General features: G+C 39.5%; 2 protein-coding genes and 1 pseudogene across 2 annotated transcripts; 2 read left to right on the forward strand and 1 right to left on the reverse strand.

Moving 5' to 3' along the window:
- Nucleotides 1–2,537: 2,537 nt before the first annotated feature.
- LOC101429149 (olfactory receptor 2J3) lies at nucleotides 2,538–3,473 on the reverse strand. The gene has a single exon (XM_004472102.1). The coding sequence runs from the start codon at nucleotides 3,471–3,473 to the stop codon at nucleotides 2,538–2,540; it is 936 nt and encodes a 311-aa protein (XP_004472159.1).
- An 11,552-nt stretch (nucleotides 3,474–15,025) lies between these two features.
- On the forward strand, nucleotides 15,026–15,976 carry LOC105747462 (olfactory receptor 5V1-like). Its single transcript, XM_012530495.2, is given in 1 exon segment — nucleotides 15,026–15,976. A coding segment is annotated over 1 exon segment (951 nt).
- Nucleotides 15,977–27,008: 11,032 nt separating this feature from the next.
- LOC101433399 (olfactory receptor 12D3-like) lies at nucleotides 27,009–27,970 on the forward strand (annotated as a pseudogene).
- The last annotated feature ends 44,119 nt before the right edge of the window (nucleotides 27,971–72,089 follow it).

Here is a 72,089-nt window from a genome sequence, read left to right on the forward strand (position 1 = left end):
TTTGTCACATGTGCTAGTATTCCTTCATTGTGGCCCCATTATTAAGCAAGAACTCGGTAATGTACGTGGGCCCTTCTTGGGAGCTGGGTCCAAGGATATCAGCCTGCACCCTACCCTAGTGCCCATATCTGTGGGAGATGGAAAAGGTGGAAAGAAAGGGAACAAATCAGCAGAGACAAAGAACCCAAGCAGGGTAGCCTAGTAATGGTATTATATCCAGGAATTGGGGAAAATTCTGGAGATTATTTTTTGTCTTAGTTTTGTATTTTAGGTTTCTAGGATGATCAGGCAAATGTCATGAAATGGGTTGGCTTAAACAATGGAAGATTTGAGGCTGAAAGAATGCCCAAATCAAGGCATCCTCAAGGCAGTGCTTTCTTCCCAAAGACCAGCATTCTGGGGCAGCTGCTGGTGATCTTGGGCTCCACTGACCATGGCAAATCTCATGGCAGCACCTCCTGATGGCTCCGTTCTCCTCCATTGGTTTCAGTCTCTAGTTTCCTGTGATTTTCTCTCATGTGTCTTAATTCACTCCAGGTAAAAAGGACTCTAGTAAAAGGGTTAAAACCCATCTTGGTTGGGCTGGACCACATACACCTTAACTGAATATAGTAACCCCATCGAAATGTCCTTCTTAAAATGGATTCACACCCACAGGAATGGATTATACTTAAGAACATGTCTGGGGTAAATACAGCTTCAAACCACCACATTTTCTCATCTATTTAATAGGATTTGGATCAATTATGTATAGCTGTTTAAAAAGATACAAAACTATAGCTAATATGTGGATTTCGGCTACAAAAGTTGTGACTTTCCAAGATATTATGTTAAAGTAAATGGTACTTTGGCCTCTATGAGTGCATGTTAGCTGATTACTTTCAATTCAAAATATCTCCGGCTTTAAAGTGGAAAATACAAATTAGATTTTTTTCAGGTAGAGATAGTGGGAGTGGCCTGCATAACAAATGACTTATTCATATATATTCTTTATAATAAAATACATTTCTTTTTTTGTAAAAATGTCAAATGCAAGTTTATTTTTATAAAATATCTTTACTTATGGGAAATATTCTTATTACAGCAAGTTTAAAAGCAAAATAAACTAAGATAAACCAATCAATGACTTTTATTGGTAATTTATTCAGGTAATTTATTCAGACATCTTTGGATACATCAAGTGCTTTTCAGAGTGAATTTCTATCTGCTTAGATAATAGATACTAATATTACTTCATCTAATTATTCTGTGTTTATAGTGTTCATTATGTGGCACTCACTATCTTAGATCTTATTTCCACTATTTTTATACTTCCAACTGCCTTGAAAAAGAGGATGTGATAAATCTACCTCTGTTGCATTGAGTGCCTCTTAGCTTTTACTCACCAATCTTACTATCTACCACTAAGAGTGGTAATTAAAGGACATGGGTCAATTTTTCCTATCTATATTTTAAAAAATATTGCCCAGTGAAGAAGAATAATGTTTAAAAGAAGTTTAAGATATCTTCAACATGTAATTAGTTAAACCAACAAAAGCAATTAAAACCCATACACTGTTTTTGCTTAATTTGTTTCATTTAATAATATTGTCTTCCTACAGGAATTAAAAACCATTTTTTTTTCTAAATTTAAGACCAAATTTCTTGTTATATTTTACATTTTAAAAAGCTATCTTGATTTATTAGCATTGAGCCCCATAACAAATTGAGTCATGTATAAATATTTAACTTTGATATTACATTGCCATGTTCCCCTCTAGAGAGTGAGTTGCATTCAGACAAAGAGTGTGTTATATCCATGTATGTTACCAAAAAAACCCACAACTGAGAGAGAGTAGACAGTAAGATTTAACTAGGAGAGTGAATGAATGAATAGATAATAAATGAATGGATGAACAAATGACTCCATTTGAACATGTATCTTTATGCTGTTCAATGTGACAAGTATATAGAGCCATAGGATATATTACTTATGTAATTTAGTATTTTGAAAAAAGTGTGTTTCAGACAAAGAATTTTCATATATCATTTTACCACATAATAAGTGATGCTCATCTTGTTTGCCATTTTGCATTTGCTATGAGGGATTCTTCAGCTAAATTTAAGGCCTGTTCAAATATGATATGCTAAGTTTTTGCTATATTGCTCTCTTTATTCCCCCCTTCCATGTCATAAGTAGTAATACTCATTTTATAAATTAGCATATTTCTTTATATGTTATAATATTTTTAAATATTTCAAATATTTGAAATAATCTCAAAATTACACATATATATATTAAATTATGTTAAACCTCATTTCCTAATAGCTATGGAAATGAATATGAAATTTATAAAGACCAAAGTGGTACTAATCAAAAAAGGCTGCCTATGGATAATATTTCTAAATTAGCCAATAGAAAGAGCAACAAATTTGGGTCTGGACTCTTCTAGGTTTGGCAGGCTGTAGATCAAACTAAATCTTAAAGAAACAGGGAAACCACTCTCCCAGATGAATGAGACCCACTGAACAAAATTATAGGACAAGTGATTCCTCTTTTACAATCCCCATTCCCAGCTCATTTGTCTCTTTACTGCCCCTCTTATGTCTTTGTTTCTGAGGGTATAGATTAGAGGGTTCAAACTGGGTGTGACAACAGTGTAAAAAAGGGCAATGAACTTGCCTTGGTCTTGAGAATTTTCTGATGGTGGCTGGAGATATATGCATATGACTGGGATGAAAAAGAGAGCCACAATCATAAGATGGGCTCCACATGTCCCGAAGACTTTCTGGAGTCCAGCTGTGGACCTCATCCTCAGCACAGCTTGGACAATGGCGCTGTAGGAGCTGAGAATCAGAAGGAGTGGTATGAGCACAAAAAAGGAGCTCATGACCAGTAGGGTCAGCTTGTTAGCATGGGTATCAGCACATGACAGTTGCAGCAGTGCTGGAACTTCACAGAAGAAGTGGTCCACTTGGCGATGTCCACACAAGGGTACCCAGAAAGTAAGAGTGGAATGAAGTGCTGAGGCACCAAAACCACTTACCCAAGAAGCCACAGCCAACAGGTGACAGAAACGAGGGTGCATGAGGACGGTGTATTGCAGGGGTCTGCAAACAGCTGCATAACGGTCATAGGACATCACCACCAGCAGGACACACTCTGTGGTGCCCAGTGCAAGGACAAAGTAGAGTTGAACCATGCAACCTGCATAAGAGATGGTCTTCTCCGGGCCCCAGAGGTTGACCAGTAACTGAGGGATGGAGCTGGTGGTGTAGCAGAGATCCAGAAAAGAGAGGTTTGAGAGGAAGAAGTACATGGGTGTGTGGAGATGGGCATCCAGGTGTGACAGGATGATGATGAATAGATTGCCTGTCAGTGTCGCCAAGTAGAACATCAAAATAACCACAAAGAGAACAACTTCCAGATGAGGCCAATTAGAAAAACCCAGTAGAATAAAGTAACCTTGAGAACTTGCATTATTTTCCATCATTCATTTCCTGATACCTGAAGAAAGAATTCATAAACTCAAAGGTTTCCCCTTGCCAACAGATCGAGGGAAAAGTGTATGCCCTCCCACATATAATTCTATGTTCTACTACAGTAGTAAAATTTTTATAGTTTTCTCTTTTATGTTTCATTCAAATATTTGTATATACAATCAATAACCTCTCGAATGATTGATATTTTTAAACTCTAAGTTGGCATTTGGAGAAATGATGATCAAAAATATTACAATCAAACCAAAAGGGACAATTTTCATGAAAAATAATATTTTTTTAAAAAATTTACACTATATTCACTTCCCTTTTCTACACTTTCAGGCTAATTTTTGGTTACAGAGAAAAGAAGAATGGCAGTATTGATCATTGTACACATGGATGAGAGATTAGTATGTTTTATGTTTATCATGAAAACAATTCAGTAATTAATACCTTAAAAATATCAATATTGGGTAAAAATATTCTATTTCTTAAAGATATGATTATAGAAAGAACAAAATATTCTAATTCATTTATCTAGGATAGCTTATTTCTAGACAAAAACATAACAAGCAAATGGAGGTGTAAACAAACACAAACATGGGCACAATATCCAATTTATGAGTATTCACAGTATGCCTTAGAAATTGATACATGCACTAATAGTTCGGTTTACAGTTGCCTCTTTTATTTGTGTATTATCATTCTTTTGTAGGAGAGACAAATACTACCTTTTATTATATACTTATTTCTACAGGACATAGTGACCCACCCTTTAAATATTCCTAAATTGTTTTGCCATGCCCCTTCTGCATCCTTACTGCCACAGGCAAATCTTTTACTGTCTGATATGATACAGCAAAAGACAAACCCAAACACACCTTACCTACCTGCAATCACTTCTTTTTTGGAGAACTCTCAATTGACCAATACTGTTATCTTGGCTTTTGAAATGGATGTAAACGGTATCTAATTATTTGCGTCATGGCTAGAGAACTAGGGACATTAAATCTGACCCAAGGCAATTCAGGCAACCACAAGGATTTCTGTACACCCTTTAATATAATTGATAATGTAAAGAGTCATTAGCTGATTGCTATAATATTCCATATTATGTTTTGTGGTCCAGAAACCATACACGATAATCACTCTGCTTTTTAAATAAATGTCTTCTATCAAATAGCAAATGATGAAGATTCCTTTATTTTGGTGGACACTGCCTTTTGATGAGTGATGGAAAAATTCAGAGGGATTTCTTTTTAAACTTCCCCAGAATGAAAGAAAATATAGCACAGGAAATTTGAACTCAAACGTTGGGTTACTCCCTTGATGCAGCTTTCTTCACTTTACAGCTGCCTGAATATCAATTACTGCAACAAATAAAAGAAAGTGGAAGCCCAAATGTAAGATCTAGATTATAATCAGTGTTAGGATATCAAAGATGTTCTTTCATAATTTGTAGCAGGTGTCTCATGGCAAAGCAGGATGTTGGTGGTGGGTTTATGTGTGGGACCCCTGTATGATGTTATGTATGTTTGTCTTGCAAGTTCACAACTTTCATATACACTTACTGTTTAATTTGAATGATATATTTAAATAAATTTTTTAAAAAGAAAATGGCTACTGTTTTTTCTTTATCTGTTGCATGATCCACTTTCAGTATTCTTCTAGAAGTAGAAGGGGATAGAGGGAGGAAAATGACTCATGCAGAGAAAAGTTGAGCTTCATGGTTTGAGTTTATTCTTAGTGGAAAAGAAGGAAATGGCCCTATCAAAGGGGGCTTTTATGGGCTGTGGAATAAAAATCCTCTCTCTTTGGAATCAGAGGTTATGAAGAAAACAGAAGGCTTAGACTTTGCTAACTTTGGTCAAACCCTAACCTTCGTGTCTGCCTGGCTCTTAAGGAGGGCTCCATCTGCTCTGTTCAGTACTGACCTTCCTGTGCTTGTTCACATTCACTGTTGATCTTCTCTTCCTGGTCTATGCATTCACTGTGGATAAACCAATGCGGGGTATTCCAGGTGCCATGTGTCCTGAAAACGTCAACTGATTTCCTTTTATACACTCTTTTCTAACACACCAAATCTAACTGTGAAAAGCAGAATCTGAAAATGCCTGTGATTTCTACTGTCATGGCAGCGAGATTGGCTTTTAGCAGAATGTGGGAAAATTTTAAAGCATTCAAATGACAGGGGAAAGAACTTTTATCCCAGGGTCTATGGGGCTTTTATGGAAACAAAAGAGGAATACGGCCTGCTTCCCCTGGATGGGGCCGCTGGGAGAATAAACCCCCAAGTGGCAAATTAAAGCCGTAGAAGGAGCCGTCTTAATTTGAATGGTGTAACGTTCACAAGACAGAACTGCTCATAGAAATGTCTTCAGCATGGTGTTGAATGCATAGAGATGACAGTGAATTTATCCACAAACTAACATGGAAAAATGTGCTATGAATTGACGTAAAAAATGATGGGGATGGGGAGTGAAGCCAAGATGGCATCAGAGTAAGGAATCCCTGGAGTCAGCTCATGAAACAAGGCAGTTGGTGGTCACCTAGAGCTACCTAAAGCAATTTTTGGAGGACTCAAGAGACCAGAGGGGTATCCTGCAACATCCTTTACAGTGTGGAAGGAAGAGACTACCCATCTGCACAGAGGAAGCATGAGTAGAATACTCCAGGCAGCAGAGGTTGGTGCCTGTAGCACACAAGCTGCCATGGGAGCTATTCCATAGTTGAAATTGGAAGTTCCATTTCCCCCAATAAACATGGGAGGAAAACACAGTGTGGCAGTGACTTCAGCTACTGATTAGTGGATTCGACAGGCTGAAGTAGAATCCTAGGAACAACTAAACTTTGAATCTGTCCAGGTCAGAGAGAAGTCAATAGTTACCATTCTGACTCCATCCTGGGCACAAGGGGAACCAGCGCTGACTGAAAATCATAGTGCTTGTAAGGACCGGTTTCTTTCTTTGTTTTTTTTTGAAGATTTATTTATTTATTTATTTAAATCCGCCCCCCCTCTCCCCAGGTTGTCTGTTCTCTGTGTCTATTTGCTGTGTCTTGTTTCTTTGTCTGCTTCTGTTGTCATCAGCGGCATGGGAAGTGTGGGCGGCGCCATTCCTGGGCAGGCTGCACTTCTTTCACGCTGGGCGGCTCTCCTTACGGGTGCACTCCTTGCGCATGGGGCTCCCCTACACGGGGGACACCCCTACGTGGGGGCCACCCCTGCGTGGCACAGCACTCCTTGTGTGCATCAGCACTGTGCATGGGCCAGCTCCACATGGGGGACACCCCTACGTGGGGGACACCCCTGCGTGGCACAGCACTCCTTGTGTGCATCAGCACTGTGCATGGGCCAGCTCCACACGGGGGACACCTCTACGTGGGGGACACCCCTGCGTGGCACAGCACTCCTTGTGTGCATCAGCACTGTGCATGGGCCAGCTCCACACGGGGGACACCTCTACGTGGGGGACACCCCTGCGTGGCACAGCACTCCTTGTGTGCATCAGCACTGTGCATGGGCCAGCTCCACACGGGCCAAGGAGGTCCGGGGTTTGAACCGCGGACCTCCCATGTGGTAGATGGACGCCTTAACCACTGGGCCAAGTCCGTTTCCCGAGGACTGGCTTCTTTCCACCCAGGTTGGATTGCAGGTTTAGTCTAAACCACAGATCCACCTCTGTCAGGGAGGAAGCTGGGCATGGGGGTGGATTCATAGCCAAGCCACACCACAGAGACTGGTGCCTATCTTACTCTAGGGGTACAAACCGCCTCAGGACCTATTCCATGACTGCAGTTAGAAGTTCCATTTCCCATAAACACTGGGGGAAGAGACAGATGTCCATTGACTTCAACTACTGATTAGTGGAATCAGTGGGCTAAAGTATAATCCTAGAGCCAGCTAGAGTCTGAGCATGTTCAAGTGGGAAAGAATTTGTTAGTTGCCATCTTGACTTCAACCCCAGCATGAAGGGGAGCCTGGCTAACTGAAATCCAGTGAAGTTGGGGACTGGCCTCTTTCACCAAGATCAGACTACAGCCCTAGCCTAGGCTCCAGCCCCACCTCCAGCAGAAAGGTAGCTAGTGGGACCTGCACCAGGCTCTCCAGGCAACTGCAAGTGCTCTCCACTGGCAGAAGCTGAATAGTCAGACACATGGAGTTGCACCCCCACACCTCAAAAGAATAGGAGAGGAGCTGAGTATCTTCAGCCTCTCCACGCAAAGGCAGGAGTTGTCAGTCCACACAGATTTGTTGAGTGTCTTTAAACCCATCTCCACTTCTGTCCCCCCACAGGATACGAGGGGGTTGGTGTTGCCTCAGCCTCTCAGGACAATAGTTTTGGACTGCTCAGGTTTGACTGTTGGGCATCTTTAGCTCCACCTTCATCCCCAATAAGACAAGAGATAGACTGTGCTTGCCCAGCCTCTTTAGGTAACTGCAGGTGCTTTGGTCCACACAGCCTGGTCTGGTGAGTAATTGTGGATCCACCCTCATTCCCCAATAGAAAAGAAGAGGGCTGCTCTTTCCACATCCTTTATGGGCAAAAGCAGAACTTCAATCCTCATGGACTGGACTATTGGATGCCTGTGAATCCACCCCCACCCCCAATAAGATAGGAGATGTTTGGTGTCTCCACAGCCTCTGACAATAGTGGGTACTTTCAGCCAAGAGGGGTTGAATTGTCAGGTGCCTGTGGATCCAACTCAATGTCTTGAGAGGATAGAAGGGAGCTGGTATTTCCTCACTCTCTCTAGGCAATAGCAGGTATTCTTGGCCTAAAGGGACTGAACTGTTGTGCACCCATAGAACCACCGCTACCACCCAATATAATAGGAGAGAGCTGGTGTTTCCTCAGCCTCTCTGGGCAATGGTGGGTACTTTAAGCCTACAGGACTGAACTGTTGAGCTTTTGTGGTTCTGTTTCCACCCCCTAAAGGGCAGAAGGGACAATATTCCCTAAACCTCTCAGGGAAACTGCAGGCATATTTGGCCCACAGTGATTAGATTTTTGGGCACTCCAGAGGGTCCATTCCCACCCCTGGCAGGGAGAGGGTCTCGTGATACATCAGTTTACCTGAGCAACTGCGTAATTTTGTACTAATACAGAATAGATTGCTGACCAAAACTATAGCTCCATCCCTGCCCTGTCTAAGGTAAGGGAGGAAGGGGTGGGAAGCTTCATCAGTGTCTCCAGGTGACTACAGACAGTCTTGCATCCAATTTCGATTATTACACAAGGCTACAGATCTGTCTGTACCCCTGAGAGGGGATAAAAGTGGGAGAAGATTCATAACTTCCTGGGGCAACATGGGAAGCTTCAACCTTACAGCACTAACTACATTCTTGGCTCATCTACACAACCAGTTAGGCAGAAAAGATAGGAAATCCCTAAACTAAAGGGAGAAACTGCACACAGAATAAATACATCTAGCAAGCCAGATACAGAAACACAAACAAAAAATTACAATCCAAACCAAGAAACAGAAAGAGATGGCCCAGTTAAAGGAACAAGATAAGCCTGCAGATGACATAAAGGAGTTGAGGCAACTAATCTTGGGTGTTCAAACAAATCTCCTTAATAAATTCAATGAGATGGCTTAAGAGATTAAGAATCTTAAGAAGATATTGGATGAGCACAAAGAAGAATTTGAAAGCATACATAGAAAAATAGCAGATCTTACGGGAATTAAAGGTGCAATAAATGAAATTAAAAATACACTGGAGGAATATAACAGCATATTTGAGGAACCAGAAGATTGGTGAGCTCGAAGACATGGCCTCCACAAAACAAGATATGGACAGTGGTATATATTAATATAATAATAACTTTACATCATCAATAAATAAAGCACATATGCTAAGTGAAAACTGGAACACAGTATACTACATATTCTTAGACTCCATCACTTAAAGCATAACTATAAATAAATTATAGGGATCAAATAGTTTAGCAGTTTTGCATGGCAGGAGAATGATAGAGAGATTGAGAGGTGCCCACTATGAGGTAGGGTACTTTTTGTGCATTTGCTTTGTGTTCCTTTTTTTCTTCTTCTTCTTTATTTGGAGTAATGAAAGTACTCTAATATTGACTGAAATGATGAATGGACAACTCAGTAATCATACCAAATATCACAGATTATAGCATTTAGATGGATAGTATGGTTTATTAATATGTTTTGATAAAATTTATTTAAAAAAGGACATGGCCTCCAAAACTTAACAAACAACAGAACTGATGAAGAAAATAATGGAAATTATTGGGTTTCAGGTAACTAAATGACAGCAAGAAATGTGCAAACATATGTGTCATGGGTGTCCCAGAAGGAGAAGAGAAAGGAAAGGGGGCAGAAAGAATATTTGAAGAAATAATGGTGGAAAATTTCCCAATGCTATTGAAGGATATAGATATCCATGTCCAAGAAGCACATCATACTCCCATCCAAATAAGTCCAAATAGACCAACCCTGAGACTCATACTAAACAGTATGTCAAATGTCAAAGACAAAGAGAGAATTCTGAGAGCAGTAAGAGAAAAGCAATGCATAACATATTCGGGATACCCAGTAAGAGTAAGTGCCAATTTCTCATTAGAAACCATGGAAGCAAGAAGGCAGTGGTATAATATATTTAAGATACTGCAGGAGAAAACTGCCAGTCAAAGATTTTATACCCAGCAAGATTATCTTTTAAAAATGATGATGAGATTAAAATATTTACAAATGAAGAGAAACTGAGATAGTTTATAATAAAAAGACCAGCTTTGCAAGAAATACTAAAGGGAGTGTTTCAGCCTGAAAAGACAGGAGACAGAGGACTAGAAGAGAGCGAATGTACTTTCAGAAAATAGTAAAAGATGTATAGAAATATTTATGTAATTGAATGCTCATCGTTGTCATTTATAATAGAAAAATTGAAAAAAAATCCTACATCAAGGTTTGGGTTTTATAAAGTATGGTGCAATCATTTAATGGATCTCTATATATCCATTCAAAACCTTAGCACAGAAAAATTTTAATGACAGGAGAAATATCACAATATGGTGCTGGATACAAAGTTATGTAAAATCATCTCAATTTTGAACAAGTGTACAAATAAAATTTATTGCATGTTTATATGCAAAAGCATTCGGTGAAACTTGGCAAGTTTCTATGAAAGAACAGTGGAAAACTTCCATTTAAGGAAGATGCTACCTTCTACCTATTGGTTTAATTTTTTAAAAATGTCCATGCAAATACTCTGCAATCAGAAGAATTATACTTAATGGGCTTTAAGTATTCAGGATTTAGAAAGGGAAAAAAGTCACAAAATATAGATGAACTTGATGTTTATGAACAAAAAGATGCAACTCTTCACCCATTTTCATGAGGATAATTGAGGTGAGTATCTAGCAATGGGATTGGGTCTGACTGAATTTGCCATTATGTGTTAACTGCATTCTCTGCAGCCAATAGTCCATATTAGAATAGTTAGAAGTTGATAAATATTTTTGACAGAATTGTTTAGTGAGGTATAATGACTCAGAGTATTTGATCTGAGTCAGTCCTATGCCCTTGATTGGGCAAAGAGATGCTTTGTGAGCTGGGAAATACACAGTTAAGCACTAGTGAAAGATGCTCCTAAAAACACCCATTTGTTGACTCTATAACTATTGTTCAGAATGCAAGGTGACTCTTGGTGACAACAGCTTTTAAAGAGAGAGAGGACTGAATTTAAAATTACCTGCTCTGGTTAGCATGCCATTTTGAATGCAAAAGAGTAACATGATGTTACACAATGTTGGGGAACATAAGATATCTAAGTGATCATGGAAAGAATTAATATAGATCTCTGTACTCTTTTCATTCCCAAGTCAAGATATAACCCTGTATGATTATTTAAACATTTCTCTAGATGGCCACTGCCTTTGATGAGAGTTGTTAAAAGTCTATTTAATTCTAAATAAGAGGAAGATTGCAAGTTGTAGTCAGGCTATCTGAAGCTAAAATATGACAAAGTGTTTAATGTGTTGCTGTTTTTATTAACCAAACCTGGGGCATAAAAGATGTTAATTTTTCTTTCTTAGGGTTTCTGTTTACTGGAGTGTGATTTCAATGATCAACTCCATCAATACTGTCCTTATTTTTAAGTCTACAAACCAGGGATTATAGGAATCACTTCCAGGCAATTCCTGGCTAGCCTCCACACCAATCATTTTATGATGTTCATCAAAGGATGCAGTATCACATCCTATCTTCCTCCTCCATCATCTTTAAAACTACTACTGTGGTTAAAACTACTATTTTGGTTAATGTTCTTTTGGTAAATATGGCAGGGGAGGATTACTGGTGCCGGGTGTTGGGTGTAGGGTTGTATACATGACAGGGTGAACCTTGGCAGAATTCTATGGAATATGTAAGTATTCATCTTGTCACAGTGTGTTATACCAGTGGGTGGAGATCCACACAATAAACAAGAACATATTTTAAAAATATTAATCTCCTATTCTATGGAATCCTACTATGTTCTAAATTAGAGGGAGAAGAATCCCTCATGGACATAGAAATGTAATGAAATAGAATAAAAGAAAACAGACAAATATGTCAAGCTTTCAATATTATTGAAGGTAATTATGAATCTTATTCTTCAAAAAATGAAACTTAGTAGTTACCATAGGTTCCTAGGGGAGGGGAAGGGAAGAATAGAATAGATGGAACGTAGGGTAATTTGGGGCATTAGAATTGTTCTGCATGATCTTGCAATAATGGAACCAGGCCATTTTAAATTCTGTGAAAACCTATAAAAGTGTCAACCATAGTGTAAAATGTAAACCATTGACTCTTTTTAGTAGCAATGCTTCAATATTTGTACATCAATTATAACAATTGTACCTTCTGCATGTAAAATGTTATTAAAAGGAAGTGGGGAAAAGGGAGAGGATGTTGAGTATATGGGAATCCCCTATAGTCTCTATGTGACTTTACTGTAACCTAAAACTTTCTTGAAGTTAAAATGAAAGAATTAAGACACTGGGGGAATATACAGAAGAAAATGTCACTGTACATATAAGACAACAAATTTTACAGTGATGAAAGACAAAAATGTCTAAAAATTTTTTAATTTTAAATTTTAAGAATTGAATTTTATTTGCTATTTTATACACTATTATTATAATTTCATTTTCTTATTAAATTTATTTAGTTGTTTCATTTACTTCATTTTTGGGAAGGTTTTGGATTGTGGGGTGAGGGTCGCAGCTATGGCCAGGGAGGATCACTGGGGAGGGGTGTCGGTGGCAGAGGGATAAGTGCGGAGGAGATCACTTTGGGAATATGAATGTGTTCTTGTGTTCATGGAGTGTTGTATTGGTGGGAGACCCACACAGTAACTGAGGGAGTATTGGTTTCCCATCCTGGAAAGTTCTGCTACATTCTGTAGTGGGGGGCAGGAATCCCCCAAGTGCAGGGGCAGTAACTGGTGAAGGAAGACAGACTATTGCCCCAGACCCTTGATGTTGATGACTGTGCTTGTGGCCCTTTTCTCATGGGGCTGAAACTTGCCTTAGGGCTCTATATTGCCTGGGAGTTGCCTCCTGGGGGCCTCTTTGTTGCTTGGGTGTGGCCTCTCTCAGGGCCAAATTCATCTTTTAGGTGCACTGTCCCCCACCCAACCCACGTGGGTCATGATCACTCGGATGAGCCTCCCTGGCACCAAGGGATTGTTGCTGGGCAACAATTGGTAATATGTCTGGAGGGGGATCTTGACCGGAGGTGGGAAATGGTATACAGGTGAGTATTTATGGCTGGGAGATTTTGGAGTGCATTGGGAGGTTGTTCCAGAGGTTGCACTTATGCTTATCCCAGCAGGAGCTCACTGATGGCCACAGTGAACATTGCATCAAATAATGCAGCTCCTGAGGCCTCTGGAGTCATCCAGATACTGCAAGTAGGGTGGAAACTTGGGGTTCAGTGCCCTGTCAGTGGGCCCCACTTTGGAATTTATGTCCCCCAGTGGAACAGGTTGCACTTGTTTGTAGTTCCCCTGCACATGGCCCTTCTGCCCCTGTTGTTTGAACCTATGACTGGCACTGTACTTATTGAGTATGTGTCCCAGTGACTTGGAACTTTGAAGTCCATTCATGTGCTGGTTGAGCCCTGAATCTCAGCAAAGTTGTAACACCTGGTCTCCAGTTCATTGAACTCACACAGGACAACTAGGGAGAAGATAATCATGGACAATGTCCATTCCAGGGAATGGAGAGCGTCTGCAGCTGCAGGCGGGATAGTTTCATTCATCTGCCTTGGGGAATCTAGGCTCTTCTCAGGTGGAAGCAGGATGGGAATCACCATCCCCAAACCCTAAATATTAGGGAATGAACAATAGACTAAAGTAGACTTATCATTATTCAACTATGTACTTGTTATTTTACTATAGACATTATTATTCCAACAATGGAAGAACTTTTAGCACTGATGTAAAGGCAGTGGTCACCAGAGGTTATGAGGGATGGGAGAGGGAAGAATAGGTGTTATATGAGGGTATTTGGGGGATATTGAGTTGTCCTGCATGACATTGCAATGATGGATATAGGCCTTTGTATATTTTATCATAATTGACAAAATTGTGCAGGATAGAGTGTAAACTATAACATAAACTATAGTCCACAGTTAGTAGCAATGCTTCAATATGTGTTCATCAATTGCAACAAATGTACCACACCAATGGAGGATGCTATTAATGTGTGGGGGGTGGCTTAGTGAGGGAGTGGGGCATATGAGAATGCCCTATATTTTTAATGTAGCACTTATGTAATCTAAAGCTTCTTTAACTTGGAGCTGTCCTGGGTGTTGCTTCATGGACAACTACAGGACATTGTAGATCCCCCCCAGGGCCCACTGGATGGAACGTGGGAGAGTGCGGGCTATGATGTGGACCATTGACTATGGGGTGCAGCGATGCCCAGAGATGTACTTACCAGGTGCAATGGATATGTCATGATGATGGGAGAGAGTGTTGCTGTGGGGGGGGTGGGGGGTGGGGGCAGTGGGGTTGAATGGGACTTCATATTTTTTTCATGTTTTTTTTTAAATGAATAAAAAATTTTTAAAAAATTAAATAAAATTTAAAAAATAGTGTAAAACAGATATTTATGTTTACTTTTTTATTATTACATTTTATTATAATTATAACCCCATGACTCTTATAAAACTATCTGATGGTGGTCTTTACTGACCATCTTCAAGATACACTGCTGCATGAGGAAAAGGTTCTGCCACTCACCATCTTCGTAAATTGTTCCTAAACTGCAGTAGACATTTAAATACTTAACTTCTCCTATGAAGTTGCTGATAATGCTTCATAAGAGATTAATCCTACAGTAGTTGTTGGATATGTGGGTTCTATGTGATGATTGCTGTGTGCCACCATGATTTGTCATGGATTCCTTATACAGTATTGTTCATTCTGATATAGACAATAATTGTTTTATCTATAAAATTTATATTTTCATGTTTTGTAGATTTCTGCTGGAGCAGCACATGTTTACTGTAATTTGTGCTGCTCCTTTCTCAAGTCCCAAGAGGAAACATGAAAAGAGAAAACCAAACTGTTCTCCTGGAATTCATTATCTTGGGATTCTCCAAATTAAATGATTTGCAATTTTTACTCTTCACCATATTCCTTGTGATCTATTTCTGCACACTGGGAGGAAATATCTTCATTATTCTGGTAACCTTGGCTGATCCTCGACTACATACTCCTATGTATTTTTTCCTGAGGAATTTAGTCTTCCTGGACATCTGCTACACCACCACCAACGTGCCCCAGATGATGGTGCATCTCCTGTCAGAGAAGAAAAGCATTTCTTATGGGGGCTGTGTGATGCAAATTTTTGCATTATTTTTCTTTGAGGGTGTAGAGTGTCTTTTGCTGGCTGCAATGGCATACGATCACTACACTGCAATCTGAAAACCGTTAAGGTATTCAGTTATTATGAACAAGGCTCTGTACGGCCACTTAGCAGCCTCCTGCTGGGTTAGTGGTTTCCTCAACTTGGTGGTGCACATGGTGCTGACATTCCACCTGCCCTTCTGTGGCAACAACCAGATTAATTACTTCTTCTATGACAACCCCCCTCTGCTGGTCTTGTCCTGTGGGGACACTTCTGTCAATGAGTTTGTCTTACTCTTCATTGGAGTCTTCATTGGATGGCCTCCCTTCATGGGCATCCTACTTTCCTACCTCTCTGTTATCTCTACCATCCTTAGGATGCACTCCTCAGAGGGGAGACTCAAAGCCTTTTCCACCTGTATGTCCCATCTGGTTGTTGTCCTCCTCTACTATGGCAGCTCCATATTCACATACATATGGCCCATCTCCTCTTACTCCTTGTCAAAAGACCAGCTGATCTCAGTGCTGTGCAGTGTTGTCACTCCTATGCTAAACCCCATAATTTACAATTTAAAGAATAAAGACACCAGAAATGCTCTGAAAGCTGTGGGAGAAAGACTAGCAACCTACAAATTTACTTTCTCTTGAAATGAAAGTTTTATTTTTCTGAGAGTAGATAAGTAATATTAGAAAATTATCCATCTTACTGATACTATCTGACTGCTTCTTGACAACATTACTAAAAATTTCTAAGAATTAAATGTTAATTTCACTGATAAGGCCAATGGGGCAAAATGTTAACAACAGATGAATCTGTGTAAATGGCATATATGTTCTTTGTACTAGTGTTATTCTTGAAATGTTTCTGTAATTTTTAAATGATTCCTAAATGAAAACTTAAAAAGTTAATTTGATGCTGTGGGCCTTAACTGGACATATTATGAGCTTATCTCTTCATTGTGCATATTATTTGTTTTTTTCACACACAAAGGATTTATTATGACTTACTCCCCTATTATTGATGCTTCGCATTGACATTGGACCTTCTTTGCCATTTCTGCAAGCTATTACACTACTACTGTTAGCTACAGTCTATATGCTAGATTAGTTGTATTTTCCCATGAAGCTCCATATTAAACCTTGTAATACAGGCATAGTCTTTTTTTTTTTTGTACTGTTATCCACAATCATCATCCACCACTGAAATCACTATGATATACAGACCATAAATTATTCTCCAGCTCTCTTTAAATTGACATTAACCTCCTTTTCAGCCACATTCACATTAATAAATTGACTGTTTTAGTTAAACTCACTACAATGTGTTACCATCAACTCTATCCATTTCCATGCTGTATTAAACATTATGCATACATTCAGCATCCGCTCTCTCTTCTCAAACTACATTCTATCTCCCAGTAACCCATATGCTATAGTTTAATTCATCCTATTTGGTTCATGTTAGTGAGACCATAATATATTTGTCCTTTGGTGCCTGGCTTATTTCACTCAACATGAGGTCCTCAAGGTTCAATGTTGTCATATGCTTCCCCAGTTGATTTCTTCTTACAGCATCATAGTACTCCATCCTATGTATATACCATATTTTGTTTATCCACTCATTGGTTAATGGGCACTTGGGTTGTTTCCATCTTTTAACAAATATGAATAATGCTGCTATGAACATCAGTGTGCAAATATCTGTTCATGTCCTTGCTTTCAGTTCTTCTGAATATATTTCTAGAAGTGGGATTGACAGATCACATGGCCATTCTACATTTAGCTTACTGAGGAACTTCCAAACTCTCTGCTAGAGGCTGCATCATTCTGCATTTCCACCAACAGTGATCCTATTTCTCCATATCCTCTCCAGCTCTTACAATTTTCGGTCTTTTAAATAATGGCCATTCTGTAAGGGGTAAAATGGTATCCCACTCTAGTTTAGATCTGCATTTTCCTAATAGCTGGTGATGTTGTACATCTTTTCATGTGCTTATTTTTCTTCTTTGGAAATGTCTTTTAAAAAATGGACCATTTTTAAGTTTCATTGCCTATCTTTTTATCATTGAGTTGAATGCTCTCTTTATATAACATGGATAATTTCAAGAATCCCTATCGGATATGTGGTTTCTAAAAATTTTCTCTAAATGTGTAGGCTGTCTTTCACCTTCTTAACAAAGTCATTTGAAACACAAATATGTTTAACTTTGAGGAAGTCACATGTATACATTTTTTCTTTCATTGTTTATGCTTTTTTTTTTGTTAAATTTAAGAATTCACCACTTACTACAAGATCTGGAAGATGTCCCCCTATATTTTCTTCTAGGAGTTTTATGGCTTTAGCTTTTATATTTTGGTCTATGATCCATTTTGTGGTCTCTGATCCATTTTGAGGTTTGTTTTTTTTTTTTTTTTGTATAAGGTGTGGGATAGGGGTCCACTTTCTTTCCTTTAGCCATGGATATCTTGTTCTCCCAGCACTATTTGTTGAACAGAGAGTTCTGACCTAGCTGAATTTGTTTGACAGACTTGTCAAAAAACACTTGACCATATATGTGAGTCTCTTCTGAATTCTCAATTTGATCCCTTTGTTCAAAATGTCTATCCATCCATGGAGGTGTCTCTTTCAACCTCTACTTGCTGGGTTGGCTACAGCCAAGATTGAAAGTGGGCTCTGCTCCAAACCCACTGAAGAGAAGCCGCTCTCTGCCTTCTGCTGCAATCTATGTTTTCCCAAAGAGAAAGGCCTCCCTTCTCCTCTCAGGTGTCTGCAATGAGCCACAGGTTTTACAAAGGCTGTTCACAGTGAAGGTGGGAGACAGATGCCGGTCCCACCTTCAGGGGTGAGTAGCTCATACTTTTCTTTTTGGTTCCTTCATCTCTGTTTTCCTCTCCCTCTTTAACTATGCACAATACTCTCCTGGTCTTCAGACCCCCACAGTATCTCCCTTGGACAGCTTTTTGCCTTTCCGCATTTGTTTTTGTAGAGTTGAGTCCTGCCTGCCTACTCCAATACCATCTTCCTGGAAGTCTGTGCATTTAATTTGGTTATTTACCAGCCATGTGAGATATGTTTCTTCAGTCAATCAGGCATTCTTAATGTTTGCACTTCCTTTGTGAAACTAGCCAGAGTTTTAAGCTCTGTCTCCTGTAACACTTATCTAAAATTTTCTTCCTTTGTCACCTCCCTTCTTATATTAACTGTACTTTCAGATCTTTAGGACATAACCTACTGGGAAATTTAGAAATCCTTCTCATCTTCATACTCCCAATATATTGTTCTATGTGGATTGCCCAAATGATAATGCTTTGGTTCAGTGGCACTTTATAGGGGTAGTCAGAAGTAAAATAATTTTGTCCAACTTTATTTACTGCTGCTCTGATATGTACTTTATTCCCTAATTTCAATCCCTTAGGACTGATGCCCCTGGACATCTCAAATACCACTATGTTGCAAATGTTGCACATATGCGGATTCTCCAAACTTTATTTAGCTCTCATGCTCCAGTTTAATAACCAAATATTTACAGCATCCCCTGCTTAAAATTATTATGTTTAGACCCAAGTGCATCTTCCTTTTTTTCAAAATTAGCTGACTCCCTATTTCTATTAGTGGTATTACCCATAGGGTTAAAACCTTCTCATTTCATTGACCCTTTCCTTTCCATTATGTATTCCTGTGTGCATGTGCTACGTGTTAAACTGTTTACTTACCTTAAAACCCATTCTTCCATACTTTAATTTTGATGCTGGAGCTGGGATGCTGCAAGCTACATTTCTCTCTTGCTGGTTCCCTGTCAGGTCCCATCAATAGAGGGCACTATGAGAGGCAGGAAAAAAGACTTGCTATTCTCTGCTTGTCCATGGTTTTTTTCCAGTATATCCCAGCAATGGTTAGTCCATTCCATTCCATTCCATTCCGTTCCATTCCATTCTGTTCCATTATCTTATTCTATGCTATTCTATTTTGAAAGATGCTTAAGATTGCATCAATGCTACAGCAAAAATAAGGGGAGATTCCCATATACATCACCATTTCCCCTCCCACACTTTTCCCCATTAAGAACATCTTTCTCTCTCTTTTTTTTTTTTTGTCTTCAACCACACTCTTTAATTTCATCAGGAAAATTATTGAAGTTTAATAAGGAAGAAGAACTTCAGTGTCCTTTTAGCTTGTTTCTTTTTATTTATTTATTTATTTAATTGACTTTGTAAAAAATATTACATTAAAAAAAATATGAGGTACCATTCAACCCCACCACCCCCACCGCACCCCTCCCCCCCAGCAACACTCACTCCCATCATCATGACACATCCATTGCATTTGGTAAGTACATCTCTGGGTATCTCTGCACCTCATGGTCATTGGTCCACATCATGGCCCACACTCTCCCCCATTCCATCCAGTGGGCCCTGGGAGGATTTACAATGTCCGGTGATTGCCCCTGAAGCACCATCCAGGGCAACTCCAAGTCCCAAAGGCGCCTCCACATCTCATCTCTTCCTGCCATTCCCCATACCCATCAGCCACCATGTCCACTTTTCCCACTCCAATGCCACCTTTTCTCTGTGGACCTTGGATTGGTTGTGTCCGTTGCCCCTCTATGTCAAGAGGAAGCTCAGATTCCACATGGTTACTGGATGCAATCCTCCTGCTTTCAGTTGTAGGCACTCTAGGCTCCATGGTGTGGTGGTTGTCCTCCTTCAAGGAACATCTTTCATTAGCATGGTGCAATGCTTTTTGACTCTGGCAGCTGCTATTGGATCCAGTAGTAGTTGGTCCTGCTTTCCAGTTTTTTACCCCAAACTCCCTAGTCCAAGCCTTGTCATATGCCTGCAGAAGCTGAAATCTCAGGCAGGATTAGCACTCTGCTAAGGCTATAGACTCAAGCCATTCAGGGACCACTTCGGAACTTCTAAGATACTAGCAGGACAGTGGCCCCTTCTCAGAGGTCTGTGTCCCATCTCAGTCCTTAAAGCTCCAACTCATACTCTCAAGCCCTCCCTAGCTACTTCTATGTTGCCTCAGATTCTGTTTACTCTTTTATTCTTTCCACATTCGTGGCATGCACGAGCACATTCACACACCATTATTTAATAACGTCAAAATGTTTCTCCTTTATATCCTTTCATTTCCATTACGACTAATACTATTTTCCATAACTTCACCTTAAGAGTAGATTTCATCAATTATTCCAAACTTCCTTTTCTGCCATTGATTTCCCTTTTTTATTGTGTTCCTATTTTGTAGATAAAACTTCCTACTGTACTGTTGCTAATTTGAACAATTAAATGGCTCCCCCAAAGTGATGCATTCTGAATGCATTGTTTTGGAAAACTGCCTGCTAATCTGGTTCAACCAACATTTTCACCATTATGTCTCAACTAGTTTTGAAATTGGAAATATTTCCTTAACTTTCACATAGACTTCAAATTTTATCTTCCATTGGTAAAGGTCATGAGGATAGATAAGAATGAATGATAAAATCTTTTGTACTGCATCTCCTCAGTTTGGGTTCAGGCAAGTAAGAACTTTCTCTATAAATTCTTTTCTATACCAGTCTGCTCTAACTTACCCACCTATCTGATCTTTTAGAAATACATCATGTACTATGAAATTTAGCCCATAGTCTTGCTCTGTTTTCATTGCATGATATTGTTTAGTATTGTTTCATAAAATTTAAAATGAAAGGAGTCTGAACTTAAGAGAAGCAATGGGAGTGAGTTAGAACTATAATCCAGTGCTTACGGGAGTCAGAAATCATGATTATATGAAAACCGGTTGGTTAACTATATATTTCAATTTGTGACTTAAGTTATTAACTCAGGAACAGCCACTCCCCCCGCCCCCCTCCCAAAGCTGAGAAGTCAAAGTAGTGCCTCATAAAAAAATATTTACCAGAAGAGAAATTTGGAGCTAATAAGTCCTTGGAGAAAAAATCTCAAGACATTGGTGCCCAAGCCGCCTCAGGAGAGGTCTATAGATGGTTTAGCCTGCTTGTTCCTGTGTTACAATAAGAGAAGAGATCTGCTAAGATTCAGGCTTACACTAAGATATAAGTCATTTGTAATAAAAATGCATATAAAATGCTTTCAACAGCCAGAACTCTCTCTGAATAGAGAAAATTATTTCTGGATAATTTTATTTTAGGAGACATTAAAAATTTGATCCCTGATTCAGGGATATTCTTTTGATTCAAAGATTATTTTCATTCCAAGGTATGTACAGACAAAGAAAATGCAGGGTCATTTGGCTCTGAGAATGAAAAGACAAGAGGAAGAGTTTTCTAATGGAAAGGGTTGAGATGATTAAAATGTTTGAGTGAAAATAACTGGGGAACGTCTTTACATTTAGACTGTGGAGACTGCAGGGTGAGACAGCAAGAGCACTTCACAGAAGTTTTTAGCTAGCAAAGCTTTGAACTTCATGATCTCTTTATTTATACATTTCTTTGTATTTTTTCTTTTGTTTCAGGGTAGGCTCTCTGAATGATTGCATATAGGTGTATGTTGTAATGAAATGCCTGGATGTGTTTTTAGTGGTGAGGGGGGGGAGGTAATGAAAGAGGCAGAGGGAGAAAGAGGGAGAAGGAGAGAGAAAGGGAAAGAGAGAAGATATTAAGGGAAGAAAGTAGGAGGAATAACTTTTCAATGCATGCCAAAATTAGTACTCATAAAAGTGTCAGGTTCCTTTTGAGCATCAGTGACATATCTAATGTGAGAGAATTACATTACTTTGAAGTATGATTATTTTTTTAGTGGAAGAGACATGGTTCTATTATGCAGAAAAAAAGAAAGAAAATATTTTAGAACCACAGTTCTGTACTTAGTTCCACCTACATCCCTACTTCTCAATGTATGCCCCATTTGTAATGTCCTTCACTTATGTTTATCTTTCCTGAGATTAATCCTCTACCCTCCGCTATAAACAACTCCATTTTGAATATTTCTCCTCTATTCATTTCTATGGAATGAAGCTCCTAGACTTATGTTTTCTACCACCAATCATATACCTACTTAAATTTTAAATTATACTTTCTGATGTTGATAGATTATTAAGAATCATTAGTGACAGGAAGAATAGTCAATGCCAAAAAAAGTGTTGCTAAATCTATTGGCCTTATATGGCTAAGAACCATTTTCTTAACCTACAAATATACATGGCTCACTTTCTCTACTATCTTACACTCTCATAAATGTGTGGGAGTCCTTTGTGAGTTTAGCATCTAGACTATAGAGTGGGGTGTTTAAAAATGACAAATCTCACTTCATGAGTGTAGTTTTCAGAGTTGTCAAGCATTTCACAAGTGACAGCAATCCATTAGTTAATTTAATAAATATATACTGAGTATTACTATGTGCAAGATACTGTTTCAAATGCTGGGAGTGCAGTATTGAATAAAGCAGACAATACTTTTTCCCTTCTGGAAGTTACAATTAAGTGGGAGATAAAAGAAAATATGTGTAAGCAAAACCAGATTAAGATAGGTGCTAATAGAACAAAACAAGCATGGAAGGATGACAGGGTATTATTTAAGGTTTTCTTTGTAATTTAATATAGGGAAATAAGGAGTTCACACAGCAGAGGTGGCTCTACATACAAGAGCTGAAAGAGACTTGGAGCTAGCTAAAGAGAAGCCTGTTCCAGGCAAAGCAGAGGGTGGTGCACAAATCTTGAGATGGAATGAGACTAATGGTTCTAGGAACAGCATAGAGATCAGTGTGACAGAACAGTCAAGGGCCACAGAAGAAATAGATGCAGAAAGTAAATAGCGGGCCACGATCACAGGATCACATAAGTTACTACACTGACTTTAAATTTTTATTCTGAATAAGATGAGAACCATTAGAGTGCTCAAAGGATTGAGGATATATTTCACAGATTCATCCTGGATGCTATCAGAAGGATAGTGTTAGTTGGAAAAGAACAGAGATAAAATTACTCCAACAATTCCAATAAGTTATGATTTGGCTTGGACAGAACCAGTAGAAGAGATAGTAAGAAATAGTATAGAGGCTAGAGTCAATAGAATTTGCCAATGGAATTTTGGGATAAAATGAACAGGATCAGGCATGAATTTTGGTTTTTGGCTTGAGAGGATGGAGTTGTCATTCTGCAGATAGATTAGAATCCATGAGTTTTGTGCAAAATAACAGTGTTTCCATTTTGTGTGCTAAATATACATTCCATGAAGTATTAAGTAGGCTGTTAGGAATTAGGAATTCAAGCAGGAGGTTCCAAATATTAATAAAAATATGGGAGTCATCAGAGAATAGATTGTATGAGAAGCCATTAGATTCATGCAGATAGCCAAGGGAATGAAGAAGAAAAGAGAGAAAAGAAAGGAGATAGAAGCCTGAGTCCTATGGAATTCCATCATTAAGACATGATGAGTAAAGAGAAATGAGCAAAGGAAACAGAAGGAGGAGCTGGTGTAAGAGTAGGTAAAAGAGGAGCCAGTGCTATCCTTGAAATCAAATGATGAAAGCATCTCAAAGTGGAGAGAATGATTGATCTGGTTACATGGTTTTGAAAGGTTAAGTAAAATGAGAACTGAGAGTTTATCATTTCATTTCACTTTGTGAGTGTTATTGTTCATTTTCTAAAATAAATTTTAGTGGACAAGTATAGGGTAAACCCAGTTAGCATAGATTTAAGAGGAAGGAGGGTGAAGAATCATAAACAGCATGTATAGGCAGATAGTAGAGGGGAGACAATTCATGATGTAAGAGGGGGAGGAGAGAATATCTGGAGTAGTGTTCTTGGAAGTGAGAAGGAATGGGCACAGACACAAGTGGTGGATACTCATCAGGAGTAGCAAGGATTACACTGTAATCCTTTGGGCATCATTACAAAATGTGTGTAGATATGGGAAGAATTGTAGATGTTCTCTTCTAACTGCCCCTATGATTTCAGAAAGGAGGAAAACAAGTCATTAACTCAGAATGAAGGATGCAAAAATGAGTTAGCGGTTTGTGAAGAAAGGATAGAAGGGAGTATGTGATTGCTTGTCATGTCCAGGGTCACACTGGAGTTTAGCGTTCATGACTTAGAGACGTGTGTACATGCGTTTTTCACTGCAAAGATATAGAGGAATAAGTAGAGAGTAGTTTGGGTTTTGCCTGGTGAGGATGTGAAGTATGATTTTGTTAGTTGATTTGAGGGTATATGTGAGGTAGTGGCTATAAAGATGCATTGGAATTAAAGTTAAGTTTGTGTTGTTGGTTTTATTGATTTATTTATTCATCCAGTCTTCTTGAAATACAAGTTTATTCAGTTATAGATTTTCAGCATCTATTCTAACATTAAATTAAGCATAAACAATTTTCCTCTGTTCACAGCTGTAGCTGCATGACAAAAGATTTGATAGCTCATCTATATTATTATTCACTTCAAAATATTTTCTAACTTTCTCTTTTCCTCATCCTCCTCCTTCTCCTCATCCTCTTCCTCCTCCTCCTCTTCCTCCTCCTTCTTCTTTCTTCTTCTTTTCACAACATTGTGTTTTATTCAATGGCACTTCCAACTTTAATGCAGTGACTACTCATACAACAAAAAAGTCTCTAAAGATCCTTGTGCTGGCCATCTCTGTTCACCTTCTAATGCATGTTGAAGCCAGATTTCTTTAAAAGGTGAATCATTCTCTTACTAGTCAAAGGTTCATACCTGAATTGTTCCCAATATTTAATGATGCAACCCAACAGATTACTTTCCCCCTTCACTTCCAAGCCCTGGCTATTTCCCAACCTAGTTAAGTATGGAAATCAAGAGCTAAGCAAACAAGCTCAGCAACATTTCCTTAGGCAGGGCTGCCCCCATCCCTATTCCTTTCAAGCCTGAAAAACAAGAGTGGCAAAATGCCACTTTCAGCTTTGGCAGGAACTAATGCACTGCTGAGGATGAGAATAGCACAAACACAAACAACGCACACAGAGACAAGAAGCTGTTTTCCTTCATAGCCCAGTGACCTTAGGTATCCTGGATGCTTGAAGAAAATACATAGTCTGACTCTGAGTAAAGCACTCCAGCAGTTACAGAGCCAGGGTTGCCAGTTGTCTTAGCTCCAAGTCCAGGAGTCCACCACCAGCAGAGTTCTCAGAAGGATGCCCACACCACCTTGTGCCCCAAACTGAAGAGGGATGGTGTGGTCCTCGCTGACTTGTCTGCTCAGTGTTGCTGAGTAGACAGACATAAGCTGGCTAGGAAGGAATTGTGGGTTATTCATCAGCAGGAGACTAGATGCAGACTCTCAAATCTGCCTCCTCTAATTTCTTCTTTGATTTCTTCTTTGACCCATGAACTATTTGAACATATAATCCTTAATATCAAACATTTTGTAGTTTTTAGATTTATTTTTGTTATTGTTTTATAATTCCATTTTGGTAAAAGAACATTCTTTGAATGACTCAATCTTTTGAAGATTTTGGAAGTTTTTCATAAAGGTCAGCATGTGATTGATTTTGTAAATGTTCACTGAAAATAATGTAAATTCTTTTCTTCTTGAGTTCCATGTCATAAAAAGTTAAAATAAAAAACCATGCAAGTGTCAACTTTGTAAATTGTATTGTTCAGATTTTCTAAATATTGACTGACTTTTGGCTGATTCTTCTATCAGCTATTGAGAGAGATATGTTAAAACTTCCCATTACAGGTGTGGTTTTGACTATTTCTTCTTTATTTCTGTCAGCTTTTGAAGGTATTTTATTGGGGGTTTACATTGGACTATGATAGACTAAAAGAATTATTAACAGAGGAGTATTACTGGGTGTTTGTGTGGGGAAATATAAGCATAGCTTTACCAATTCCTCAATCAATTCCTCTTCTGCTGATGTGGTGATGATTACTCTCTTACAAAAAGCAGAGCTTTCTTTCTTCTTTTAATATTTGCCAAGGATTTTTGCTCTGTCTCTCTCAGGCTCTGTGCTGTGCCTTGTTCTTTTTTCTCCCCCCAAGAGAGACTCTCATTCACTATGAGGCACTCTCCTTCTGGAGCTGACAATTTTTTTTGTGTTCTCAATGTTCTCCTACCATTGGAAACCTTCCCCATTTTGAATTGTATGCAACAGCGACAACAGCCCCACCACAATGAGGCCGTCTTGGGACTCCATGTCAATTATGGGTGTTTTTTCTCCTACTTAAACAGTGTATGAAGTTTGTTGCTATTCATGTCTTATTGTTCTTTAGGTTGTTGGAGGAGATTTGTGAATTGCTTGATACTTAGTGTACCTAGGAGATGTGGCCAAGTAGAGAAATCTATGATCCTGCCAGACCAGCATCACATGAACAACTACCCCATTTCCAAGGTTTAAGTTTGTTATTTCTTATTTCTAAGAAATACCTTATTTCTACCTTATTTCTAATGCCACACATAAGGTTACACTAATTTCCTGCTTTTCATTTTTTAAAAAAGTGTCCTTTATGCATCTCTGATATATTCACAATACGATGATCCTATTAGTCTATTATCATTTTACTTGTTCAAAATTTACCAGGTTGTCAGTCTTCCTTAATTTTGTTGTAAGCAAATTTATCTCTAACATTGCTAAACCTTCTTCACATTGTAGTTTACTGCTAGGTTCCTTCAAATGGTGAATTTGCTTCACTTAACCCCCACAGTATAAAATTAAAAATTCAGAAAAGTTAACACATCATTATTGCTTTATTTGCTCCCCAAAAGCAATGGAGAGCACCTCTATAGTGAATGAGTTTCTTTTACTCAGCCTGACCAGTGTTCAGGAGCTGAAACCTCTCTTCCTTGTGATTTTCTCCATCATTTACCTGGTAAAATTGTTTGGAAATGGAGCTATATGAGTGATGGTTATCTTGGAGCCAAAGCTCCATTCCCCTATGTATATTTTTTTTCTGGGAAATCTTTCTTCCTTGATATCTGCTATTGTTCAGTGACCCTGCCCAAGGTGCTCTTAAACCTCCTCTCCATGCGCAAGACCATATCTTTCCTTGGCTGCATCACTCAGCTGCACTTCTTTTACTTCCTGGGAAGCACAGAGTCCATCTTGCGGGCCATCATGGGCTTTGACTGTTTTATGGCCATCTGCTATCCACTCCGCTACAGCATCATCATGAACCCCTAGGTTTGTGCTCTGCTGGCAGCTGTGGCCTGGCTCACCAGCTTCCTTTATGCTCTGATGCATTCAGTCATGACTGCCCACCTGAACTTTTGTGGCTCTCAGAAACTCAATCACATCCTCTGTGATGTCAAATCCCTCTTGGAACTGGCCTGTGGGGACACACTGCTCAATCAATGGCTTCTTCCCACTGTTATGGGCAGCACAGCCATGGGAGCTTTCCTTTTGACCCTCTTCTTGTATATTTACATTATTGGATTCCTTCTGCTCAAGAGCTGGTCCTGCAGTGTGCTCCACAAGGCTCTTTCCACCTGTGCCTCTCACTTCGTGCTGGTGGGCCTCTTCTATGGGCCTGTGGACTTCACCTATATTCATCCTGCCTCAGCATCCTCCATGACTCAGGACCATGTAGTGGCCATCATCTACAGTGCAGTCACCCCAGTCCTGATATACACCCTCAGGAACAAGGCAGTGATGCTAGCTCTAGGAGAACCTTTACCAGGAGGTGTTTGTCTAAAGACTGCCAACAGCTCCACTTGGACTGAGGAGATTTAGGTGGTTTCCTTGAGGTCTTCCGCCCTTTAACCTGTAATAAATGGCTCTACTTAGCAGCTGTGCATGCATGGTGAGTGCATGGCTTTCAATACTCATTGTCAGGAATGTCAGAAGTACTTTCATTCACTTGAGAAGAGCAAAAGACCTTCGTGTTCTTTACTCAGGGCTATATTAATCCTTTGGTTCTTGGTCACAAAACAGTCCAAAGGGCTCCTGACCATCTGTAAATTTTGCAGAAATTAGAGCTTCTGAACTGCATTGGTAGCATCATATAAGTGGTCCTGTGGAGGAAGAAGTGATGAGTTGCTTATGATGAGAAATACATGCTCCAGGGTCTATGAGACAAACTCCCAAAGTCTCAGAAACTTTTGCATCTGCAAAGACTTTAGAGGTCCAGTGGGCTGGGGCATGTCACACAGCCTTTCATTGAAAAGCCGCATTATGGAATCTTGTGTCTCCAATCACTGAGAAAGCTGCACCATGCTTGTAAGGCCCTTTTGGATTTTAGAGGTGGTGTAAGTCCTGTTTGAGATGACTTCTCATTTATTGGACACTTAGAAGTCCAACAGCATTGAGAGGGCCAAGGGAAATGAAGAGATCTTCAGTAGGTCCATGTGCTGTTGCACATGACCTTGTTGCTTAGAGCTGTGTGATCTAGGAGACCACATGGTGCTGGTGCTATTTTTGGTAGATATAAATGCTATGTGAACTCTCTCAAAAGCTCCAACAGGTGTGTTGAGGCACAGACTACTTTGGATTCTAGAGCAAGTCTGTGCCATTGGCAGCATAGTACTGCACATGGTTATGAAAACAGTTCCTGTAATGTTGCTGGGTCTTGGGTGGTCACGGGACATCAAGTGACTATGTGAAGAGAACTTCCCTTCAGAAACAGGTGTGCTTAGACCCACAGAGCCTTGTAACCAAAAACTGACAGGCCAGAAGTTAAGGGGATTTAGAATGGTTGGCAGAGGAGGGAAAGACGACTATAGATTATGGCTTAAGGATCAAGTGCAGTAGTGTGAACCACAGCTCATCCCACAAATCTTACATTTGTTAGTGATTGTTTTTCTCAGAAATTGGTGCCCAGCTTACATCTTGTGAGTAAGTGGAATGGCCTTAATGTGAGTATCTTAATATGCATCTGAGTGGTGCAGTGTAGACTGATGAAGATGCTGTTAGCTGTTGGCCCACATCTCCCAGAAACCATGACTATTTTCATGATACCATTTTGCTTTTTTCTTTCACTCTCATTAGCAAGTAACTTCATCTATAAACTCTGTTGGATTATTATTCAGTATAATATAAGGAATATAGATATAAAGAAAAGAGATGATAGTCCCACAATGATTGATATTCAGTTGTGCAGATTTCCCAATGAGTGGATCATGATTAACGATTGTAGGATCTTGCCATAATGTGACTGTTTCTGATCCACTCATGTGAAAAGATCAAAGGTGAGGTGAGTCAGCATGGATGAGTCGTATTGGGTAGATCTTTAAGGAACCGTACCATTGCCCCTCCTGAAAAAATCTCTTCTAATTCTCAACTACTATCAAGATCACCAAAGAAGAGACCAGAGCCTCTGCAGATTTAGAAAGGAAAGAGTAACGGAAGAACCAATGGATTAAAACAGCAAAGAACACTAAATCCATGTTTATTAGAGACTCTTAAAGATGATTTCTGTACTTGCAGCTCAGCCAACTCAAGGAAAAACAAAAGCACAAAATTCCACCTGGATTTGTGGAAAAACTTCAGAAGAAGGATAATATAGGGCTTTCATAGCCACAGAGAGTTATTTAGTTGCCTGAGATTGCATGGGATCAATATATTAATAGTATTGAGACCTTAGGAAGAGATCTTAAATACCATAAAAAATATAGTAGGGGAGGTAAATTCATTTATGATAAAGTAGGTTTACCTGCTAGACCAAAAAGTCCTTTAGATTCTAGATGGACAGGGAAGGATTTTTATGTTCTATGTTCCTTTTGAATGATGTTCCAGAAGGTGCAAACAGTCACACTCAAGTGATAATACTACACCTCTTTTAGTTGATGCCAAACCTGAAATGTTCAACAAGTTGTGTACCGTAGAAGAACAGCTACCCCTGAAATACACTCATGAAGACATAGAATCTTACCACTGGCAGAAGGATAGGCCAAACAAGCTGTCAGCCAAGTGCAGAAATATTTCATAAAGCTGAATATTCTAGTCTCAGGCAGAATATTCAACTGACATATGTACTCCCAAAAATCTTCAAGAAGCAGATAATAGCATCTCCTTAATAAGCATATCTTTAAAGCTTCCACCTTCATGACATCTCATGATAGTCCAGTGTATATGAATGAAAATGCTGAACCTGTTTTCATAGCCACATAACTGAGGATTGAGAAGGCAGCAGATGCAGAAAGTTATTCCAATTATTTAAAAGAATTTATCCAAACATAAAGAACTATTACAGTTTTAAAGTTTAAAGAATAAGAAACTTCAGCAGATGCAAGCTGAAAGTGACTTTATTCAACCTGAGGGCTTCAAGTGTGGTAAGTGGGATAGAAACTACCAACGGCATTTGGTGGCACCACCAGTGTTTCCTTCACACATGACTTTGGATTTCTGTGATTCTTCTTCAGCCTGCCTGTGTGAAGTAAATATTCACAGGAGATCACAAATTAGAACCTAGTTATAGGTCAGAGAGATTTCTTAATTATTTTTATTTTTAAGGAAGCTTTAGATTATAAAAATTTTACATAAAAATATAAGGGGGATTCCCTTATGCCCACTCTTTCCCCATACCACACTTTCCCATATTAACAGCTTTTCTGATTAGTAAGGTACAATTTGTTATGATTGATGAACACAAATTGAAGCATTGCTACTACCCACGGCCAATCATTAAAATTAAAGTTTTCACTTTACTTCACACATTTTTATAAGTTTTGACAAAGTATATAAGGGCCTTTATACATCATTGCAAAGTCACTCAGAGCAATCTCAATGTCCCCAAATGCCCCATTCTATATTTATTTTCCCTCTCCCTCCACTTAGAACCTCTGGTGATCACTGCCTTCATATCTAGGATAAAAGTTCTCCCATTGTTAGAATAATAATAAATCTACTTTAGCCCATATTTGACTCCTCCCTTATGTTTGCTCATTTCTAAATCTTCAGTATTTTAAAATGGTGAGGACCACTTTGTTTCTGAGTGAGATGGGGTTTATATCCCATGGGGCAGAACTGTCTTGCTTGAAGTTGAATATACCCTCTGCTTTTTGGGATGAACATTGTTCATCATTATCATTTTGTTTGTTCTTCTGAGTAATTCTGGTAAACTGGAGAGTAGGTCTGACAACACTGCTGAGATTCAAATGTACTAAAAAAGGCCCTATTTTCCATTTATTTTATTCTTCCACCCCCCTCCTCTCAGAACCTATGATAGCCATTAAGTTTCAATTTTTGAAGAAAGGGTTAATAGTTGCATGCAATAGTACTGCACTCTTGATATATAGGTATGGTTTTGTGGTTTTTGTTTTTGTTTTTGGTATTGCCTATGTTCTTGAGATATTCTTGCCTGTCTACTTGAGAACATAGCAGGACATATACATGCATTACTTTCCCCCAACATGGGATGTGACTCCTGGGAATGAGCCTCCCTGGCACCCAGGGATTATTACCAAGTTCTGACTAGTGATGTATTTGAAAAAAGACCTTGACTGAAAGGAGGAAATATTAAATACAAATGTGTTTTTATGGCTAAGAGATTTCAAAGTGAGTCAGCAGTTCATTCCAGAGGTTATACTTATGTACATCTCAACAGGATCTCACTGACTGCCACAGTAAACAGTGCCTCAAACAATGGGGCTCCTGAAGGCTCTAGAGACATATAGACACTATAGGCAAGGTTGACAATCTTAGGAATTTGGCAACCTGTCACTGGGGCTTATTTTTGAGTACAAGTTCTCCAATGTAACAAAGTTAGACTCATTTATATTTTTGCTACACATGACTCTTCTGTCCCTTTTATTTGAACTTAAAATTAGAACTGTACTCACTACATATATTGGTCTCTGCACCTCACTCAGACCCTCAATCCCCTCCTGCTATCATTCCCCCACCTAAGAATGTACTGTATAAATTCAAATTCCCCCCATCTAGGAGGGGGCTGAAGTCTGTTCTTCAGACCCCCTCCATTGGGAAAGCTTCTCAATAAATTCTTTGCTTATGGTCATATCAGTCTCCATGTCCCAGTGAGTGCCATTTTTTCTCCAACATATGGCACCAAAAGTCCATGACTGGGGTCATGTTGAGACTGATTGATTAGTGAGGAATCTCCCTTCTGCCATGGCAGAACACACATCCAACACTGAACATCAAATCTTGGCTGGGTAAGTTAAGGTTTTCTCCACTGGAGGATCCTGGTGTCTCTCTCTCTTTCCTTTTCCATCACCTAGGATAACCCACTGGGAAAACTTATCACTAGGTCAGGATCCTCACCATTCCACAAGGGCCACAGTGGGCAGTAGGTCTGCAATCTCATGGGAAGAAATCCCTTGGCTCTGGAAATATCTGGCTCCAAGTACAGTTTCCCATTTCCTTGGAGATATCTGACTGATTTGGGGATGCCTATCTCACTCAGAATCACCCCCATTCTAGAGATCCTTAGTCTCACCCCAGTCACCTAAAATGGGGAATTCAATTTTGGCCCCTCAAAATCCATGCCTCTGGGCTGTCCCCTTCATAACCTTAAAACTCTATACCCAGAAGGAGGTATGAGACCTAAAAAACTCACTTTCTATTCAACCTCTGTGTGGCCACAATACAAATTGGACAATGAAAGTCAATGACCAGAAAATAGCAGTTTTGATGTCCAAATTCTCCAAGACTTAGAGAACTTTATCCAGTGCCATGGCAGATGGCCAGAAATCCCTTATATTCAGGCATTTTTCTATCTTTGAAATTGTTCCTTCCTCTGCCAATCCTGTTCTTCCTACCAAATTTTTCTTTTACACCAGAAACCTCCTCAAAAATCTCCCTCCTCATCAACTTCACTCCCTAAAACATCAGAAAACCCCAACTTTGATCCCTCAGATCATGGTTCCCCCATACCTCCTCTCTATAATCCCCTGGTGTTATCTCCGAAATTACCCTCCATCCCTTTTTTCTCCTCCCTTCATCACCACTGCCCTCTAACCCTCCCTTCTCTCCTCCTCATATTCCCTGGTGAGTACTACCTGTGCCACATTCCTCTACCTCTTCCAGCGGGCAGGCTCCTAACTCCACACAGAGGACAGCTCCTCTCTTGCCCCTCCGGGAAGTAGGAGGAGCTGAGAGAGTGGTCAGAGTACAAGTTCCTTTCTCACTCTCAGATTTAAGCCAAATAGGGGACCAGTTAGGATCTTTCTCTGAAAACCGTGCTACATACATCAAAGAATTTCAACACCTCACTTGCTCATATGACCTCACATTTCAGGACACATGCATTATCATTACCTCCTCCACAACTCCAAAAGAAAAACACACACACACACACATTTGGGCTGCAGCCACTACTTTCATGGATTCCATGCATACTCAGGATCCCAATAGGCATCTGGCCAGTCCCACTGCAGTTCCCACCACTATCCCCTCCTGGGATTACTAACCAGACTCCACTGACGTTGATCATATGGCCCATTTCTTAACATGCATAATAGAAGGCACGAAAAAGGCTGCTCTTAAGGCAGTTAATTATAATAAAATTAAATTAATCTCACAGAAACCTGCCTTCATGAACAGATTAACCAAGTCTCTCCTTAAATATACTAATTTAGATCCTGACTCAGATTCTGGTCAGCTATACTTACATACCCACTTCATTAACCAATCTTATCCGGATATTAGAAAGAAACTACAAAAGTTAGAAGATGGCCCTCAAACCCCTGCCTTCAAAGTCTTTAACAATAGAGAGGAGGAAGCCAAATGGGAAAAGCATAAGTGAGATCAGGTTGAAGACTCCCTCCTTGTTACTGCCCATAGGGTCAGTTCTCAAAAACCCCCTCCCTCTTCCTCCCCTTGACCACCACTTGGACTCTGTTTCAAATGAGGAAAGGAAGGGCCCTGGGCGTGTTCCTGCCCTGATCCAATTCCCCCACCTACACCTTGTCCTGTATGCCAGCACAAGGGTCATTGGAAGTTGGACCGCCTTGAAACGCTGTTTCCAGAAAAGTTCCTCCAGCGCACCCTACAGATCCAGAGCCAAGATCTTCTTTTGCAGACCTTCTCTGGCCGACAAAAGATGATTGATAGGTCCCGGGGTTCAAAATGGCTCCACATGTCCATCAGTAAGTACGAACTGAGGGTTATCATCAAGGTTAGAGGTAAGACAATCTCCTCTTTAATTGACATGGGGGTCACATATTCAGTCTTCCTAGAACATTCAGAAATGTTATCTACTTCCTCCGTCTCTATTGTGGGAGTTGACAGTGTCTCTTCTTCTCCTTTAATTACCAAACCACTCATATGCTCAATAGAAAATCATACATTTTCCCACCAATTCCTCATAAACCATATCTGCCCCTCCCCACTTCTAGGTCATGATATACTGTCTAAACTCAACTCCTCCATTTCCTTTATGCTCCCATCCTCCCAAACCAACTTCCTTCTCCTCCTATCTACCGCACCCTCCCCCTCCTAGATCCCTGCTGACATTCCCCCGATACTGCAAACAGAAGTTAGTCCCCAGGTCTGGAATGCTAGCTTTTTTTCAGCCGCATCACACCATCCCCCTGTCAAATAGTCTTTAAAAAATCCCTTGTCTTTTACAAATATTCCTCAGTATCCCCTATCCATCATTGCCCGACAAGGCTTGAAACACACCATTGACAAACCTGGCCTTCTACGCCCAACTAATGTCCCCCTTTAATACTCTAATTCTAGCAGTAAAAAACCCAATGGAAGCTATCATTTTGTGCAAGACCTTAGAACTATTAATGAAGCCACACAGCCAATTGTTCCCCTGGTTCCTAACCCATGCATTCTTCTGTCTCATAGACCCCCTCAAACTGCTCTCTACACTATAATCGACTTCAAAGATATCTTTTTCACTATTCCCCTAGACAAAACTTCCCAAGACATTTTTGCCTTTACATGGACAGATCCAGAAAATCCTCTAAATCCCCAACAATTAACATGGACAGTTCTTCCACAGGGCTTTAGATACAGTCCTCATATCTTTGGACAGTCCCTACACTGAAATCTCTGATCTTCAACTCCCCTGCAGTACCCTTCTCCATTATGTTGATGACCTCCTCCTTTGTAGCCCCTCCTTACAAACCTCCATAACCCACACAATCACCCTGCTTAACTTTCTCGGTAATAAGGGATATTGTGTTTCCCCAAGCAAAGATCAATTTTTAAAATCTGAAATAACTTATCTAGGACTCCACCTTTCCCTGTCATGTAAACATCTAACTGCAGACCAAATCCAACTCATCAAAAGGTATTCTCTTCCACAGATGAAAGCTGACCTTTCTTTCCTAGGGCTTGTCAACTTTCTTTCTCTGGATTCCAAACTTTGGATTTATGTCTAAACCCCTCTAACAATCCACTTCTGACAACTTACACAGCTACTTGATCACCCCTTTTCATTCAAATCAGCTTTAAAAAGCCCTATTAACTGCACCTGCTCTAGCTCTCCCCAATCCTTCCAAAACTTTTTCTCTCTACACAGATGCCAGATGGGGATATGCCCTTGGGATTTTAATGCAGCCGTACTGTCCTGGTAAACCAATCACCGCCTACTTTTCCAAACAGCTAGATCCTATAACTCTAAGCTGGCCCACCTGCCTCAAAGTCCTGGCTGCAGATTCTCTCCTAGTCCAAGAAAGTTTTAAACTATCTCCAATAAGTCATCTCGATGTTTATTTCCTCACATTCCCTAGCCCCCTTTTTAACTCACAAAGTTACTGCATCTATCTCCTCTACCCATCTTCAAACATTTCATTCAATTCTCCTACAAAATCCCATTGTCTTCTTATACCATTGTCCTTCTCTCAATCCTGCCACCCTCCTCCCCATTAACTCCAACTCATCCCTAAAAACTTTAGACACAGATTATACTCATAATTGTGGTGATGTGCTTGGTCTCCTCTCTAAACGTCTTCCCAATATCTCAGATACTCCTCTTCTTAATCACACATGGTTTATTGATGGCAGCTCCACTAAACTTAACAATTCCACCCAGGCCATATACACTATTATTACCTTGACTGACATCATTGAATCGGGTCCCCTCCCACACAGCACAACCTTACAACAAGCTGAGCTTATAGCTCTCACCAGAGCACTAGTCAGATGCAAAGTGCAAGCACTAAGCATCTACACTGATTCCAAATAATCATACCACAGCCTACACTCACACACCCCCATCTGGTGGAGAGAAGTTTCCTAACTTCTAACAGATCCTCCATTGTAAATAAAGATCTCATCCTACAATTACTCAAGACGGCACCACTGCCGATCCAAGTTGGTATAATTTACTGCAAAGGGCACCAAAAATCAAATTTCCCCTTATCTGTCAACAATAACAGAGTCAGTGCTGAAGCCACAGCACAGGTTACCAAACCCTGCTTAGGTGCACACACCAATGTCCCACCCAACTTCTAGCACTCCGATATCCTGCTCCCCCTTACACACCTAAAGAAACCTCAAAGCGTCCCCTTATTGGAGCAAAACAAATTGAAGGATGGTTTATAAAAGATGGAAAAATCATTTTTCATGAATTACAAAAACATAACATTCTCACTTCTTTACATAATCAATACCATGTAGGATACAAACCATTCTCATTACTCCTATCTAATTCTCTGTATTGTCCTAACCTCCCAAAACTCTTAAAAATAATTACAAAAAAAAAACTGTTCTCTTTGCCAACAAACTAATATCCATGGAAATTCTATTTGTCTTTCTTTTAAAATACACCAGTATAGAGGGTCCAAGCTGGGACAAGATTGGTAATTAGTATTCACTCACATGCCACCGAGAAAAAAGATTAAGAATCTCTTAGTTCTCATAGACCCATTTTCTGGGTGGGTTGAAGCATTCCCAGTAACCTCAGAAGGGGCAGATGTTGTTAAAATCCTATTAACAGAAATCATTCCAGATTTGTTCTTCCCTCTTCCCTGTAGTCAGACAATGGAACAGCTTTTACTTCACAAATCACACAAGATATCTGCAGTGCCCTAGGAATAATCTGGAAGTTACATATCCCCTACAGGCCCCAATCTTCTGCAAAGCTTGAGCATATGAATGGAATTTTAAAACAATACTTAACCAAATTAGCAATCCAGATAGAAGCATCTTGGGATGAACGCTTACACTTGGTTCTCTCTAGAATCTGAACACTTCCTCAAAAAACACATTTCCTTAGCGCCTTTGAAATCATGTATGGACACGCCTTCATCTTCACTAACATTTCTTTTCAGCCATCAGATTTCAAAAGTAACCTGCTTGGCTTAACCCCAGTGTGAACTCTCCTCCATCAGTAACTGACTCTAGGTTTCCTGCACCACCATCCTCTCCTCCCTCCCTACATTTTCATCCAGATGACTGGGTATACCTAAAAACCTTACACCCTGAACTCTTAACCCCAAAATGGATGGGTCATTTTCTTGTTCTTCTAACCACTCCCACTGCAGTAAAACTTTTAAACTTTCCGTCATGGATACAGTTACCCAGATTGAAACCTGCCCCACCACCTCCTGAGAACAGTAAAACACCAGATCCTGAAAATGCAGAGAAGTACAACCCTGAAACTTCAAATAAGTACATTTGCAAACCTCCTGGAAACCTACAACTGAGGCTTATGAAACACAGAGGTGATAAAACCCCAAAAGCAGACTTCTCACAACACCAGCCCAATGATACACAAAGTCAATACCTTTTGTAATATTCTCTCCACACACTTAACTTTGTTATCCCCTCTACCCTTTCTGTTAAGCAATACATCAACATCATTCAAGTCCTGTGGCTACAAGGGTATCTTTCTGATTTTACCCTGAAGAAATTCTGTTCTTCTCTTTTGTCACCCTCTTCTTTTCTTTACTGACTAAAGTCTCTCTACAACATCCTATATTTTACCCTCCACTCCTCTTTGATCTAACCTCCCATAAAACCCCTTATCATCCCTTTACAAATACCATCCAAACCATAGTAACAGCAGTTAACCACTCTGATTGTTGGCTATGCCCTGAGCATGCCCAAGCTAAAACTACATCCTTACTTACCTTTCCTCTAAGTGCAGAAACTCTCCTGTGTGTCCACCCACAATACACTGGTTTTGGAGGCTGATGGGTTACAACAACCCCCCCCCCCCAAGTTTATCAGAATATGAGGATACACTTATCTTCTGTCAGGTCTTAAACATCTCTCAATGTGGGGAAAATTAAAAATCTATTGACATGGTGACAGTATTATGGGAAGACCTTTTTAATACTTTAAACACATATCTTCATTACCATATACTACTAATTTAGAACATGTACCCACTACATCTTGTAATCATACTCTAGTCTTTAACACCACCACACTGCACTGGCAGGCACATTTAAAAATGCCAAAAAAGCATCTTAATTCAACTCTATTTTGTAATGATTCAGACATCAATTAAATAATACCTACACAAATAAGCAATAAAAATTATAGTGAAAATGTCTTGTGCTTCAATAGCTCTTATAAACAAACTGAGTTATTTGGAGAAGGAACACAAGCAGGACAATTATACAATTTAACCAGTTTAAAACCTGCAAAAAAATAAATTAAAAAAAAACTTCTTCACTTTTCTTTTGCAAAATCTTCTCTGTCAAACTAAAGTAACATATAATACTTTCAAACTCTACTACTCTCCTTTATGTGTTAGTGTAGTATACGGTGGGACCCAAATATTCAGCATTCCCAATCACCCTCATTCCTATTTTATTCCATCAGGCCCCTCGGTGGCACTAACACTTGCAGGCACAGGTTTCTATTTTCTCTGTGGTAATATTGCATATCTAACACTCCCTACCATGTGGACAGGGACTTGCACTACAGTATCTATTATTCCTAATGCCACCATCCTAAAATTCCAAGGAATGGCCTCTTCTGTACAGATACCTAATCTTGGTTCCTTTCTTGAAACTTCACTCTCAAAAATGAAATTAATGAAGAAAAATACATTTCTTAGGAAACTCAGAATTTAGACGTCATGCCCATGACAATCCCATCATAGAAAAACCTGGTATAGGGCATACTATCTTCTGCATACTATCTTGATTTGCAGGAATCCCACTATTAGAGCAATCAATTTTAAACATTTCTCTCCAACTATAAGTATCCTGGAATGTAACCATGCAGGCCATAGACAGTCAACAGTTAGAAATAAATATTTGAGCTTCAGTTGTCATGCAAAATAGAAGAGCATTGTATGGTCTCACAGCAGCAACAGGAGGCTCGTGTGCAATCATAAATGAAACTTGTTGTTTTTATATTAACAGAACAGGTCAGGTAAAAGAAAATCTTTAAGTCCTGAAACGAAACGTAGAAATTATTCTGAAAGCCCAAGATAGTAACTATGGATATCAGTCATGGCTATCCTCATTCCTTTCTTATTTTTCTTCACACTTAAAATCAATCCTTTTACCCATTATAACACCATTATTAATAATATTGCTGCTGCTTCTATTTGGTCCTTGTCTCTTACAACTTCTTGTCTGATTCATACACCAAATCATACAGTCAATAATCCAGAAATACATAAAAGGTGTCTTTCTGCTGCATGAATAACCATATCAACCCCTGCAGGACCTGAAACCACACCCCACTGTACAGGATGAAAGGGAACTTCTTTTCTCCACCCCTGGACAGCAGGAAGTAGCCAAACAGAGCTGACACCCCCAATACCCTCACCTTCCCATCCTGCCCAGTACCTTATACCCCAATACCCAGGTGTGTACATATATATACATATATACAAAAAGAGTTAGGAATGTTAGAGGTTTGCAATACTTAACAAGCTGTAGCTCAGTTTCCCTGATATGCATTGGGAAAAAAGTAAATCCCCTCCCCGTGTCTGAGGGCATGGCACTTTCCCATAGGTTAAACTAAGGATCTCCATAGAGACAGGAGTAAGTTGAGCTAGACATCTTCACCATCTACATATCAGAGGGAGATGGAGATCTTTACTAGCTCTACCTGCATGTTAGAGGGAGATAGAAACCTTCACTAATAAAGAAAACCTTTAAATTCCTACAGGCCAGAAGAAACATCTGTTTCTGCAGCATTCCAAGAGACCATAAACTCCTTAGTCATTATAAGGGAAATTTTCACCTCTAGAGCTTCCTACTGGTCCCTGCACCTCACTCAGACCCTCATCCTCCTCACACTAACTGTCATTCCCCTGCCTAAGAATGTACTGTACAAATTTAAACTCCCCCCTTATAGGAGGGGGCTGAGGTCTGTTCATCAGATTCCCTCCATTGAGAAAGCTTCTCAATAAATTTTTTGCTTATGGTCATATCAGTCTCCATGCCCCAGTTTGAGCTGTTTTTTCTCCAACAGGTAGGTATTGTACATCTGAAGTTTGAAGATAGTTCTGAATTTCTAACATAAAGATAAAAAAAATAATGTCTTCTAGTTTTCTGGGATGTCTTCATCAGAGATTCATTCATATAAACCTTTTCATAGGAATTTTCTCTTTTCTTTCAGAAATACTTGATGGTGACAGAAACATGTCTCTAGGTGTGATCTCATACCAGCAGCCTTAGTACCACCTGAAAGCTTCTTAAGGAATCCAAGTACCTGGGCATCACCAGGACCCACTGAACCTGAATTTCTAACTGGTCAAAGAGAATCAGATGATTTAATGGGCCCTCCAGGTGATTCACAGATATATTAAAGTCTGAGAGCCCTGAGGGAGGGACACCCAAACCATGTCTTAACTATTTCTCCTCTGTGTGAAATTTCAAGGATGTCAACTCCCAGGTGCCATGTGGGTAGAGTAAATGAAATATATTTATCATTCAGTTCAGGCTTCCATTGGGAAAGATGCTAAAATAACTCAGTTCTCAGGGGAAACAGCATGTTTAAAAAGATCTGTTTTATTATACATGATAAAGTTCAGAAACTGGTAGTCAGTTTTGCTAGCTGGTCACACACTGAGAACCAGCTGTGGTGAGTTTTCTAAATTGGGTAAAGAAAGAGGGAAAGACTTTATGGAAACTATCAGAGACATAGAATCTTCAAAATGAGTTTGAAAAACATAAGTGTTAATTCTAACAAGGAACAAAGCATATATCCCTGAAAATGAGCAGATTAACAAAATCCTTTGGTTGAATTTGTGTAAAGGTATTACAAAAATGAATCACATTAAGGAAAACAAGTGAATTGGAAAAGATTAATATTTTATATGTATACATAAATATCCTATAAAGCTGCCTTATAATACTTCTTCAAATAATTCCTCATATTACTGGTTGAAAAATATCCATGGATAGATATGTTTTCTGTGTACTTGTGACTTAAAAATACAAACCACAGTTACTGCTTGCATTTCACTAATAGTATAGTCTTTTACATGTGCGGAAGTAGTGTTAATTGGAAAGGTAAATTCTCTTAAGTACTCTCAGGTTTATTTTTCCTGTAAAATTGAGATCAAATTCTTTCACTAAGTACATTCTTAGGCAGGGGAATGACAGATAAAAATGCTTGTGTGGATTATATAATACATTAATATAATTCTAGTATGGTGTCTACCTCATAAACATAAGCAAAATTGCTTAGTTTTTTTTTTAACTTCCCTGTCTATTGATAATGGTTTGTAGATAATTGGGAAATTAAAATATTTGCTCAACCAAAATCAAAATAATTATGGACAATAATGCTATTTTTCATGTTATCAGTTCAAAGAAAAATCAAAAAATACAGGACATTTTTGGAGGCACATACTTTGAACTCTCATTCCTCCTGCTTTTTATTATCCAGTGTGAGACTTTGATTGAAATTGATAAAGTTGGGTGGAGGGTCTACATATATTAATCTTGTGATTCATATTTGCAGAGTAATAGAAAAGAGGACTTCAAATTTGGCAGCGAAAACAAAATTTTAAAGTGTTTTAGTTAATTTAATATTCATTTTTATTATAAATTTAAACCAGAGAACCCAACCAGAAAAAAAGGATGTAGAAATGGGTCCTCAAATCCTACTTCATTCTTCACAGAAGAATGTCAGCATGAGGGCTTAATACCACACATTAGAAACATAAACTGAATAAAAGAGGCTATTATAATAACTGATTCATGAGAGCCTTCCCAGATCAATAGGGAATGGGACAGGGGTCCTGGCTTCAAGTTTAAGATACTTCTGGTTGTCATTTCAAAGATTTCCCAAGGTTTAGAGCCAAGCCCCAAAAGACACTGATGCAGCAGTTTTCCAGCTTTGTGCGGAACTCCCAGAAGAATGGAAAAATATGGAAGGTGAGGGACTAATTATGAAGTAATTCATTGCCTCTTATAGTCTGATGAATATTTTAAGGAGTGTAGAACTCTTTTAATGAGGGGAGAACACTTGACCCCATCCAAAAAGCCCAAACATGGACAAGGAACCTAAACTTGATTTCTCTCCCTTCTCTGAAATATCACTCTATAACCTTGACATTCTATTTATCAAGATGTAAACCGAGTATTTGAATATTTTCCTTCCATATTTAAGATCACTTCAAAACCATCATTATGATTTCTCTTTTGTCAATTACCTTTGCATGCAGTAAATGGTCAATAACTATTTAATTACTTGAACAGAAGATAAGTGATGTGGAGAAAAGTTGACTAAAATGAAGATTGAAATGGAAGGTTGGTAGATGCAGATGATATTCCAGGGAATCAGAATAGGCACTGATTCTCGAAGTGACATGTTAGTATTTTGTTTGAAAAAGTGTTTTGTTCTCGACTTCAGTGGTCTGCCATTAATAAAATATAAATTGGATGGAGGTTAACTCTATACATTTTTGTTTTGAGTCCACAATTACAGGTGGCTCTCCTTTAAATAGCAGAATTATTGGACAAGAAAGACCTTAAGTATCACTCTGTACAATCAGCTAACTTACGAGTCAACTCACAATGCCATATTTCCTCTAAAGGTCATTCCATTTGCAAAAATAGAGCAATTTAACATAAACAAATGCAATCCACCCAATATCAGAATCCTCTATCCAAGAGCTTATCCTTGCTTTTCTGTTATTGACTTAAAGGAAAACAATGGTTTTCACCTATGGGAAGGGAATAATGATGTTTTTATTCTGGTGCAGATGGAAGCTTTTCTCTGGAAGAAAGCCACTGATTTTGTCCACATGTGTACTCAGCTATAGATATTGGTTTACTAGTGTAGACTGCAAGCTCCCTGAACATAAGAAACACATCTCTCATTTGCAGATCCCCAATACCTATGGTACAGCTGGTCCATAACAAGAGCCTAATAAGGAATTTCTAAAGAAACACTGATGAATAAATGAAAGGACATATATGGCACTGTCTTTCCACTGCATTTCTCATTATCTCTTATCTTCCGTCACCAACTCTTTATTTTGTAACTTCAAAATGGTTCTGGAAAATTTGACCACAATGGATGGATTTCTCTTCATGAGGATTTTTGAAAACCCTGAGCTTCAGGTTGCACATGCCTTGCTGTTCTTGGTCATGTACCTATTGGCCTTGGCAGGTAACCTTATCATCATCACCATCACCACATTTGACCCGACTCTCCAATCTCCTATTTATTACCTCTTGATATATCTCTCCTTCCTGGACCTCTTCTCCATTTCTGTCATGGTTCTGCAATCCATTAACAGTTCCCTGAAGGGTGATGGCTATATTTCCCATGATCAATGAGTGCTTCAGGTTTACGTCATCCCCCTGGCCTGGGCTGAGGTGATCATTCTCACCATGATGTCTTATGATTGCTATGCAGCCATCTGCCTCCTGCTGCACTACGAGATCATCATGGACCTAGTATCTGTTAGGGGGCTGCGGCAGCTGTATGACTGAGTGGGGCTGCCTCTGGAATCCTGTACACATCAGCCACATTCTCCATCACATTCTGCAAGTAGAAAGTAATCCATCAGTTCTTCTGTGACATGCTCCAGCTGCTGAAGCTTTCCTGTTCCAATGATTACCTTGGAGTGATTGGAGTGGCTGCTTTAATGTCTGTCATGGCGTTAATCTGCTTCTCCTCCATCTTCTGCTCCTACATCCACATCTTCTCCGCAGTTCTATAAGAGCCCTTTGCTGAGAGCCAATCCAAGGTTTTCTCAACCTGCTTGCTTCACTTCTTTGTTGTCTCATTTTTCAGCTCCACAGTCTTCCTTGAGTTTCTAAAACCTGTTTTATTTAGATAAGCTGTCAGCAAAGGCTTAGGCTATGCAGATCTTTCTCCTTTTTTGGGCAAGTGTGGACACTTGGGTCTAAATGACTGCCATTTATGACCAGCACCCAGAAGTAATTGTGCCTCATGCGTCCATTGAAACAGGTTTTCAATTTCTATAAATTTGTCTTTGATGGAGTTTGATCAAATATATTAATTTTTATGCCATAGGTGAGGACAGACAGAGTTTTGTTCTTACTTTTTAATATGTCTTCTTTTACTATCTAACTTGACTTCTTATGCACTGTTTTTTAGGATTCACAGCATTCTGGGTATCTTTACTTCTATGTACACTTACATCACACTTTATCACAGAATCTAGCACATATTTCTATGTTGGTAATTATCTTGTAAATGAATAAAACTCCTAATCATTCTGCTCAACCTAGCCCACCCTTACATCCTTCCAGATGATAATCTGATTTACTTAACCCTATACAATATACTACAGCACTTGTGCTTGTTGTCACTATTATCCTTCCTGTCAAAAGGAATGGAAACAATCATTCCAGGGTCCACAGGATGGAGGAATAGAGTATGGATTAGAGTGGATTTACTGATATTCTATTCATGAACTATTGTGATTAGTAATCGAAGACAATGTGGCATTGATATGGAGAAAGTGGCCATGGTGGCTGCTGAGGGTAGAGAGTGGGAGGAAGAGATGTGATGTGGGGGCATTTTCAAGACTTGGAGTTGCCCTGGGTGGTGCTGCGAAGACAGTTACCACACAGTGTATGTCCTCTCATGGCCCACTGGGTGAACTATGGGAAAGTGTGGGCTATTGAGGGCGCACGGCGGTCAGCAGGCGGTGTCAAGGGCGGACGCACAGCGGCGCGAAGAATGCTGCGGAGACGGAGAGTGGTGGCAACGCGTCTGCTTTATTGAGGAAGACAAGCGTTTATATAGGCTAGGGCGCTGGCGGTAGCAAGGCTAAGCCAAATAGGGCAATGTATGTGAGGGGAGGCCGCTAATTGGCTGGGGGACGGTTGGGGGTGAGGTACGAGGGTAAGGGGCGACGTGTGGGGTGCGGATTGGCTTAAGCTGAAGGCGACCTCCGATTGGTTGTTGGAGGCTGTTGCTAGGTAAAGGGGCAGAGGTGAGGTTATCATTCTGGCGGGGGGTATATGGGGGCTGGGGCAGAAGATAAGGGGAAGTTGTGGGTTGGGTTCTGGTGAGGCGCGGGAGAGGCAGGCCGATTACCCTAGGGCGGCCCCTATGGAGACCGGATGCTGGGTGGAGAAAGAGGAGGCAGCTGCTACGGGCAAGAGTAGCAGGGGGGCGACAATCTACCCGCACCAAGCACTCACCCAGCAGGAGACGAGGCCTCATCTCAACGTGCTGGGCCTGCCCAACGATGGTAGCATGCTTGTTACCTCATCTCACCCTTGTTTTTTAGTTTAGAAGAAAAGGGGGCTGCCATGGCAATGGGCAGACGGCCTCTGCCGGCTGGTAGGCGGGAGAAGCGGGGTAAGGGGTAGCGGGATAGGGCAAGGGCTGACAGGGGGACAAAATCAAATCGGTGGCACGGTCCTCTTAGGCTGCGGGCGATGGGCCGGTTTTTGGCGTTTTGGTCGTGGTTTTAGTAGGGGAGCGTGGAGGAGTAACAGAGCCAGCAGCCTTGGGTGAGGTTGAGGTTGGAGGAGTTGAGGGAGTAAAATGAGGCATTGATAAGGGATATAAGCGGGTGGCTTAGGTCCAGGGAGGGTAGGCGGTCAGGAGTAACGGGTGTGCTGTTGCTAAGTGTGCCGTTGCTAGAAGGAACAGGTGTGCCGTGCGAAGCGGGTGCAGGGTTAGGCCGAGGGGGAGGGTTTAGAACCTTATTTGGGCCGACTGGGACTGAAGATGATGGGGAGGAGACTGGTGCTTTCCGGATTATAAAAAAGGAGACCAATTGAAAGGTTGGTGTTGTGGATTGGAGAGCACCATTGGGGTTGTGAGGAGGAGCGAGAGCATGGAGAGGAGAAGAGCAGAGAGGTTTGGGTGAGGGGCGGGGTGAGCGCATTTAGCTGCGCGGTATAGACGAAGTAGATTCCTCGTTTCCTCTGGATCTGTCACACCCAGGGAGAGCTGGTTCATCTGGTGTTGCAGGGCCCTCAGGCGGCGGCGCTCCCTCCTTGTTGGCCTCGGCTGTGAGTGCATGCCGAGGCAAAATCGGGGTTAGACGCGGGCGGGAGCGTTGTCCTCCTCCTCCTCTGTAAAATAGGTCTCGGGAGGGCGAGCCCCCTGGAGGCAGGACTGGAGCGTAATGAGGGCGGGAATAAGGCCCAGGGGAAAGTGTTTATTCTCGTGCTGTATAGCCGCGGCGACGCGGTCGATGAGAATTCGGTAGGTGTCAGGGTCCCAGAGATTAGCGGTAGCAAGCCAGGGATTAAAGGGAAGAAGGAGGTCCCAAAAGGACTGCAGCTGTCGGACGGAGACCTTGCATTGATGGAAGTCAAGCAGGGCCGCCAGGGCACGGACCTGGGGTGCTTGCTTGCAAGAGTGAGAGGTCCCCATGGTGAGAGAGAGGGAGGGGAAAAAAGGGAAAGGCCTTTTGAGGAACAGGACGATAAGGGAGACCAGAGCGAGGATGAGAAGGAGAAAGGCAACGGCTAAGAGGATTCTTTGGCCAGGGTTCCAGTCCCTAGGAGCCGTGTCGGCAAGGCAGAAGGCAGAGAGGAGGACGACAAACAGAAAGGTGACGAGGAGGAAGCAACGAAGGAATGACTGCGGTGGGAGGGGAACAGGCATGGGGTCCGCCAAATTATGGAGCGAGGCGGGGGTAAGGTGGAGGGACAGCAGGGACTTTATCGGATGCCTCTAGGGTGGCTGGGCCCGAGTGGCCCAAGCTGAAGTGCGCCAGAGCCCTCCTGAGAGGGGGGCGATGAGGGGCCCGTGCAGAGTGCCGGGCAGAAGAGACCGAGCCTGTACGGGGCTGGTCGAGGGGTCCGCTAAGGGCGGACGGAAGAGCCCTCTCCGGCGGACTGTTAGGCCCGGGAGGGGATGGGGGTCCTTACCTGCCCCACGTTGGGCGCCAACTGAGAGCACACAGCGGACAGCGGGTGGTGTCAAGGGCGGACGCACAGCGGCGCGAAGAATGCTGCGGAGACGGAGAGTGGTGGCAACGCGTCTGCTTTATTGAGGAAGACAAGCGTTTATATAGGCTAGGGCGCTGGAAGTAGCAAGGCTAAGCCAAATAGGGCAATGTATGTGAGGGGAGGCCGCTAATTGGCTGGGGGACGGTTGGGGGTGAGGTACGAGGGTAAGGGGCGATGTGTGGGGTGCGGATTGGCTTAAGCTGAAGGCGACCTCCGATTGGTTGTTGGAGGCTGTTGCTAGGTAAAGGGGCAGAGGTGAGGTTATCATTCTGGTGGGGGGTATATGGGGGCTGGGGCAGAAGATAAGGGGAAGTTGTGGGTTGGGTTCTGGTGAGGTGCGGGAGAGGCAGGCCGATTACCCTAGGGTGGCCCCTATGGAGACCGGATGCTGGGTGGAGATAAAGGAGGCAGCCGTTACGGGCAAGAGTAGCAGGGGGGCGACAATCTACCCGCGCCAAGCACTCACACAGCAGGAGACAAGGCCTCATCTCAACGTGCTGGGCCCGCCCAATGATGGTAGCATGCTTGTTACCTCAGGCTATGGTGTGAACCATTGACCATGAGGTGCAGCAGTGCTCAGAGATGTAGTCACCAAGTGCAATGAATGCCTCATGATGATGGAGGGGGTTGTTATGGGGGAGGTGTGGGGTGAGGGGGGTGGGGGATATATGAGGACCTCATATTTTTTTAATGTAACATTAAAAAGTAAATAGAAAAAATAAAAATTAAAAAAGCAATGGAGAACACTATGGCAGTGAATGAGTTTCTTTTGTTGGGACTGATCTGTGTTCAGAAGTTGGATCCTGTAATCTTCGATTTTCCTCATTTTATATCTGATGAAACATTTTGGAAAAAGGGCCATAATAGTGATTGTCATCTCAGAGCCAAGATTCTACTCCCCTATGTATTTTTTTCCTGGGAAATCTTTCTTACTTGAATATCTGGTATTCTTTGGTGACTCTCCCCAAGTTCATATCGAACTTCCTCTCCACATGCAAAGCCATATCTTATCTTGGCTGCATCATTCAGCTGCACTTCTTCCACTTCCACTAAGGCCATCTTGCTGACTGTCATGGACTTTGACTATTTTGTGGCCATCTGCTACCCACTCCACTTCACCATCACCATAAACCCCCAGGTGTGTGCTCAACTGGCAGCTGTGACCCGGCTGAGCAGCTTTCTTTATTCTCTGTTGCATTCAGTTATGACTGCTCATCTGAACTTTTGTGGCTTTCAAAATCTCAAGTAAATCTACTGCGATAGCAAGTCCTTCTTGGAACTGACTTGTGGTGACATAAGGCTCAACCAGTGGCTCATTTTCACTGTCACTTGCAGCTTAGCAATGGCAGCTTCCTTGCTCATCCTCCTCTCCTATGTTTACATCACTGGCTTCCTTCTGCTCAAGAGCTGGTCTTGCCTTGCACTCCAAAAGGCTCTGTCCACCTGTGCCTCCAATTTCATGGTGGTGTGCCTCTTCTATGGGACTGGGGGCCTCACCTACATCCTTCCCACCTTTGCCAACTCTGTCATACAGGAACAATTTGTGGCCATCATTTACACCCCTGCCACCTCAGTGATGAATCCATTAGTATACACACTTAGGAATAAGGAAATGATGTTGGCACTGAGGAAGGTCTTTGGGAGGAGCTGCTTGCTTAAACATGGCCTTGACGGCATTAGAACACATGCAAACTGCATGTGCATTTCATGATATTCATTTCCCCATGTGTGATAAATCAATGCATTTCTTGAATTTTATTTTCCTTTCAAATATTTGTATTATGGTAACAGGTTCTTCATTCAGACATGCTTGATGATTAATTGCTTAGTCATTTACTCATTCATTCCAAATATTTTTTGAGCAGGTAGTGCTCAAGGTGGACAATGAAAAAAAGCCAGGAGGACATGCCATGCAGACATGCCTGTAAGTTTTATTTAAGGGGATAGACAATCAAGGTGTGGATGATTAAATGCAAGGCAAGGAAGAAATGGCAAGCCATGGTGGGTACACCTTTGTACAGTTAGATCAATTAAGCCCTCTCCACAACGGTGACATTTGAGCAGAGTTTCAAAGGAAACAGAGCAGTGAGGCATGCAGGTATCTGAGGAGGCAGCATTCTATGGAGACCACTGTCAGTGAAAGAGTTGTGGGAAAGCATGTGTGGCTGCCTGTGGGTAAAGCAAGATGGACGAAGTCCTGGAGCTCAGTGTGTGGTTGAGAGGCATGATAAGGAGGATGGTGATGGATCATGATCATGGCAAGGGCATCTTTTGGGGTTGTTTTAAGTATATTCACATTTATTCTAAATGATTAAGGATGACATGGAGGTGCTTGAGCAAAGAAATGACTTGATACCACTTCTGTGCTGAAAGAATCCCATCTGTGCTGAATTGAGAAAGAGTAAAGCAACAAGGACAGAATTAAGTCCCTGAAATTCTTCTAGAGAACAGCTTAGGGAGGCTTGGACCAGGGTGATGTGATGGGTCCATAGAAGTAGTGAGATTCTAGTTGTATTTGGAACATGTAAGTTTGAATATTTGCTGATGACTTATGTGTGTGGTATGCAAGTCAGAAACAAGGATGAGCCTGAATTGTTATGTATCTGCATTAACCCTACAGGAATGTCTGTAGTGCTAGTATATTTGGCTATGGACATAGCAAGGACATGATGGAGGTTTGATTTGCTTTACTCAAAATGGAGATGGGTTGAATTTAGTTATTTTTTCCTATTAATTGTCCTCTCTATGCCCAGAACAATATATGTTAAGACCTTTACCTTGAGATAAGGATATAGTCATTGCTATCAAGAACAACTTTATTTGTGACAATTTAACTTATCTAGGCAAGAGTGAATTCATCTTTTCAGGAAGTAAGAGGAATAATAATAAAGTGGATGAGGAGCAAGTGATTGGGCTTCCATCTACCACATGAGAGGACCTAGGTTGGATTCTTGGGGACTTCCTGGTTGAAAAAAAAAGCATGTCCACACAGAGAGCCAGTGCCCATGCAAGTGAGACATGCAGCAGGATAATGATGCAACAAATAGAGTGATGCAAGGAAGAGTCAAGGCAAGAAGCTACAGAAACCAAGACCTGAGGAGGCACAAGTGACAGTGTACCTCTCTCCTCTTCAGAGGTCCCCAGGATTGAATCACAGTGAATCCTAGTGGAGAAAATGAGAAGATAAGACAAAAAGAGAGATACAGAAGGTCACAGCAAATGGACACAGACAGCAAAAAGCAACAAAACAGCAAGGGGGGAGTAGGGAAAAAGAGTAATAATAAATAAAACATAGTCTTCATCCTTGTGGACTTTATACTTTATGAAGAAGAATCAGGTAAGAAAGAAACCATGATAATGTAAAGCAAATTATGACAGCTGCAGAAGATACTATAGAGGGTAAATAAAGATAAAACCTAGGATGAATAGAAAGTGTTTATCTAAAGTAGAAGCAATATTCTATTTGATAACTGATACCCTTATCACAATGATATAACAGGATAAGTGAATTAGCCTGCAAGATATTAGAGATTATTAGAGATGGAAAAATTATCATTTATGTTAAGGAAGATGGGAAAATCACATATTCTTTTGATTTTGAAACTGTCTTCGGATACACTGATTATATCTTTACACATACCCAGCTGAAAACTTGGCAAGTATTTTGTAGTTCAGTGTACACAATCCTACAAGATAACTCAAATGTTTACTTTTTCCAGTAGATTTATTGATCTGCACAGATATTTGAGCATTTCTAGGTTCTCTGTCTTTCTTATTCTCTATTTAACATGCTGTGTTTCTATATCTCTCTCTTTCTCTGTATCTCTTGGTGTGTTTATCACATACAGCATATTCATTTTTATAAAAGTTTGAGTAAGAATTTATATAAATAATTGGGTATAGTTGCTTCTAACTAATTAAGGATCAAGAGAGACTTTGTGCAGCCATAAAATATGATTTACAGAATTCTGTGGAGGTTTGCTAAACATTCTTGTCTGTATCTGAACTCTAGTGATAAGAAAAAATAAATCTTTACTTATGTTAAAATATACTTTTACACCAGCTCTGGTTTGTTTACATTTGAAAGTGAGAAAAAAGAACTGATGAAAATCTTTTAAACATTTAACATAAAGTTTCTGAGTACTTTTATGCAATGTGTTAGTTATTTTTATTTAATTTCTTTACCACTCAAGAGGTCAAAATATATTTTTCAGTTTAAAATTTATGTATTTAGTAAAAGAAGATATTGAGTTACAAAAGCCATTTGTATAAAGTACAAAAATGGGCAAATTTGATTTCTTCACTTAGAACAAAACCACTAGCTGTCCTGGGGGTGGGACTTCTGCAGGAAAACACAGGCAGGAACTCTGTACACTGCTAATGCTGTTTCCTCATCTGGAGGCTGTGAAAGGCTGTGCTCACTTTATAAAAAAGTATCGTGCTTTACATATATGCCTGTTTTTAAGCACAATTTTTACTTCATATAATAAAACCAATAAAACAGACAAAAATTGCTTGCCTGCATTGTGTAAAAACTCAAGCAGTGTAGAAGATGCAGTTAAATACTCCCCTCCAGCCCATGGTCTTGAGGCAGGTGTTCAAGATGCTGGTACAAAGCTATCTCCCCTCCTGGTGTGGTCTGGTCAGCCATGAGAATCACATTTATTCTCCTGAATGATGGAGAGACTGCTTAGGATGCTGTGGCAGCAGCATAACATCTGGGCTTGGGTGTAGCCGCTCACCCATAGGCAGCAGGTTTCCTGGGCACTTACCCTGAGGAGCCATCCTATTTTCTTGGTTCACCCATGGTTTATGATATAGTAAAAGTCATCAAGGGATATTAAAATATTAGATAATAGAAAAGTAGCTGGACATAATTAACAGGCACCAACGCCTCTTAGTTTATAAACTTTTGAAGGATGTTTTCAACTGAACCCTTGCTGATGGCTCGGGACATGCTTAGATCTAAAAACAATTCTGTGTATGCAGATGAAACCAAGCAGGTCACTTAAGGGTTATAATGATCCCCTCTCTTCTCTGTAAAATGGAAATAACAGAGTTACCTCATAAATTTTGAGAATTAAATGGAATTGTCCATATAATAATCTACAATAAGTGGTTAGAGTATAGTAAAAACTATATGTATAATAAATACTTCTATTTAATATATTTTTGAATATGTAATGGATTGATACAGATACATACAAGTTTATAGGATTCTCAGTGGTCTCATTTCATAAAGCTTCTCAACCTGAAGTACTAATTTAACTCATAAGAATATTTAACATTTGTAGATGGTAGCTTGGAATCACAGTGGGGTTGCCAAGCATTTTCAATTTTGTTCTTATTTTTAACCAGATCCTCATTGGAGGTATTTTACGTCAAATGCTCCAATCTGTTTCATTGCACACATACTTAAAAAGGATCATCGACTCAGGTGGAATGCATCTGACCCATAAACTCTAGGTTGGTTGCATAATTTTATTAGCAATGACAATTCTCATCTTCCTCAGCTAAGGATATTTTTTTACAAATTTCATTTGTCTGAATCTTCTAGAACAGAACTACCCAAAGAATATTTTGAGAAGATGGAAATAATCTAGATCTGGGCTGTCTTCCATGGTAGCCACTAGCCACAGAGCTGGTCAGACCTTCCAATGTGGTTGATACAAATGTGGATTGGAAACTGAAGTTTTAATTTTATTTAATTTTAATTAATTTAAACCAGTGCCTAGTAGCTGCCATATTGGACAGTGCTGCTCAAAAATATCATGATAGTATGGACCTAGACAACATTAGCAGCAAAATCAGTGATAATTAGTGTCTGTGAGTTCTAATTATATCCATAATGGTTAAGGACATTGTTCCAAGTCTTCATATTATTATTACCTTTCATCTAGCTATCATAATTAAGGAATTGTTCCATGGTCTTTATATTATTATTCCATTTCATCTGTCCATAATGGTTAAGGACATTGTTCTATTTCTTCATGTTATTATCCTCTTTCATCGACCTTTGGTTCCAGCACAGCTGTGCATGCTGAAGGCTTCAGACGCTCAACTTAGAGCATCTTCACTTTTCTGCCTCAGGATCTCTCCAAAGCCAGGGGAATCTCCACAGTTTGCAGCAGACAGAGCTGGAAGTAAGGAAGAGCTGATGGCCCCAGGGCAAACCTAAGTCACTGAAGACTGTGGCTCAGTGGACCCATGCCTGAGCCTTTCACATTTCCGACATGATTCTGAATTGCATATTCTTTGTGGTTCTCAGAGAGTGCCCAGAAGGACTTTTTCATTTCACACAGCATCACTTAATGATGCACACTTTACTCACCTGTCCTTTCTTGTCTCACTCCCCCAAATTTGCTTCCCAAATTCACCTTACAAATTAATTACATGGTCCTTGTTCCAGAATCTGCATTAAGAGAAGCCCAAAATAAGACAATACTTCTCATTGAGTTTAAATATGTGCATAGCTTTTTGCTAAAATAATCCACCTGGCCCTGATTTTTTTTTTTTTAATTCTGATTTGGCTTATTTTATTTGTGTATCAAGAAATTGGTAGCAGTGTTCTTTGGGGATGTCTGGATGGATGTGCTAAAAGAATGAGAACATATTTCATTGCATGTATGTAATACATTTTGCTTTCTAAATTATGCAAAAGTATCAACTATTCAATAACTATACCAATTATTGTATGGGGCCGATGTACATTATGTCAGGGTATTCTCATATTATTAACCTGAAACAAGAACTATATGTTTATACCTTTTTAAATGGCCAAGAACCCATTTTAAGATGATGTTAAAAATATCTATCACTTAATTCAAATGGAAATTACCTACTTTCTCAATTTTACCATGGTGTAATTTTGAATCATAAACCAGATATTAATATTTTCTGGTTCACCAGTTATCTCCCACATCAGTTTCCTGGTGTTTGCTTCAAGATATAAACAAATTTAATAGTAGTTGACAACAAACAAATCAATTAAGTAAACATTCTACTGATTTTTATTAATAAAAAGTACTTATGTTTTAATGTACATATAAAAATTTATTATATGTATCTATATGTGCATAGGTTTATAATCTGCATATAGATTTATAAGTACATAAGAAATTATATGTAAATTTATAATATTGTATAGCTTTTCAAAAGTAGATAAGAAAATTTTGGGGTCATCTAGTAATAAATATCTGACTGTATACCCGACAGTAAAAATTCTATACTATGTTTTCTGTAGAAAAGCATGAATTTAAATTATAAAACTGAACAAAATTATTTAAAATGCTACAATATAAATATCACATGGAATAAAGTTCCCATGTTGTAAGGTGAGGCACATTTTTTACAGTCATATAGTACTGGATTATTATTTGATTTGTGGCTTAATTAGAACTTTGAGTATGGTAGGCTATTTTAACTATCATCTAGTATATCAGAATTGAATGAATAACTGACGAATAGCTGGATGAATATACATCAACCATATTAGCAAGGATCCACTTTTCATTCTCTCTGGGGTGAGCAGCTTTTAAAGAAAACATTCCAGAGGTTTCTTGAAGCTTCTCCCAGTTTCAATAGCAAAAACACTCTTTTCTGTGTGCAGTTGTGTGCCCTGTGTTCAATTATTCTTTTTACCTGGGGAAGTCTTAGATTTTAAGGAAAACTTTCCATGCAGTTTGTTAAGTGGTCTGCCCCCGGAGACCTCTTCCAGGAATAATTGCAAAAACCACCAGGCCAAATGGAGACGGATGCACTGGTTGCTGCCCAGCAAAGCTGGCACCTCTGGAATGGCCTTGAAAGCATTCGATATATATGCCCTGATGAATCATCTTTGGAAACACCTGAACAATTGTGCTTACTGGCTTTGAGAGAACATTTATAATATTTTAATGATACAATTATCAGTAAGCTTTCTAATGAGTCTCCAAGTGACTTACTGGTAGACCAACAGTCCGTTTTCAAGAAGACTTTTTAATTGTAAAGAAACTGCAAAACAATGGCTTTAAGCAGCTGCCATTTTCTCTGTGTTTAATGGCTGAACTACTTCCTTGTATAGGCCTCAGTGATCAAATGTCTTTACTGCAGATTAACAATTGTTATAACCTGTACCTTCAGAAAAGAGTAAATCCTGGAGGGACCTTCAAGTTAATGCTAATTGGTCACTCTGTATTAGGGGAATGCATTCAAATTTCAAAATTTCAGATTCTCTGGTTTGTGGTTAAAGGACCTGGAATAATCTAAAGAAATACTCAAAATACACTGATTCCGTGCTTCATTCTGTTTTTAGTTCCACTGAAAACAATAAACCACATTTCTAATTATCAATATGCATATATACCTGTTAGAATGAAGCCTTTCTAGTCAAATTCTTTGCATTTGAACAATGGCCTCATCACTTCTTAGGTATGTGACCTAGGAAAGATGATTAACATTTCTAAGGCTCAATTATTTATCTGTAAAAAATACAGGAATAGTGCCTTTCTCAAGAGCTTGCTGTGCATATTAAACAGGTTGGAGAGTACTAATAATACCAATAGTGTCACACATGATAAGCACACAAGAAATGTTAGCTCTCATCATTCTACTAACCTAAAACAATGTATTAATTTTCCATGGTCATTTATTTCACAAAGTACATTTGCATCTATGTTTTTAAAAGTCATGTTCATTTTACAGAAAGGAAAATCTAAGATAAGAAAATCACAGCACCCTAGATAGACTAAGATTGCCCTGGTGTTGAGCAGGAATGTCTAACTACAAACACAAGTCTTCTAACATAAATCTGGTGCTCCCACTACCTCACGTAGTTGTTTCCACCCTATCTGCCATTGCTGTTATAGGTAATCTCTTCTGAAAACATGATGGAAATCACATCTGGAAGAAATAAGCACCAACTATTATGATTTGCTCAAGTTTAATCTATCTTCATAATATGGTTCTGGTTCCCAGTGTGATGGAGTGAAGACATTCATCCTGTCATTTCCACGGAGTGCAGCTGTCCAACCAGAACAGAGCACATGGGAAGTTATTAGAACACCCTTGAGGTGGTCTGGAGCTGTAGGTACCCAGAAAGTCATGTTCTTACATTTAATCCTTTCATGTGGATGTGAAACATTGTAAGTAGTGTCTTTTGTTGAGGCTACTTCACTTAAAGAGGTGTAGCCCACTTCAGTTGGAAAGGGTCTTAACCTGTCTACTGGAGTCCTTCACAAGTAGAATGAAATTCAGACAGAGAGAGAAAACCACAGAGGGAGCATCCTGAAGTGGACATCAGTGAAATCTGATAGAGGGGGAAGACCTGGAGATGCTGCCATGTGCCTGGTCTTGTGGCAGACTAAGAAACAAGGGTCACAGGCAGCCGGCCCCAGAACACCAGTCCTCCAGGAGAAAGCATCGCCATGACAGCTTCACTGGGATTTTCTCTTTGTCGCAAAACTGCAAGCTACTAGATTCCCACTGTTTAGGCCCACCCACTTCATGGTATTTGCTTGAGCAGCCCAGGAAACTAAAACACCCCTCAAAAGTAAACACTAGCAGGTGTGTTTGGGAAGAACCGCCAAAGTGACAGTGAATTTAGCCATTACTTTCCCACTAGAATGTCGAGTCTGGATTTAGAAACACAGAAATAGCAACAGGAACAGCACAGCACTTAACAGCAGAGCATGGAGAGAGCTCCTGGAGAAGCTCTCCAACTCTGCCTCAAGGAGTGCCAAAGGAGATCTCCAACAATCAGAGAATGAGGTACTCCTCTATTTCCTTTGGTTTTGCTTCTCTTTTCTCTGTTCATTCATCCCCTGTCAGTTCTACGGCAGCAGAGAGAGAGCAAGCAATATCAACAGAACATGCAAGAGTCAAAACTGACAGAGGGGACCTTCCTTTCCATTCTGTAGAACTACAGTGCCAAGGGAGGACCCACTGATCTCTCTCTCTCTCACTCTCTCTTCTTGCCCTCCCTGCCCCCCGCTGCATGTCCTCAGATTGAGTACAGGTGAGGAAGTGTGTGGCAGAATGGGGTAAATAAAATCACATGTTTCTAGCCAGAGAACCAAAATGGGGAGCCCCAGATAATTAAGAGTGACCAGACCAAGCCTCCGCGGCGGGCGGAGCCGGGCCTGCGGAGGGGTTTCTCTTTTTTTTTTTTTTTTGTTTTTTTTTGTTTTTTTGTTTTTTGTTTTTTGTTTTTTTTTAATTTATTTTGCTTAATTTTTTTTTTTTTTTTTGAGCATCTGCAGTACTGGGGAGTTCGTGGGCCCTGGGCGGCCTATTGGGGGTTTGTGGGAAGGGAGGTGCTTGCAGACCCATTTGGGCAGACAGACAGGGTTTTTAGGGCAAAGCGGGGGGAAGTTGTTGTTTTAGATAGTGTTGCAATTGTGACACATGTGTACCTGTATCTCTCTTCTCCCTATCCGTTCCCCACCGTTTGCCCATCCTCTTTTTCTTTCTTCCTTTCTTCTTGCCTTTCTTTTTTCTTTATTATAATTAGTTTTTTTTTTTTTCGGTTTTCTCTTTCCCTCTTGTCCCTCATCTTCCACTTATTTTTACTTTAATTCAAGTATACAATAGGTGCTACAGGGAACACCTCACATTTGCTGGGTTTTCCCATCCTCCACTGCCTCATTTCTGTGTGAACTGATTTAGGCTACCTACACTATCCCCCTTCCCCTGCATCTTGATATCCACTATCATCTACTGTCTCTCCTATATTCCACCCCCCACCTCCCGTTCTTTGATCCACAAAGTGTCTAACTCTTAATTTCTAATACCTTTGTTCTGTCTTCTGTCTATTATCCACTCTTGAAACTATTACCTTTCTTTTCTTTTTCCCTCTCTCATGAAAACAATAGCTGTGTAGTTCATACCATATTCCTCCCAAATTCAGTCATCTACTTCATAAAAGGTACTCTACCTACAGCTATAACTCTATACAATCTACATGAATCTAACCTCCATCCTTCCAGATCTCATATTCTTGCTTTATTAACATACATCACCAATACACCTTTACACTTTTCCCTTGCTTACACAATTGCCTTTCCCCAAAACTAATACTTTCCTCTAAAGTGAACTTAACCAACAACAAGTAACTAGAATAAGAAGAAAAAAGTGACAAAGAGAAGATATAACACCTGTGCAAAAATAACAACTAATTAACCTCCAAGAGCAGACAAAGAAGCTAAGGAACTGATTAAATTCGTCAAAATAAAGAGATGACCAGAAAGCAACAAAAATCTACGAACCAAACCAATAATCAGGAAAACATGGCTGAATCCAATCAACAAACCAATAATCACGAAGGGGAGCAAAACTTGGCACAAGCAATGAAAGATCTCAGAACATTTATCACCGACAAATTTGATGCAGTAATGAAAGAGGTTAACAACATGAAGACATCACTTGGAGGGGAAATTGCAGACATACGCAAAAACATAACAGATATGATGGGAATGAACACCACAGTCCAAGAAATCAAAAATACACTTGCAGCAAATATCAGCAGACTAGAAGAGACAGAGCAGAGAATTAGTGATGTGGAAGACAGTACATCAGAAATCAAACAGATAGTAGAAGGGGTCAATAAGAAGATAGAAAAAATCCAATTAGGATTTAGGGACCTGAATGACAATGCAAAACGCTCAAACATACGTATTATAGGCATTCCAGAAGGTGAAGAGAAGGGAAAGGGGTCAGAAAGAGTGTTGCAGGAAATAATGGCTGAAAACTTCCCAAATCTACTGAAAGAGACAGATGTACATATCCAAGAAGCACAGCGCACTCCACAAGTCATAAACCCCAACAGGCCCACCCCAAGACATATACTTGTCAAATTATCCAATGCTCAAGACAAAGAGAAAATCCTAAAAGCAGCAAGAGAAAAGAAAACCATCACATACAAGGGAAGCTCAATTAGATTAAGTGCTGATTTCTCTTCTGAAACCATGGAGGCAAGAAAACAGTGGTATGATATAGTCAAGGTACTAAGGGAAAGAAATTTCCAACCAAGAATACTTTATCCAGCTAAACTAGCATTCAAATATGATGGAGAGTTCAAAATATTTGCAGACAAACAGAAACTGAAAGAGTATACCAACAAGAAACATCCCCTTCAAGAAATTCTAAAGGGAGTGCTGCAGGAAGAAAGGAAAAAACAGGAAAGGCAAAGTTGGAGGAGAGTATAAGACCAACAACAACAACAAAAAAGACAAAAAAAAATATACAAACAAAATATGACAAACACAAATCCAATCAAAGTATGGCTAACACAAATAATTCCTTGATAGTAATAACACTGAATGTCAATGGATTAAACTCACCTATCAAAAGATTCAGACTGGGACATTGGATAAGGAAATATGACCCATCCATATGCTGTCTACAAGAGACACATCTTAGACCCAGAGACGCATGGAGATTGAAAGTGAAAGGCTGGAAAACAATCATACAAGCTAACAATAACCAAAAAAAGGCAGGAGTAGCTATATTAATATCAGACAAAATAGACTTTAAATGTGAAACAATTGTGAGAGACAAAGAAGGATACTACATTTTAGTCCAAGGGAAAATCTGTCAAGAAGATCGAACAATCATAAATATCTATGCCCCTAACAAGGGTGCCTCTAAATATGTCAGGCAAACGCTGGAAAAACTAAGTGAAAGAATAGATACATCTACAATTATAGTGGGGGATTTTAATACACCACTATCAACTCTGGACAGAACATCTCAAAAGAGAATCACCAAAGAAACAAAACATCTGAATAGTATATTAGAGGAGCTCGATCTAATAGACATATATAGATCGCTACACCCAAACACAGCAGGATATACATTTTTCTCAAGCGCACATGGATCATTCTCCAAGATAGATCATATACTAGGCCACAAAGAAAGGCTGAATGAATTCAGAAAGATTGAAATCATACAAAACATTATCTCTGACCACAGTGGAGTCAAGCTGGAGATTTGCAAGGGAAAGAAGCCCAGATTTCACACCACGATTTGGAAATTAAACAACACACTCTTAGAAAAACAGTGGGTCAAAGAGGAAATCTCAAAAGAAATCAATGACTACCTTGAAACAAATGATAATGATAACACAACATACCAAAATTTATGGGATGCAGCAAAAGCAGTACTGAGAGGGAAGTTTATAGCCATAAATTCATATATCAAAAAAGAAGAAAGAGCAAAAATTGAAGAACTAACTGCACATTTGAAGGAATTAGAAAAACAACAACAAAGTAACCCAACAGGAAGAAGAAGGAAGGAAATAACAAAGATAAGAGCAGAACTAAACAAAATAGAAAATAAGAAAGCACTTGAACAGATAAACAAGACCAAGAGCTGGTTTTTTGAGAAGATTAACAAAATTGACAAACCTTTAGCAACACTAACAAAGAAAAAAAGAGAGAAGATGCAAATACACAAAATAAGAAATGAGAAAGGGGATATCACCACTGACCCCACAGAAATAAAGACTATCATAAGAGGATATTTTGAAAAACTATATTCCAACAAAAATGACAATCTAGAGGAAATGGACAAATTCCTAGAAACACATAAACAGCCCATATTGACAAAAGAAGAAATTGATGATCTTAACAAACCAATCACAAGCAGAGAGATAGAATCAGTTATTAAAAATCTCCCAACTAAGAAGAGCCCAGGGCCAGATGGCTTCACAGGTGAATTCTACAAAACATTCCGGAAAGAACTGACACCAATCCTGCTGAAACTATTCCAAACCATCGAAACAGAAAGAACATTACCCAACTCCTTCTATGATGCCAACATTACCCTAGTACCAAAGCCAAACAAAGACATCACAAGAAAGGAAAATTACAGACCAATTTCTCTAATGAACCTAGACGCAAAAATACTTAACAAAATACTTGCTAATCGTATTCAACAACACATTAAACGAATTATACACCACGACCAAGTGGGATTCATCCCAGGTATGCAAGGATGGTTCAACATAAGAAAATCAATCAACGTAATACACCATATAAACAGATTGAAGGAAAAAAATCACATGATTATATCTATTGATGCAGAAAAAGCATTTGACAAAATACAGCACCCTTTCTTGATAAAAACACTCCAAATGATTGGAATACAAGGAAATTTTTTGAACATGATAAAGAGTATATATGAAAAACCTAAAGCCAATATTGTTTACAATGGAGAAATCCTAGACTCCTTCCCTCTAAACTCAGGAACAAGACAAGGATGCCCACTGTCGCCGCTCCTATTTAACATTGTCTTAGAAGTACTTGCTCGAGCACTGAGGCAAGAACCAGAAATAAAAGGCATTCAAATTGGAAAGGAAGAAGTCAAAATTTCATTATTTGCAGATGACATGATCCTATACATAGAAAACCCTGAGAGATCTACAACGAAGATTCTAGAACTCATAAATGAGTTTAGTAAAGTCGCAGGTTATAAGATCAATGCGCAAAAATCAGTAGCATTTCTGTACACCAATAATGAGCAAGATCAGGAGGAAATCAAGAAACAAATACCATTCACAATAGTAAATAAAAAAATCAAATACTTAGGAATAAATTTAACTAAAGAGGTAAAGAACTTATACACTGAGAACTATACAAGATTGTTCAAGGAAATCAAAGAAGACCTAAATAAATGGAAGACTATTCCTTGTTCATGGATAGGAAGACTGAACATTATTAAGATGTCTATCCTACCAAAATTGATCTACACATTCAATGCAATCCCAATAAAAATCAATGCAGCCTTCTTTAAGGAACTAGAAAAACTAACTATGAAATTTATTTGGAAAGGAAAGAGACCCCGAATAGCCAAAGACATACTGAAAAAGAAAAACGAAATTGGAGGAATCACACTACCTGACTTCAAAATATACTATAAAGCTACGGTGGTGAAAACAGCATGGTATTGGCATAAGGAGAGACATATAGACCAATGGAATCGAATTGAAAGCTCTGATATAGAACCTCACATATACAACCACATAATATTCGATAAAGCCACCAAACCCTCTCAACTGGGAGAGAGTGGCCTATTCAACAAATCGTGTCTGGAGAACTGGATAGCCATATGTAGAAGAATGAGAGAGGATTACCATCTCACACCTTATACAAAGATTAACTCAAGATGGATCAAAGACCTAAATATAAGAGCCAAGACCATAAAAACCTTAGAAAGCAGTGTAGGGAAACATCTACAGGACCTTGTAATAGGTAATGGATTTATGAATATCTCACCAAAAGCACGAGCAGCAAAAGAACTAATAGATAAATGGGACTTCCTCAAAATTAAAGCCTTCTGCACCTCAAAGGAGTTTGTCAAGAAAGTAAAAAGGGAGCCCACACAGTGGGAGAAAATATTTGGCAATCATATATCTGATAAGAAACTTATAACTTGCATATATAAAGAACTCCTATATCTTGAAAATAAAAAGATAAACAACCCATTTAAAAAATGGGAAAAAGACTTAAACAGACACTTCTCCGAAGAAGAAATACAAATGGCAAGAAAGCACATGAAAAAATGTTCCAAATCTCTAGCTGTCAGGGAAATGCAAATCAAAACCACAATGAGATACCATCTTACACACATAAGATTGGCAGCTATGAAAAAAACAGAAGAATACAAGTGCTGGAGAGGATGTGAAGGAAGGGGAACACTCATCCACTGCTGGTGGGAATGCAGAAGGATCCAAACATTCTGGAGAACAGTATGGCGGTTTCTCAAAAAACTAGCCATAGATTTGCCATATGACCCAGCAATACCACTGCTGGGAATATACCCAGCAGAACTGAAAACAAGAACACAAACCAATATATGTACACCAATGTTCATAGCAGCATTGTTCACTATTGCCAAAAATTGGAATCAACCCAAATGCCCATCGACAGACGAGTGGATCAATAGAGTGTGGTGTATACACACAATGGAATACTACTCGGCTGTAAGAACAAACACACCACAAACACATGTGATAACATGGATGAATCTTGAGAACCTTATGTTGAGTGAAGCAACCCAGACATTGAAGGACAAATACTACATGACCTCAATGATATGAAATAAACAAGCTGCCCTAGATAGCAAGAGACTGAACAATAGGCTTGCAGGAAATCGGAGGGTGGAGGAAGGATATGAGCCGATGTCTGCAGGGGTGGAATTTAAGACGAGATGGTGGTAAGTATGAACACAAAGAAGAGATAAAAGGGGGGCAAGGGGTTGCCTTTGCTTGGGGCTTTGCGGGTTTGAGGGTGGCTGGGGAGGGACGGATGGGTAACGTTGCCCAAAAGTGGGGGGAGGGAGGGGTAGCATATGAACCCGGAGAGGGTCAGGTGTTGGTGGAGAGTAAAATGCCGAGAAAATCATATCAAAATATAATAAAGAGGGTTACCCGTTTAGAATGCTCGGAGGGGAGGGTCTGATGCAGGACGGGCTCCTGGGGAATGTCTAAATGCTCATTCTGCCAGAGTGGGTGACACCATGGGGTAGAAACCCAAGTAGTGAGAGTGGGGGTGGACCCACATCCTGGGGAGGACTAATGCCATCCAATAGAGGGAACTGTATCCCTCGAGAGAAAGGGTGGCTCCCAGGGCATTGGGGCAGTTGAGCAAGTTAGGCCCTGAACACTATTCCATCTATCTCTGGAAGTGGCTCCTCAGGAAACGGAGGTTGGCTATCACTGAGGGCACCAAGGTGGAAGGGAAAATGGATGTTAAATGTGTGGAACCAAAGTAAATGGGGGGTAAGAGTGGAGTTTCTTGAGAGTACACAAAGATGGATATAAAACATGTAATATTACACCATAACATATAGGAGATGACAGACTGATAATGTAAACCATAATGTAAAACATAGGATAACTAAAAATGTAAAGAACTGTGTATCCTAAAGTATGCACCATAATGTAAGCACAGATGTCACCTTGTTAGAAAGCTAATGTCTCAGACTCTGTACATCACTTTAAGTAAATATGATATGAATAGGGCATAAGAGTATCACTGTGGAAGGGAAAAGGTTTTCTGGTGGATGTGTGGGAGTGCTGTATATTATATATATACATTGCTGTGGTCTAGGACTCCTGTGAAGAAAAGCTGAATAATTGGGGGGGGGGGGGAAAAGAAGAAAAAAATAGGATGTGGAATTTTTTCAAGTCAACATTCTTTATCTAAGTTCTTTATCTAACTTTATCCAAGTTCTTTATCTATCCTTTAAACTCATCGCTATATGCCATTCCCTAGTAAGGGACCATGACATTATATTGGGCTTCAAATTTCGGGGAGTTCTGGATCACAGAGTGTTTCAACAATGGCAATGGAGGGATACTGGTATGGGATACCCATGACAGGTGATATATGACTGACAGGGAGCTATACAGAACATATGTCCAGGGTGCATGGTAATGTTTGGATATACTCATAGTGGCAACAATTAAAAACCACAGTAGGGGGGGTACTGGGTTCCTGGCCAGTGGTGCTCTGTCGTGGTCCCTAGGAGAGCAGCGACAGTCTCCCAGGTACAGTGGTGGGGACCGGGAGGGAGTGAGGGTTCAACAGTGAGCCCCAGATGCTAATGACTATGCTTGTGAGCTGATAAACTCAAAATAAGAACAAGGCCTAGAGCAACTTTGTGCCTGGGAATTTCCTTCTGTCAGCCTTCATGTTACTCAAATGTGGCCAGTCTCGAAGCCAAACTCAGCATGTAAATGCAATGCCTTCCCCCCAGCGCGGGACATGACACCCGGGGATGAGCCTCCCTGGCAACGAGGGACCACTATCAACTACCAACTGATGATGCAACTGGAAAATGACCTTATACGGAAGGTTCAATGCGGATCAGCAGAATATCCATGTCTAAATAAAATACCATGACTTTAAAATGCTGTTTGACCTAAAGTAAGGGGGAAATGGAAAGGAGAAATGAGTTTATATGGCTATGAGTTTCTAAAAAAGAGTCTGGAGGCTGGCAGAAGGTTTGCCCTCATGCACAACTGAGCAGAGTCAGAGAGACAGATAAAGCAGATACAACCCCCAGATATTGGTTCCTTTGAGGGCTAAAGAGACCCATGGGAGTTATGGTCATGGCCGATGGGGTTAACTACCAGGGCAGATGGCCCCTCTTTGGAAATGGTGTTTATGTGTGATGAATCTGGACTCAGATGGGATCTCCCTTCAGAAGACTTTCATGCTAATGTGCTGGAGGTGCAGTTAATGTTGGGGTTTAAGATATATTTAGGGGATTTGAATCTCTGGACTGACAATGTGATAGCCAGGTCCTGAGCCTCAACAGACTCCAGCACCTACAATCTGATCTATTGGACTTACCACACTCAGCTAAGATGGAGTTGAAGAAGGACAACCACCACACCATGGAGCCTAGAGTGATTACAACTGAAAATGGGAGGATTGCATCCAGCATCCAGGTGGAATCTTACCCTCCTCTTGACATAGAGGTGCAATGGACACAACCAATCCAATGTCCACATAGAAGAGATGGCATTGGATTGGGAAAAGTGGACATAATGAACAAAGGGTATGGGGAAAGGCAGGAAGAGATGAGAGGTGGAGGCGTCTTCGGGACATGGAGCTGCCCTGGATGGTGCTTCAGAGGTAATCACCGGACATTGTAAATCCTCACAGGGCCCACTTGATGGAATAGAGGAGAGTATGGGCCATGATGTGAACCAATGTATATGAGGTGCAGAGGTGCCCAAAGATGTACTTACCAAATCCAATGGATGTGTCATGATGATGGGAACGAGTGTTGTTGGGGGGGGGGAGAGGGAGGGTGGGGGGGTGTGGTTGAATGGGACCTCACATATATATTTTTAATGTAATACTATTACAAAGTCAATAAAAAATTAAAAAATTAAAAAAAAAACAAAAAAACTTTTCCTTGTCCCCATATGCAGTCAACCTCATCATCTCTAGCCCTAGCCAACCCCTGCTATGCTTTCTATCAATATGCATTGATTTTTTTCCTCTTCTAGAATGTTATGTAAATGGAACCATACAGTATGTACTCTTTTGTGTCTAACTTCTTTCTCTCAGCATGGTGTTTCTACGATTCACTCATGTTGTTGCATATTCTGTCATTCATTCCTTCTTGTTGCTGAGGAGTGTTCCAGTGTATGGATATACCTCAATTTTGTTATCCATTCTGCAGTCAATGGACATTTTCATTTCTCTTCTTGAGAGGCTATTGTGAATAAAATTGCTTTGAACATTTGTGAACCAAAAAAAAAAAAAAAAAGAGTGACCAGAGAGATTATGTTGGAGAAATATAATTAAAAACAAAAGCTTCTTGTCACCCAGATCTCTCCACAAATGTAGAAGAGAAAGGAAAACTTTTTTTATTGAATAATCATTAAAGCATCATGTGATACATCGCTAGCAATCGACAAAGAGAAACGCAAAGACTGAGAGACATCTCATTCTTTTTATGTGGATAAGGACATACCTTGTCACATACACATTCTCAAGTTATTTCTGAGTTGGGCTTACAATTTTGAACCAGGTGCCCCCTGGAAATTATGTTGATCTTTTCCAAGGAAATTGGGAGATAGAATAGATATATTCCTTGATTACATTTCAAAGAGCAACGAGACCCTACAATGACAGATTTTCTAATATAAATAATACTTTTGTAGACATTGAGAGAGGCTCAATTATTGTGTATGGAAGGGCCAGGACTCAGTAATGATTTTGGGAAGGAAAAAGAATTTGTTTATGACTGGCCTGGCTCAGAGCTTCTCATTCAAAACCCAAAGCCTAAGATTTTTGAGTTCTTTTTATACAGAGGGAGTTAAATGGTCCTTTGTTTTAGTGCTCAATAAGTTTGAATTAACACATATTGCCCACATTCTAAGTAAGCTTTTAGCATGACCTTTATACATTCCCTGTAAGCTTTTAACACATTTGGTTTGCATCCTTCCTGAATATTTAATGTTTATAGAGTTTACATTGCATAATTGTTTTTCCAGGACTGGAGTTGTTGACATGGTTACCAAGGGCAGGGCTAGGCTGCAGCTCCCACCATCAGATATACACATTTTAAGTTATCTATGAAGAGATGCACAGCCTCGCACACATAGCCTACATCATTTCTCCCCTTTATGCCAGCTAAACTTGCTAGCTTTGGCATAATTATTGTTGGAGTTATGATGTGGGTGACTGTTTTGTTGTTTTGATTGATTACCCTACTTATCAATTTCCTAGGGAAGGTCTAAAGACGAAGTCCCTGCTTTACATCCGGGGCTTTTCCTATTCTTAGAAGAAGTTCTCATTCTGGACAGCAGAGACCTGGGAGTGGGACCACCCCTAGCAGCCATTCTGGGGCTTACTGTTGTTTATGTGGCTTTCTTGCCAGGCTCCAGATCCATCTATTAATTTTATCTTACTCTTATAAAGTTTACAACTTTAATCTTAAAGGGATGCTGAAGGGAGATGATCTCTTTTCTGTAACTACTTCCTGCTGGCCATGGGTTTTTGTCCTTACCTAACAAGGTGTAAAAACTTTGTTATTTATTTTTACTAGAGGATGATGGATCTGGCACTCTGTATGAAGTTGGATGAAGTTTCCATATGGCTAATATCATGTCCATTCTGAAAGAAACTAATTTAATTAGAATTTTGGAATATTTTTGGTTAAAAGAGGACATTGGATTACAGAGATAGGTGCCTTCAAAGATAACATTTCTTTTAAAAGTTGGTGGGGAACTGTAGATATATATATATATATATATATTTTTTTAAGTTATTTTAAATTCAGAGAGATATTGTAATAGATAACAGTATTAGGTACTTAACTTTGTTTTGATGATGCCTTTCAGGCTGTTTAATGATTGATAGTCATGTGCTTCATTAGGTGTTCCTGGTCAACTGGCACCATTCAGGATTAGTGCACCAAGTTGGAAATTCTTTTAGCTGTGGGAGTGATCAGAACTGCAGAATAAAGTTTTTTATATTTTGGTTTTAGTTGAATAATTTCTGGTAATTTTGATTGTTTAATAGGTGACCCACTGCTAGCAAGCAAGTTTCATTTTGCTACACAGTATTGTACAGTAGAGTAGTAGGGTGGCTGAGCCTGGTATTAATTCACTGGTTACCTGTAAGCCACTAGTGGCCCGATTGATTTTTAGCTAAAATGGCTATTTTATTTTATAATTATGTTTATTAATGAAGTTTACCAGAAATTTAACATGTCTAATATACTTTTTGTACATGATTTAGAATAGAAAAGATAACATTATAATTATAATGTCAGGCATATATTTGGAATGGGATAAAGGTACAGCATATAATACTATTTAATGTATTACTTAATTCATAAGGATTCTGAGTTGCAATTAATAATTTTAAGTTTCAGGTAGTAATACTTAACATGTTCTTTCTCCATGGGAGGATGTCATAATGCCAATTGTGCTTAAGTTCTACTTACAGTATTCCGGTGTTTATTGCCCCACTTTATATGTTCTTCAAAGTAGCTGCAGTACTATTGATCCTGGAGAGAAACCAGGGAGTAGATTTTACAGGCCTGGTGCATAGCACGCTCTGGCACTATGAAACACTGCCAGTTTGATGACTATATTCATTGAACATTTGGCTGTCCTTAACCACTATTGGCTGCTTCAGGAGCTCAAAACTGCAAAGAAATTTCTATCCACTTCAGGAATATGACCAGAAAGGAAGTAGATATTTTATTGTTTTAAAGGTTAGTGACCAAATAAGCCAGTAACTCATATGGAGAGGTACACTGTAATGCATTCAAGGCCTGGTTTGAATGTAGAAGAGAGTTTGAAAACATTGACGTTTGTCCCTTGATTTATATATTTTTAAACATTTTAATGCAATATGTTACATATTAAGTGACTTTATTTTTACACTTTTACTTTGAAGACATTACCAGGTATTTTACTTTAGTAGTAAAAGAAAAAACAATTTTTTCATTGTTAAAATGAAACAGAAGGTTCCCAATGGAATCAAGGTAATTTTTATTACCATTACTTACATATGTACCTTACAGTGACTTTCAGACAGGTTTCATTACTATGAAGTTACTTTTTGCTATTAACATTAATCCAGGTTTTTAGTTAATAATGTCTCTTTAGAGCTAGAGCCATTTAAATGCTTCCGTTTGTAAGATGCTTTTAAAAAACTTTTTACAATTGACCACAGTTACAGACTGGCAAATATACTCGAAATTACAATTAGCAACCAATGGAATTTACTTTATGCATTTAAGAGACAGCAGCTCTATATTTAATAAACTCATTAGACTTGAGCTTACAGTTTTTATTATTTTAAAGATTTAACATATATAATGTTAACTTATTAACCTCATATTTTATAAACTAAGGAGATAATACTTAAGCTAAACAAGCTGAAATTGTTAATGATTAAACAAAGAATGCTGTTTTCCTTTTTTAGAGGGTTAAAACCTTTTGTTTTTGATAATCATAAAACTGAAAAATTTTAAATGTATACTAACTTTTAGACTCTGGAATATAAAGCAATTATTTTACTTGTTTTAGTTATAATTTAATGATGATGTCATAGCTTTTTCAACAGTTTTTACATTTAGATTTTTACATGACTTTTTATACCATTTAGCTTAATTTGGGTTTTAGAAATATATATTACTTATACAACTGCATATTTAACTTTAACAATTTGAGCAAATAAGCAGACATAAATAGTTTGATATAGAAACACCATTTAGTTATTTTCAAACTTTTTTTGCTGGTTAATTCAAAATATAGTTCCCCCACTGGCTATCTGGGTTATATTGCCATTTGGAGGGAACCTAATAAGCATTTGGTCTTTTGCTTCAACTGAGAAGAAGCTGGGTAGCTTTGACTCACTTTTTTTTCTTTGAAACAGTTTGAACAAAGGAGGGGATTGCTTAATAAGACTTGGTACACTGGGAAGTGTATTGCCTACTCTGGGAAAACCTGGCAATAGTTATTTTTGATCCTGGTGCAAATAGCCAAACAGAATTAATTTATATTATTTTAAAGGTTAAGAAAAAAGACAGTTTTTCCTTTAAAAGGGTAAAAAGGAAATGAGAAGACCAAAAATATTTAGAATGGCACAAAAGTGATATGAATAAATCTCTTGCCTTTTAATTTAACTAAAAGTTTTTAAAGTTTATTAAGTTGAATTGTTAAGGGGTAGAACCATAAACTAAAGCAAATGTGAATGCAGTTTGTAATTACCATTACAATAGTTGAAGCCCACAGGTGAAATTAGCTACTAAATAACTATAGGATAAGTTCAACTAATAATTACCATTATTATAATATGCACTAAATAAGCTTGAAGTAAGAGAGGCAAATCAATTCAATGCTGACTATTATAATAGACTAAAACTGGGCCACATTTACTCCATTGTAATAGCTTTAATTATAAATTTATATATATAAAGGTATTTATACAATGATTTTAATTTTTAGTTACAGTTCTTAGTATGTTTTTACCTTAAGATGAATTGGGTGTTTCATTAATTAAATTACAATAACCTTATTAGTAACAATCCTGTGAAGCTTTTTTGATTTTTTCTTAGTAACTGAACAAATTTTATCCATGAGTTATGCATTCAATTCATCAGGAAGACAGCATTGGCATTTAAAGATTCATTTTAAATTATCTTTTACAGTGATTTTTTTAGGTACAAGTAACTGACAAAAGCCAAATACAGATTTTAAAATTGAACACAAAGTATATGCACAGATTAAAACAGAAGAATTTCATATCTTTAGCATCTCCTGGGCATTGGGAGATAGGCTGAGTAAATTTAGCATGATGTCATCAGCCAAATTGTTATTTTTTCTTTCATAGTTTTATGACATTTACTGCTTATAGTTCTCAGCCAAACTATTAAAAAGGTCTATCAAGTGATTAGAGGTTTATTGCTTCAAGCAATAGCTTCCTTCCTTTAGACAAAGTTTTTTTTTTTTTTACCAGTTTTACAGCTTTAAAATATTTCAAAGCATTGTTACATAGATTTGCAAAGTGAGATTCAGAAAAGCAGAACCTGAGCAGAAGTCAATTATGCAAATTTATTTTGACCCTTGATGCACTAAGGAAGGAAATTTTATCCTGGTCCTGCTCAGTGCCCCCCTTTACCTCCTCTTCTAGGCAGCTGGGTGTGATTAGTGATTAGATGGGAATGTGGCTTATGAATATAGGGCATGGACTCACTGGAAAGGGGCAAGCTGCTTCCCCTTTTCCCCACCTCTTTGCCTCTGCTATGCATCCTTCTAAAGGGAGTGGGAGGAGAAGGTGATGGTAGTGAGTTCCAGGCTGCTAAAGTGGCTTGAAAAGAACCTTCCAGGCTTGGCGCCTTCCTGGGGGACACCTTCCCTGGCAGGGTCAAGATTTATTACTCATTTCACCAGGTACCCTGACTGAGGCTAGTTTCAATAAACTTGGGTTCATGGTGTGGATAAAGGCAACCTCTAAGCCCCAGCAAATGGTGCAGACCCAGAGTCAAGACAGCAGAGCACGTGCACATATCCAGAGGCAATGGTTTTGCTTTATAAACTACAATCATTTCACTCCTTTGCTACTGGCAAGAGAGGGTTCCAGCTTAACCAAAATTTAACA

The sequence above is a fragment of the Dasypus novemcinctus genome, chromosome 22 (genome assembly GCF_030445035.2).
Source record: "Dasypus novemcinctus isolate mDasNov1 chromosome 22, mDasNov1.1.hap2, whole genome shotgun sequence".
NCBI lineage: Eukaryota > Metazoa > Chordata > Mammalia > Cingulata > Dasypodidae > Dasypus > Dasypus novemcinctus.

Bases quoted from the DNA above. Each gene is read 5' to 3' on its own strand.
- LOC101429149 (XM_004472102.1), bottom strand. From the start codon at position 3,473: ATGATGGAAAATAATGCAAGTTCTCAAGGTTACTTTATTCTACTGGGT.